This window comes from Syzygium oleosum, unplaced genomic scaffold (genome assembly GCF_021117445.2).
Source record: "Syzygium oleosum isolate NSW1041296 unplaced genomic scaffold, Sole_v2.1 Sole_v2.12, whole genome shotgun sequence".
NCBI lineage: Eukaryota > Viridiplantae > Streptophyta > Magnoliopsida > Myrtales > Myrtaceae > Syzygium > Syzygium oleosum.
In genome coordinates, this window is record NW_026607496.1 from 3,579,298 (window position 1) to 3,651,386 (window position 72,089).

General features: G+C 40.1%; 4 protein-coding genes across 7 annotated transcripts; all 4 read left to right on the forward strand.

Moving 5' to 3' along the window:
* Positions 1–342: 342 nt before the first annotated feature.
* On the forward strand, positions 343–5,681 carry LOC115685173 (phosphoribosylglycinamide formyltransferase, chloroplastic-like). Of its 4 annotated transcripts, XM_056316656.1 has the most exons (7): positions 351–671; positions 793–1,176; positions 1,933–2,044; positions 4,445–4,621; positions 4,732–4,858; positions 5,059–5,194; positions 5,309–5,681. In XM_056316656.1, the coding sequence occupies exons 2-6, from the start codon at positions 804–806 to the stop codon at positions 5,170–5,172; spliced, it is 903 nt and encodes a 300-aa protein (XP_056172631.1). In that variant the 5' UTR covers positions 351–671; positions 793–803; the 3' UTR covers positions 5,173–5,194; positions 5,309–5,681. The 4 variants fall into 4 exon arrangements, with proteins under 4 accessions (XP_056172633.1, XP_056172631.1, XP_056172632.1 ...); XM_056316658.1 differs by lacking the exon at positions 5,059–5,194 and having other exon boundaries at positions 343–671; XM_056316657.1 differs by having other exon boundaries at positions 351–560; positions 672–1,176; positions 5,059–5,681.
* Positions 5,682–18,400: 12,719 nt separating this feature from the next.
* On the forward strand, positions 18,401–19,296 carry LOC115685161 (senescence associated gene 20-like). The gene has a single exon (XM_030610177.2). It carries the CDS (start codon positions 18,540–18,542, stop codon positions 19,011–19,013), a length of 474 nt encoding a protein of 157 aa, XP_030466037.1. The 5' UTR covers positions 18,401–18,539; the 3' UTR covers positions 19,014–19,296.
* A 21,033-nt stretch (positions 19,297–40,329) lies between these two features.
* Positions 40,330–41,043, forward strand: LOC115685162 (senescence associated gene 20-like). The gene has a single exon (XM_030610178.2). The coding sequence runs from the start codon at positions 40,439–40,441 to the stop codon at positions 40,910–40,912; it is 474 nt and encodes a 157-aa protein (XP_030466038.1). The 5' UTR covers positions 40,330–40,438; the 3' UTR covers positions 40,913–41,043.
* A 15,484-nt stretch (positions 41,044–56,527) lies between these two features.
* Positions 56,528–57,374, forward strand: LOC115685175 (senescence associated gene 20-like). The gene has a single exon (XM_030610197.2). The coding sequence runs from the start codon at positions 56,662–56,664 to the stop codon at positions 57,133–57,135; it is 474 nt and encodes a 157-aa protein (XP_030466057.1). The 5' UTR covers positions 56,528–56,661; the 3' UTR covers positions 57,136–57,374.
* The last annotated feature ends 14,715 nt before the right edge of the window (positions 57,375–72,089 follow it).

Below are 72,089 nucleotides of genomic sequence, written 5' to 3' on the forward strand. Positions count from 1 at the left end.
GTACTCTCACTTGAAATTCAAAATTCTCCCTCTCAATTCTATACCATTACTTTGTATGTTCGGTTTTGTTTGATTATGACTTTTACATTCCCCTCAGTCCCTCCCACTCTTTTCATTATTTATCATCTTATTCGTAACTACCAATAACTTGAGAAATATAATCTTTTCATACAAAAAAAAATTATACAATATAGAAACACAAAAAGTGCATTATAAAGTTAACATATAGTAAAATATATTTATAAACTTCTACAAAGAATAATATTTACAGTGTCCTACATCATCCATATTTGATACTTATTAATAATTTTTTTTGGTGTTAATATAATAAATTAAAAGAAATAAGAGATTATTGGTGACAACTAGTCAAAACTCAAAAAGTCAAAACCCCTCTTGTCTCTTCTCCTCTCCTCTCCACTTTCCCCATTCCGCAGTCCACGCCTCCTGCCTCGTTCCCTCCCTCCGCCTCGTCTCGCCGACCGCCGTCGCCGCCCACGACGGCGCTGAACTGCGGCGGCGACCGAGGAGGTGGCCACCGCGAACGGAAGCCGAACTCGACGGTACGCGCCCGCATATTTCCCCGCCTGTCTTTTCGCTGCCACAAGAACCGCTCACAAGAACTGGGGATCAACTCTGGAGCGTGTAATCATCACTTCTCGCTCCTTTTGGAGGTCGAATTTGTGTTGGGCTGGATTAGTTGTTTGAACCACCTTTACCTTTGCATATTGCTGAAATGGAAAGTTGAGTGCTTGACTTAGACTCTAGTTTCTTGTAATTCAATCCCCGGACCAGAGTTGGTGAAGATGGAGTCGTTGGGTCCTGGGTTTCGCACAAGTTTGAAGCTTCCGGTAATCCGAAACACGCAAGACTCGTTGTTTTTGCGGCCGCCTTCGTTTTGGTCTCGCCCGCTTGCTCGAACTAGCCATGGGTTGTCACTGAGAACCCAGAACCGGTTGGCTTTTCGAGGTTCTTGTCCGAACAATGGGTTAGAATCTGGTGGTGGCGTGGGAATAATGGCGAGTTTGAGTTCTGAGGGTGAGGATGCGAAACATGGAGCGAAGAAGAAGTTGGCAGTTTTTGTGTCGGGAGCGGGATCGAACTTTCGGTCCATCCACGAGGCTTGTGTTGCAGGATCGGTTCATGGTGAAGTCGTCATTTTAGTGACTAACAAAGGAGGTATGGCTTCACCATATCTCATCAGCCTTTACAGTTTAGCATTTTTCATCCTCAATCAGATGTATGTTTTGTACTTGGATACCTATTGTTAATTATAAAAGCAAGGATTTTTTGGAGGAATATTATGTTCTGTGTTTTCGAAAGTACTAAGAGTGACTTTGGAATGTATAATCATCTGTTTTATAACCCATCTGTCACTTCGTCTGCTGCTTATGAGTCAACTTCTTTTGTTTGATTATGGCATTCTTCTTTCAAAATTTGTCTTCTGCTCTCTGTATGTTTCGGTGCTGTTTGATACAAAAGCACAATTTTGTGGAATTGTCTTGAAAGCTCTACCTTTGCATACTGAGTAACAAGTACAGGGTTCATCATGCTTATCTATTTGTACATGTTTCCAGTATGATATTCTTTTATAAGCTGATTATTTACAAGGTCTTGTATTTGAAAACAATTCTATGAGTTGCTAAATGAAATTTGATGGCATTCACCATTTGGTGTAGCTTATATTTATCACTCACTCTACAGCATTGGTATCTGGAGCATTTTGAATTAATATTCGAATCTTCCCGCTTAACTGATTTTTAATGCCATTCCTTGATTAGAGTGCCATGGATTTTCTCATATTTGTTTGCTGCATGCAGTCCTGTTTACCATATGTGTTGCAAGGACATATTCAACTACTTAAGAAGGTCCTTAGTCACTATTGATTTCGGTAATTACGTAATGACTAATGTTCCTGAATGTCGTGCATGACAGGCTGTGGAGGTGCAGTTTATGCTAGAGACAATGACATCCGAGTTGTTTTATTCCCTAGAACTAAAGAAGAACCCAATGGACTATTCGCAAGTGATCTGGTAGCTGCTCTTAGGTGAGCCGTTATAGCATTAACGTATTGATTGAGTTTTCTAATCTTTGCATGCTGTGCTTGTTTCATGTGAAAGGATGATCCACTCAATTGTTTAATCATGTCTAGAATTTTTAATGAAGAATCTACCATTGATATTGGAGTTTGTTTTTTTGCTTTTACTAAGAACACTAGCCTGTTTGTTTCAGCTCAAGTAAAAGTAAAAAGTAATTTTTTGCCTTTCTGCCAAATGTTAAAATATATTATTCAAATTTGAAATGATTATGAAAAAATTGAATGTGAATCTACTTTGATGAAATTTTACTTCCTGCCCACACGACATGTAAGCACAAATCATCTCCCTGCATTGATGTTGCAGTAGAGCTGGTCAACATTCAACTACTCACAACATCAATGGGACAATTTGTCCTTTTCCAGAAGCGCCGGACGCATCCATTAAATACATATGGACATCCTGCTGTACTGATGTCTAAAACATGGTGGACTGGCAAGCGTCTAGCTCCACAGATGGTTTGGAAATGCTGGTGTCTTGTCAATCAAACGTAGGTCTCATGTTGATTGACAATTTGTCGTGGCATACTCACCTCTTTGCCTTTATGTGCCATATACAAGCATGAGAGAAAAGTGGACACACATCAAAGTGAAGAAAATCATAAATCAAAATTTTTAATGCAAAACAATATGGAACTTGAAAAATAGAATGGAACTTACAATTTTTGTGTAACAGTATACCAAAATTGATAATTCTTGCCAATTTCTTCGTTCCGAATGTCCATGAAACTATTAGTTTCGTATAAATCATTAATTGTGCATCATTTACGAACTTAGAAGGTGGCTAATGTGCTCACAAACCAATGCAATTAAGCTATATATCGATGAGAGAGCAGTGAAGAATCCGAGAATCAGAATTGGAGAAACTCAACAACAGTACTGTCATCGCACAACACCCAAATCCTTCTGAAAGGAACATTTCCACACTTATTCTATACCAAGACCTTAATTTTTGGTTTTTGTTTAACCTTAATCTCTGATTAAACAAGATTTGCTATGTAGGGAGGAGGTTCTCACAAAGGTACTAGATTTGAAAGAGTTATTGTCAAGACAAGTAAACTTTTCAAGCAAATATATTACATGCATAATGCATTTCATCTCTCGTGAGGTCTTGGGATACAATAAGTATGGGAAATGAGCCTTTGGCGAGGATTTGGGTGTTGTGCAATGATAGTGTCGATGTCAAGCTTCTCTAATCTGATTCTTGGTTTTTTCATTGATTTCCCTATTTATAGCTCTGTCACAATTGTTTGTAAAAATTTTAGCCCACCTTCTCAGTTCGTTAGTGATACACGTTATATGGTTTATAGGAATGTGATAGTTTCATGGACATTTTGTGTGAAGAAATTGGTGAAGAAATTGGCAAAACTGTCAATTTTGGTTCGTTGATTACACGAAAGTTGTAAGTTCGATTATGTCCATATTATTTTTCATGAAATATATTGATTTATAATTTTCTTTACTTTGATGTGTGTCCAATTTCTCTCATGCTTAACTATGGCACAAAAACTAGAAGGCAATGAGGTGAGCATGCCACGACAAATTGTCAATTGACATGAGACCTATGTGTGATTGACAAGACCCCTACATTTCCAAATTGTGTATTGAGCTACACGCTTGCCAGTCCATCGTGCTTCAAACATCACCGCAGGAGGATGTCCATTTGTGTTTAATGGGTGAGTTTGGTGCTTGTGAGAAAGGGTGATCTGGATTGACCTGTTGATTTTGTGAGTAGGTGGATGTTGACCAGCACCTACCACAACAATGGTGTGGGGAGATCATTGTTGTGAACATGTAGCAGGGTCTGTTGGGTATAATTTCGTCACTGAGTGCTCCTTTTATGCAACACATGGCATAGCCACAATGCTCCATACAGAAAACAAGAGTTTAGGGCAAGAATATCCATTAATGTAAACATGTAGACATGCCTGAGCATGTCATTCTCGTAGTAGCTTTGTGTTGACCACTTGATCTGCTGTGTGGGCTGTGTGTTATTTTATATGGGGTTTGCACATTGTTGGTTACAATTGTCTAATTGTTCAAATTAGAGAGGAGGAAAAAGCAATAAAAGTGCAGAGTTTTCTATTTGGGGGTCAAAGTAGAAAGGGGAAAAAACAATGGAAGTGCAGGGAGTCGGACTTCGAATTTCCTTCAATAACATTCGCTTCTGGACAAGGAGTCTCATAGATGGTGTCATGTATTCAGTTTCTTAGATTTAGCCTCACTATCCTGGAAGAAATCCTGTCTCTCGCTCCACAAGATAGCTGTCATGTTGATCTTTTAAGTGCTTAGCAAAGTAGATTAAACTTTAACAGCAATAATAACATTCACTTATTATCTGATGTTGATCAGGAGATATGAGGTTGATTTCATTCTCCTTGCTGGGTACCTGAAACTTATACCTATGGAATTGATTCGGGCGTATCCCAAGTCCATTCTTAATATTCATCCATCACTTCTTCCTGCTTTTGGAGGAAAGGGTTACTTTGGAATGAAGGTGCACAAAGCAGTCATTGCTTCTGGGGCTAGGTAGATTCCCAACTTTGACGCTACATGTCCTTGTTTGTCTTGTCCTTCTTCAGACTTTTTTGGTTCCTTATCATTCCTTTGCAATTTATTCTCTTGCATACTCTTGGTAGATATTCAGGGCCTACGATTCACTTTGTTGATGAGCATTATGACACGGGACGCATTCTTGCTCAAAGAGTCGTCCCAGTGTTGGCTACTGACACTGCGGAGGAACTGGCTGCAAGGGTTCTCAAAGAGGTAATGATACCTTTATAACGATTTTGCTGAAGTTCTACCCAAGAATTTCATTATTGTGCTATTTATGCTTCTGTTCTGTTCAATTTTATCAAACTAGCAGGTGCTAGATAAATATTGTTAATGCACTTTTATTTTGAGGTAAAAAAGAAAACATAGAACGCATTCAGCTAGTGATTAGGTGACATCTTGTTTGTCTATAGGAGCATCGTTTATATGTGGAGGCAGTCGCCGCAATATGTCAAGAGCGAATAGTTTGGAGGAAAGACGGCGTTCCCCTCATACAGAGCAAAGACAATCCCAATTTATGCAGCTAGTGGAACTATTTGTCAGCAATTGGTATGGCCTAATCTTTTCAATTATGATATATACATCTGCCTCATCAGAATATTCCTTCTCACAGCAAAATGGAAGTTTGAGTTACTGAAGCGAGAATTTTCTTGTTTTTGGAAGGCTGCCTGATCTGCACTCTCTGTTCATCTTGGAGGCTAGTTAGATGCATGAATGGTGAAGAGCTCAACTGTGCGCTGCCATTTGGAATATTGAGGTTTTCGATTTTCTTCAAAATTCTTTCAATCTAAAGATAATTTAATTTTCTCGGTGCGCCTCTGAGTTCATATCTCCCTGGAATGCTAAGTGGATTGGTTCGGCATTCATTGCTCTTTGCAGGAGGGGCAACCACTGTTTTTGGCCCTCATAGAGTAGTTTTTCAGTTCTTTTTCTGGGGTTGGGAATGTAATTTGATACATAGATGTTGTAACTCTAAGTTATAGGTTGTGCATTAGGTATTGAGTAAGAGGCATTCGATCTTGATTACACATCTAAATCGCTGAACTCAGGTTCTTTGGAGGCACTTATACAGGTGAGCATGCTTTCTAACTGCAGAGCAAAGCTCGGTTTCTCTACTTTTAAGTGGAGGAAATCAATGGCTTCCCCTTTTCCTCTCCTTCACATGCATGCATTCAGACTAGGAAAGTCTCTTGTTATATCATGCAGCTCGACAATGTCGAGGCCATGACAAAGTTTTAATACCATCGTGGCCTGTAATCTGCATTCTATATGTTAGTGTAATGGTGAGTTGATGATCCTTTAGCTAATTAGAAGTTGCAGAACCAAGGTCTTAGCTCCACATTGTATACTACATTGGACAGAAAACCTTGAGGCCTTTGTGGCAGGCTCTTCGTTTCTTTTGCCTTTTCTTTTTTGTGGCAATAGTTGTGCACAATTCTTCCTATGGCTTATGTAGAAAAGCTGGAGATTTCAGGAAGTGTGGTCTCACTCCATCATCTGATAATTTTAAGTCCTTTAATGTGTTGTTGCATCTTTGGCGATTTGACTGATGGAACCTAGGATAGAGGACACTGAGTCGAGATTGGAGTGAAATGAACAGGTTAATTATCGTGAATAAGTAAGAGATCATACTAAAGTTGAAACCAAAAAGTTTCCCATACTCATCAACAATGACAAATGGAGCTTTGAAGTGTATCATTTCATAAGTCAATTCATTTAAGGCGCAATTGTTGTGATCCAAACTTGGAGCGGGATGAAAGTACTGGATTATCGAATTGAAGTATGAAAGATCATACTAATAAAACTAGAACCCATCTGGGGCCTTTCTTTGGGGTTATTTGCCTGTCATTAAACATAGAAAGTGTAATATAATCCAAGTGTTATGCACACTACTGTAGCCAAGATGGGTAAAACTTCACGCTTACGTCTATGATGGCGTTAGACTTTTCTCAGCATCTCTTATGATCCATCTCTTTTGTATTCTTGAGCATACCTGGCTTGTCTCGCTCTGCATTTTTTTCAAGCTATACCCATCCAATAGTGGACCCAAACCAGTTAAACAAACTCTTAATTAACAAAAGCCTCTTTCTATCTGTTAATAGTCAGGACTTCAACTGCAAACAGCGATGAAAATTTTTGTTAAAATTTCGGTTTCTCGCAAAGAGAATTAAAAGAAAATTCAAATTTAGGGACAAAAGAATTTGAAGGGAAGAAACGTATGTAACTGTAATATGTAACTGTAATAGATTCTAGGTCGGATATATAATTTCTAATACCTCCTGATCAATGAAATTAATCGTAGAAGTTCATGTACTCATGGGGCGTTGATTGGCAAAAACATCATGTCTAGGGGGCCTAATTGAACAAATTTAAACGGGGAAGAGTAAACACTCGAGCCAAGGAAATCTCGTCGGTTGAGTCTTGTCGAGGAGTAAGCACCACCCAACGAAGCAGATCACAGTGAACCATCTTCTGATTCGGAAGGGAACACGTCGACACTAGCATGAATTGATCTGCAAGCTGCTGTGGCTTCACCACCAGACGATCGCCATTCATCACCTAACATGCAATTCATTCATGTCTCTCTCTCTCACTCTCCGACCCATGTTTCGAGTCCAAGAGTTTCTGCACGGAAAGAGATTGAACCAGCCTCAGCTTTTGTGGTCTCTGCGTGTTCCATGGCTTGTCATGTTTTTGGGTACTATACATTAAATTATTATCAGTCAACAGATCGAACCTCGATTTTGTCGGGTTCTCAACCACCGGATGGCAATGCGGCTTTTGCTATCGAACACCCTTTTGGAACCGACGTGCTTGGCTTTGTTGCGTCTTTCTTTCACACTGTCCATTGACAGCTAAAGAGCTACTGTCTTCGTGTGAGCACCGAGTAAGTTTGGACCTTGTATTGTGGCAATGAAAGATTGAGCAGCAGCTCTCACTCATATATTCTAATTGGACACCTTTCATAGGGTGGTGGATCGAATGCACCCGATTTATATAGAAGGATGGTTTTCAACCGTGGCTAAAATATTGGCCCTGTGAATAGCATTGAGAATTGTGCATCGCTTGTTCTCCTTATAATTTTAGGGGCTTGGACCAGAGCTCCCTCTTGGCGATCTCCTCAAGTGAAGGTATCAGGCTTTTGCTGCGCATTCCCAACAAATGTTAACAGAGTCGATAATTGATTGGTGAATCTCCAATCTATTTAAGTGTTTAGTGAATATTTTAACAAAGAAATCTCATGATCAACGCTTGTTTCGGATGGAAATTACCATCACAGTTGGTCTGGCGAGAAGTGACGTGAGATAGAAATCATGGATGATGCAATTCTAAATTAGCAGTTTATAATGGTTGCTGTGTATAGTTGCGAGTGCATTACAATGACTTGAAGATTCAAGTTAAGATAAATTGATGCAGAAAAATACCTAAATTAAGGGGAGTAAATCTAACACGAAGCTCACACGTGAGGGGAAAATTGTTAAGATACACATGTGAGTTATGTTAGAAAAGTTTCATATCAGATAATTAATGTGGTGCTAAGCAATTAATATACCCTAGTTGGTCCATAACTAATTGGCTTAAGCTTTTGAGTGAAGATGGATCCAATTGGATATGTTGACGAGCTCGGATTTGAGCTCCCTCTTTGGCAATCTCCCCAAGTGAAGGTAGCAGGTTTTTGCTGCGCATTCCCAACAGCTGTGTGCTACATCTAATTGCAACTAACTCTATATGGTACTCAAGTTTCTTTTAACATAAGTCACATTTATCACTAGTCATCTAAATAATTTGTAAATTTCTAAAAATATGACGAACCATATCAACTTTGATGAAGACTTTATACAGATTTATTATAATAAATAGAGAAAACTTTTACCTGACAAGACGAAGAGATCAAGTTATGAAATATCACAGTTCCCCATTAGATTTTCAAGGGTTTATTTTGATTTTATATATACATGAGTTCATATCCATTGAATAACTTGAGATTTTTTGTTTGGAAAATTCCAAATAAGGGCCTGAAATGCTCTTATTTTCTCAAATAAGGACTTAAAGTGGACTTTGTGTTAGACTCTTATTTTAAATAAGCGTCTGAAGTGGATATATTAGTTTCGAAGAAGGACTTTACTTTCTAGATTGCCAAAGGCATTTCCGTCCTTTACCCTATTTTTTTTTTTTAAATTTCACTTTTTTCCTTTTTCTTTCTTTTTTTTCCTTTTTCTAGTTTTTTTCTTTCTTCTTAGCCGATGGCCAGTCGCTGGGCACCGACAGTGCTTGGAGAGGGCTAGGCAAGGGTGGCCCTCGTCTGCCATAGGCAAGATCGGCCCTTGCCAGATCTGGGCGAGGATTACCTTGCCAGTAGCCGGCGAGGGACGACCTTGCTTGGGCAAGTTCGGCCCTTGCCAAATCTGGGCAAGGCAACCCTCGCCTAAATTGGCTCTCGCCCCAGTAGCTAGTGAGGGTCGCCGATCCCTTGTCGAAAAGAAGAAAAAAAGAAAAGAAAAAATAATTTAAATTTAAAATTATCTTTGGGCGAAAATGCTATTGATTGGTCGAAATATTTTACTGGCCGGCAACTGACAAGGTCAGACCCTTATTTGAAACTGCCATGACCACTTCAAATCCTTATTTGACATAAAATCTACTTCATAATCTTATTTGAGAAAATGAAAGTATTTCAAATTGTTATTTGGAATTTTCCCTTTTCGTTGATCATTCCCCGATTGAAGAAAAACAGAAAAGAAGAAAACTCCAAGTACATGGTCTATAAGAACATCTAACCCTAATGCATTTATATCATGAAGATAAGCATGACAGTGATATTCCTCCTACCGAGAAAAGAGATCTCTCTCATTGAAAATGTTAGGCATCGTTTATTCTCTCATGGTCGATGTGCAATGGATCGATGTTTTTCATGTTCGAATCGGAAAGTGGGGACGCAAGAGTCGATTGGAGCACAATAATGAGGGGCCCCATGCCCTCGGCTTCGCCGATGATCGTACAGAGTCGATAATCCTCTCTCGTTCGTGGGAATTCATATCTTTTGAGAATGAATGTCCCAAGCACACGAACAACTCCTGACTGGATCCAACTAGTCATGACCACGGTTCGAAACCAGCGGTTTCGATTCGTGGCCATGTGTGAATCGGAACCGGCCGGTTCCGGTTCCGATTTTGAACCGGCCGGTTCCGATTCCGGTTCCGGTTTGTAATTTAAAAATTTAAAAATAAATTATGAAATAAAAAATAATGAATTATTCAATATAAATTGTAATCAAAATGTAAATTGTAGGGGTGATTAGTTCTCGGCTCGGTCCGGTTCCGCTCGGAACCGGGAACCGGACCATTGGCCCGGTCCAGTTCTAGGCGGTCCAATAAAACTCTTTGCTCTTAACTAGCAAAGGATCGTAGCCACAAAAGGCATACAACTTCACATGCTCATGGCTTGGCTTGGGTTTTATACACAACCCCTTTGATGGTTTCTTCATTCCCATTCGATGTGGGACTCTTGGCATTTGCATGAAGACAAGTCAAGAGTCTCACATTGAAGGTGTTCAGGGCAAGCCGAGAGTCCCACATCGAATGGGAACGAAGAGGCATTAGAATCATTGTGTATAAAACCCAAGCCAAGCCTTGTAATTAGAGTTCAATACACCCAAGCCAAGCATTATAATTAGAGATCAATGCACTTACAATGCATGGTAATTAGAGTTCAAATTGTTTTATAAAAAAAATTAAATAATGAATTTTTTTTTAAAATTTCATTATTATTTTTTTTAAAAATAATTTGGAACTAGAACCAGAACCGACGGTTCTGGGCCGGTTCCAAAATTGTTGGAACCGGAACCGGGCCAGTAGGCCACGGGCCGGTTCCGGTTCCGAACCGCGGGCCCGGTCAACGGGCCGGGCCCGAATTTGACCGGGCCGGTTCCGGGCCAAAACCGGCCCGTGGCCATGACTAGATCCAACTGTTGGTATTCTTAAATGCTTGCTTTATTGGGTTGTCCCCGGATGTGACTAATCATACATGGGCAGAAATTAGGCATGTTCCTTATTTTTGAATTTTTGGTAAGTTAAGATACACTTGCCGGAATGTACTAAGGATAAAATCCCACACATTGAGGGAGAAGAATGAATTATTTAGAATTTTTAGGATCGTGTTATTTCGCGAATAATAAATAATTTAAAAAATATTTTTTCTAAAGATAATCGCTTATAAAGAATGAATGAACGAAAAATATTCCTATCGTTTATGAAAATATTTAAACATAGATTACTATCAATAATATTTTCATTAATTACTTATTTCAAGGGATGTAAGCGATTATTTTTACAAAAAATATTTTTTAAATCATTCATTTTTACAAAACAAACAGATATCGATTCAAATCATGATGTCTCTAGTTCATATCCACCTGGAAGGTCATTCTTCAATATTTTGTGTAGAGTCTTATGCAATGTTCGTAAATGGGGTCGTTAATGTCCATTTTTTTGGAGAACTTGAAGCAAAAGGTTGACTCATGTTTTCAAGAAGAGAGAGAGAGAGAGAGAGAGACATTTTGATGACGAAGTTGAGTTGGCAATTTTCAAGACCAACCCATTCACATCTGGCAATTTTAGTTCAATGTGCAATGCGATCCTTCAATTTTTAATTTATTATTGTGATCTCTAAACTTTTGATACATGTTCAGTGTAGTCCCTGAACTATATCAAAATGTTAAGTATTGTCTTTTTATTAATTTAAGATCATGGACAACATTGAACACTATCATATATTCCAAAGACCTAATTCAGTATGTACCAAAAGTCTGGGGATCACATCGAACAAATTAAAAATTCAGGAATCATATTGCACATTGAGCTTAAGTTCATAGATCACATTAAATAAATTAAAAGTTCACAGACGACATTACGCATTGGACTAAAGTTTAGAGACCATTTATGTCATTTTTCTCTAAAACAATGATAATTAGGCGACGACTCTTTAAGGAAAGGCAATAAGATCCATCCTTGAAAGTGCCTTTCGGCGACGGCTTAAACGGCCATCCCAAGTGATTATCCATTTTCCAAGCCCAGTCCAAATACATGAATTTGTTTTCTTAGTTGGCCCATCCCTACTGATTATTGTTATTACTTATACATATTTCCAATCCCCAAAAACACTTTAGAAACATTTCTAGTTGTGCTTATCTATCAATATCCTGTCACCTTGTATTGAAATAATTGTTTTCTTCATATGTTTCTTCCCCTCACCAGTAGAGAGTTGGGGGAAACCTAGAATATAAAACCTTCTTTTGGCAAAAGATATATATTTTATATGGCAACAAGAGGAACTAGCGCCGCTCTTATTCATGTCAATTGCGCAAGTGAACTCCTCATGAGATATCAGGAGGGCTCACACCCCTAGCGTCGGATAACCACGATCTAAAAACGCAAGGGAGGATTCGAACTCGGTTTGCGAAAGTGGGATCGAAGCAGCACCTCCGTACACATCTCAATTCGTGGTGTAAGGAGGGAAGGTGAGGGATTGAAGGGCAAAAGACTGTTTTGAAACGCTGGAAGAGTCAAAGATCTCCAAGCTATTGGAGGGTTCAACTTATATACAACTCATGAGATACATATTCAATTTCCGGGGAGCATTGCATATATAAGTTTGAGAGTTTGAACAGGAATAGTGCCTTATTATAAACGTCGATCTCAATCATAGTACAATGCATCCATCATAAAAAGAAAAAAAATTCAATACACCGTCGGTACCAATTAATGAGGATTACTTCGTGGTTATCACCAAACTTTATTTTGAGGCCTTTTTTTTATTGTTCTTCAACCAAAACATTGTGGACCACCAAATAGTTGCAAAAAAACCATACTACGCATTAGTACAGCTTGAAGACTCTGAGTGAGCCCCTTCATGATCTTTGCATAGCTAGAGAAAGTTGTCTTCATAAAAGCATCTTCATGTGGGCTTTTTGCGGTCCTCCACAACTTCCAAATGTGTGCATCCAACTTGCGCCAAAGATGGTTTATAATAAATGAAAAATTTCTTGGACTTTCTTCCAAATTGAAGATAGCTAGGGAACTATGATTAACGGGTCTATCTGTTGTTGGAGGATTTAATTTGATATCTATTGGGTAATGTGAGAAAAGGATTAGCGAAAAATGTCCATGCTTGATTGTGAAGATAATTAAAAATTACAATTGGCATACGAATGATTATCACGTGGCACTTAGGCCCCTAACTTGTTCACCTCTTATTTAGTCGCCTAAGCTCAGTTTTCCCCCAATCACTCGATCACTCACTCACTTGGTCTATCCGGATTGCAGAGAGAATCTCTCTCTCTCTCTCTCTCTCTCTCAAAATTACAACCGTAGAACTCTACTTGATGTGACGGTGGATATCTAATCTCCTCATCTACCGACTGCCCTAATTTAATATAAAATGCTCTAAAATGTAAGTGAACAATTACCATAATTCCCCTAAGAACATTCTAGGGTACTTAAGAAAACCGAAACCACTAAATGTTTGAAGATATGCCCAGTTATCTCGCTTGCCATCGGACCTATATGCCTTGAGAAACTGCGGTCTGTCACACGTGATTACTCTAGTTCCTCACCAATCTCACCTATGATTAGGAAATTAAATGTTTATAGAACACCTTTACGACATGATATGATGGACGATTTGTTATGGATGGTGAGCGTCATCATTCGACCAATTAACGGTTGCCAAAGGTTATATAGCTATAGGAGGATCGATGCCTACAGAAGGAGCTATACTCCAAGTTAGACGTGAATCCACCGTGACACAACTATCCCTAACTTTTTTTGTATCTCGAAAAAACCTAAATTTATACATATGTGACATATATATCTTTTATTTTAATTCCATCCAAAACATATTTGTCACGTTGGTATAAGTTCGGGATTTTTTACAATACAAGAAAAAATTTGGAATATTTGTGTCACGACGGATAAATTTAAGATTTTTAGTGATACAAACAAAAGTTCTGAATATTTGTGCCGTAGTGAATATAATTTGAATTTTTTGTGGCATTAATTAAGCCTGTTTCTTTAACATTTCTTATACCTTGGAAGAGTGCCTCAAAAAAACTAATTTTGACATTGCATGGGACGTAGACAGGGATGTTGGGATTATTTAATTAATAATTGATATTTTACCTAATGGGAGGGATCACAAATCACGCGCCACCCTTTTCGAAGTTCAATTGTCATGTCAGTGGCAGCTGTGAGCCTGTGACACCTGCCAATGCTAATCTGTCTGGAACTTGGGGGTACTTTAGGAAATTCATGTGTTACGCGCACGCTGAAAGCGACCTTAGACAGCCTCCACACGTTGTTATCCAGAAAAAAAATAAACTAATGAAAACACGAGTCAAAGCAGTCAAAGATACTGCCAGGCTGGCATCATACGGCTCGCCATTAACCCGAATGCTCCACAAATTACAAAATTCTCCTTCCTATTTTTTTTTTCTTTTTTGGGCTCTAGAGTTCAGGAATAACTGTTAGGTGAACTCGGAGCATGTAAGTAGACATGGCCACGGTTCAGGAACCGGCGGTTCCGGTTCGTGGCCATGTATGAACCGAAACCGGCGGTTTCGGACCGATTCCGGTTCGTAATTTAAAAATTAATAAAATAAGTTATAAAATAAAAATTGCAGGCCTGGTCCTCCGTTGGTCGTCGCTCGGGCTTCGCGGCCTTGGCCACGGTGGCGGGGTTCAAGGCGGCGAGGAGATGAAGCGGGAGACGGGGGCGGCGGCGAAGGGGGAGAAGGAGGGGGCCAGGAGGGAGAGGGGGACGGGGACGAGGAGGAGGAGCGGGGGGTCCTCCTCCTCCGGGGGCTGGGCGGGGTCGGGAGGAGGGGAGGAGGAGGGGGCGTCGGCGTTGGCAGCTGCGGCCATGGGCGGCGGCGGCGGCGGGGGTCAGATCTGGGGAGACGGGGGGCTGGCGGAGGAGAAAAGGGGAGGAGGCGCAGGGTAGCGAGAGGGGAGGAGGAGGGGGCGTCGGCATCGGCGGCTGCGGCCATGGGCGGGGGCGACAGCGGCGGGAGTCAGATCTGGGAAGATGGGGGGCGGGCGGAGGAGAAAAGGGGAGGACCGGAGGAGGCGCAAGGGAGAGGGGGGAAGGAGGAATTTGGAGGAGGAGGACTGGAGTCTGGAGGAGGTGGGCGTTGGTGGGGGCCCCAACGTGGGGCTGCAGCTGTGCAGCAGCAGTTTTTTTTTTTTTTGAACCGGGCCCGTAGGCCACGGGTCGGTTCCGGTTCCGAACAGCGAGCCCGGTCAACGGGCCGGTTCCGGGTTTGACCCGGGCCGGTTCCGGGCCAAAACCGACCCCGTGGCCATGTCTACATGTAAGTCCAGTAGATCACATGTGTTGGATCGTTTAGGTCCCACATAAAGTCCATATGATCTGATGGATTATGAATACCGAGTCGGCTATTCCAAGCGCAAATGGACAACCACGTCTAGGAGTTTTAAATGCATAACCGTCTCCTTCACATTTTTCTCAATGGGTTCCTAACCGTCGTCATATTATGAAAATAGAGCAGCGATTTTCAGTTGAACGGAATTGCACATGAAATGTCTATAGATGCCTAAAAAGTAATAAGATCACTTTCCTCAATATTGGTAATGCGTTCACACAATTCAATTTGATCACCCATTCTTGCTCTTGACCTCGTTCGAATAGGTGAGTGGGATTGCTCCGTAATCACCTAATTCGCAAACAATTGGGCATACATAAGCATCGAAGAAAAATCACATGCCAGTCCATGACACAGGTCTAACTGCATCGATTTATTCATTAATGAAATAATCCTTTTATTCTGATGAAATTCTTGAACAATAACTATGAAAGCAACAACTTGACATCCCCTAAACAAATATGCTAGAAAATAAATGACTCAACTTCCTAAACAACGAATCTAAAAAATGAAACCAAAAGATAGATTCAAGCCTTTTTATTCGGCATGATCTAATATACATCATAGGCGACTTCCTTTTGCAACTACATATATGCTTGAGCTAGCTTGGAGGCATGTTCTTGGGCTTCTTTGGCCTTCCTCTTAAGAAGGTTGTTCCTTGCATGATTAGTAGACTTGACAGGCAGTTTGGATATCTTCGGGAGTAACCTCTTTGGAGTCTTGTGCAATCAGATGTATTCAATTGATGCATGATAGATCTTCTGTTTCCCCTTCAACTCTTTTTTGGGCCGTACAAGTTTCAGCGATCGGCACATGCCCCACATTAGCTTGATCAAGCTAATGGTCCATTCATGGTAGTCATCCTCATCATTGAAATCGGCCCAGATTAGCTCTGGCTGTAATGCTTGTAGGAGTTCTTGCACAACTTGATATTGACGAGTTACTCAGGAGGGGTAGTACTCGATTGCGCCAGTAAAGCTTAGCAGGGAGACCGGTCTGATACCATCACATGCGAATTGTGTCTCCTAGACTTGGAACCAGTTAGCATGCCACTAGAAACCTTTGGGACTCGGATTTTCCATAAAAGGTAGCCATTCAGAATAGTGATAGTCCGGAGCATATTTTTGCTTATCTTTAAATCTCAAAATGGGGTGATTGGAATTATTGACCTCAGGTATTGTCAATAGGTTTCCACACCCTTTTATGTGAGAAAGAAACTAAATTTGCAAAAGCTTGGGAGAAGCATGAAATGTTTTCTTATCATTTTGCTTGTATTTAGTAAGGGAAATAAAAATTTCAACTAAAATGGTATTGCTAAAACACAAACTTGTTGAACCAACCACACAATCGACGGGCTACAAGCATTCTTGCAATGAGGAAAAACTACAAATCCAAAGAAAGCTAGCAAGAAGATCTTACTCTTTTGAAATGGTGTAGCATTATTAAAGCATTGACCCAAAAATGAGGAAGTACATGTCCCACAATTCCCTTCAAAATTCTTCTTACTTCATCTTCCTTGATACTAAAAAATTCAAATAAAATCAATATGGGAATTAATTCTGAGTCCAAATTTTTTCCAATGACGATGCTATATTCTTCCAAAGTAGGAGTAAGTTCATGCTCACCGAATATGAAGGTAGGCGTTTCCGGACACCAGAAATGCACCAATGCTCGAATGAGGCCACAACGGACCTTTATTTCCAACAAAGGGAGTAATTGTCCTATCTTGGACTTAGCAAAAATATGGCTAGTCGGCTTGAGTCTACTCCATCATTTTGTGGGCTCGTCTTTAAGAGCAGTAATAATTCGGATGTTGACTCATCCCATAGTATATAGACCAAGACTTATGATTAACCTAATGTCATAGACCAACAAAAAAGATACGGAAAAATAAGTAAAATGCAAAGCAAAGGTTTATAAGACTTACTTCACCTAGTAGAACCATGTCAATCACATAGATATGTGCATGAGACTGTGATGTGTAATTTCAACTCTAGACGGGAGCCACAAGGATTATTGGATTGAGGAGCAGCAAGTCGCGGCAGGCGCAGATTGAACAGCACAAGACAATAGGGATCAACATCTTTGGCTCAACATCAGGTCAGGAGGCAGCAGCAGACGTCACGGAGGAGCAGCAAGTCGCAGCAGGTGTTGTCATCGAGAGGGAAGCAGCAGCGGGCTCGACGTCATCTTGGTTGGGGTGTCAATAGGTTGGCGAGCAGCATGGCGGCAGCAGCTAGTGATCTTCAGTGTCGAGCGGGGAAAAAGTAGCGTCAGGCCAACTCGTCGCAGTGAGGCTTGTCGCGGTGGAAGCAGTTGGTCGTTTGGACTAAGGTGTTGCCAGCAAGGGGAAACAGCAGCGTCGAGTCGGCTGGTGGGGTCTCGGCCTAGGGTGGCACCGATGGAGGAGTCTTGGCCAGAAGGTGTTTGACCGAGAGACCCATTCCTCTCTCTTTCTGACCTCACATGTTTCACTTTCCGTATTCTGAAATTAGCATTACCGACCTCTCAATTAAGAGGCATACCTATCTATATATAGCATCAACTTAGGTTTATGTCACTGTCGTGGGTTAATTTAAGCCCTTCTAATGTGATGGGCTCTAATAACCTAAGGCTAAATTGTGTTTAAACTTCAATGGGTTGATATATAATCAAATTAAGCTCAATTATGCCCATCTTGCCTTGAAATTTTTGGCCACAATGCCCCTAGCCTGACTGAGTTTTGCTTGATGTTTGGGCCAAATCTGCGCAACTTATTAGAGTTTATTTGCCACCGCCGGTCCGATGCACAATGCAATTAAACTATGTGCTCCTAAACTATATGCTATGTAATTTAACTTTAGTATTTTTGTTTAGTGGTTAAAGATTAATCCCTAATTTTTATGCAATAAATTCTTAAATGGTTAGCTAAAATTTAGATTTCAACATATACGAATTAGGGATTACCTATCTAAAGTGAATTTTCTGCCATGAGGAAGAGAAATAAAGGTGTGACTGGATAGAGAAACCCTACAAGGGGTAGAATGGTCATTACGCCCAGAAAGTTTTATTATGGTTTTCGGATCCACTTGCCATTGTTTGTCCCCAGAAGAGCATTGAATTTAGAGTTGTATTATTGTGGCCTGCATGAGTTCTTGCTTGGCATCAAGCGTGGCACAAAGGACATCCCCATCTTAGGAGCATGAAATGTCCGTCTGATCTCCTACGTTATCACCAACACGAATCACCACCGTTGATCTCTGACTAATTAGCAGAGTGGGTCCCAATCTCCTCTTCCTCTCCCGAGTCCCAGTTTCATGCTATAAATAGGTTCACCGCTAGGCCTATAGTGCAATACCAAGGCCAACGCTCCCAAGCAAGAAAGCAAGCCACGTTCCATACAAAATCCATCCCACTTTTCTTTTAGCTTTTAGACCCATTCTCTATCGCATTACATTCCTTCATTTATAAACCAAAATGGCAACCATTGACATTGAACCTACCACGCCAGAATCCGGCAAAAACAAAGCCACCGTCGAGGCCCTTTACGCCGCATTGGCTCTCGGCGACTCCGACAAGGTGGCCAAGCTCCTGGCCAGCGATCTCGAATGGTGGTTCCACGGGCCGCCCGGTTGCCAGCACTTGATGCGGGTGCTCACCGGGGAATCGGACTGCTCCGCGTTTACATTCCATCCACGTCGCATAACGGCTATAGGCGACGACTGTGTGATCGCCGAGGGGTGGGAAGGGGCGCAGGCATATTGGGTCCATGCGTGGACGCTGAAGAACGGGCTGATCACGCAGCTCAGGGAGTATTTCAACACGTGGCTCACCGTGAGAGAAGTGTCGTTGCCGCGGTGGGAGGTGGCGCGGGCAAACCATACACTTTGGCAGAGCCAGGTGAGGGACCGCTTCGACGGGTCGTTGCCGGGGCTCTTGCTTGCCATATGAGGAGGGTGGTGCGTGCATTCAGGTGGTTGGGAATGAAAATTCGGGGGCCGGTGTGTGGGTGCGCATGCGTAAATATGTTTGATGAGAAAAATCAGGACTACTCTTGTCTGTCATATCAAGTTGGAGGAAAGTGGAAAGAATTGTAGTCAATGTAGTGTCACTCATGTTAATATTAAAATCATGCATCTGTCGGACTATGAATCTTTGTCTGATGGAAGCTTCCTACGGGGCTCACAAGTGAACAAAATGACGGAAATTAATTGAAGGACCACCATTTCAATCATATGGATAAGCTTTCAAATCGTACAAGGGAGAGTGAAACAAGGGTTTAGATTTAATTTCCATGATGAGGCTACAATTAGTGTAGGTCTTTACGCAGCGCGACTAGCAAGAATCTGCACGCGCAAAAACATAATTCAATTGCCATCCACTGATTGAAGACATGCCTGTCTCCATTCATTGGGGAAAAGAATTCATTTATCTGAGTGTCTTACTTGGGATATTAAAACATGCCTTTTGAAATCAAAACCCCATTAGTCCCAATGACGAAATAGTGGTGGCAATAGTGAATGGTGACGCAACAAGCAGCAAAGCAACAATGACGGCCACACACAGAGAAGGAAGAAGGGGAAAAAAACAAAATTAAATAATAAAAGAAAAGAAAACATTTTACACCCAGTTTGGATAGAGTGATTTGAAAGGAAAAGAACAAATTTAAATAATTATAAGCAATTGAAAATAGAGGGTTTGAAGGGATTGTGTTATGATGATGTCTAGATGTCAGAAAGGGAAAAGAGAGGAAAAGTATGCATTATGACATAAATGTCATTTTTTGTATTTATAAATAGATTTAATATGGTATATGAGAGAAAGAAGAATAAAATTCTTTAGTAATACCCAATTTCCTCCTATACTTAGAAAGTTTCGGAGGGATTCAAAATGTATGACCATATCAATCCGTCCTAATCCTTTCCCTTGGTCTCTTTTTCTTCATCCAAACACGATTATGTCTTTACAAGGGTTAATTTCAAAAAAAAAAGTATCAACTTTAGGTCAAGAAATAATTCTGGCCCGAATTTTTTTTGTTCCGTAAAAAAGCACCAACTTTAAGTCGAATGACAATTCTGGCCCCAACTTTTTTTGTCTCATAAAAAATCACCAACTTTTACCCTGATCCCAAATCTGACCCCTTGTTAACTTTCTGTCTGAAGTCACCCTTGTTTGAGAAAAAAGGTTATGATGGTGAGCCTGGCGAATCTCATCCATAGCATCTGTCGACGGGCGGCGGTCTACAGCTTTAGATCACGAAAAAATGACGAAGTCTGGCCAGAGAGATTCAATCTGGAGATATTTTTGACTTGCCGGTGAAGTGAATGAGACGAACAGTTTCACCGTTATTCTTCAAGTTGTGGCTCAGAGAATAAGATAATGAATAGTGTTTTAAATCCAATCAGCAAGCCACATGGATTTATTGCTAAGATGGAACAGTCAAGTTGAATAATTAATGGTTCTAACTTCTAAGTCAATAGGGGTCATATTTGGGATTTAAGTGAAAGTTGGCGCTTTTTTACGAGACAAAAGAAAAGTTGGGGCCAGAATTGTCACTCGACCAAAAGTTGGTGTTTTTTTACGGGACAAAAAAAAGTTGAGTCCAGAATTGTCCCTCAACTTAAAGTTAGTGTTTTTTTTTGGAATTAGGCCGTCTTTACAACCATTTTATCTTCCCTTCTAACTAACATAGTGTTAATCATTGAAATTAATTCAACGCATTAATGTATCCTTCTCTTAAAGAGTTAAATTTGGAATGTAAATCCATAATATAGAAGGTCCCAATCTGAAGCCATGCTTCTAAACTGCTTACATAAAAGCCAAATCTGGGCTTTTAGGGGTAGGTTAATCTCGATCTTATAGTATTAAACATGAACCAGATTTTGTACATTTATATAGGTTCAAGATATTGATATACAAACTCTTCGAGATTGCCTAGGTTGTTGGGATGTCATAAGATTTTCAACTCATTAACAGGAGGTCACCTTTCCGAATCTTATCAACTATGTGCATACTACTCAGATTCGAAGATATATGCATAGGTTGAAGGTTCGGACTTAGCAGGTTCATGGGACTTATAGGATGCTTTATGGACTTTCAAATAGTTAAGCTTTTGTGCTCATGCCCTGGTTTACAAAAAAAAGGAAAAAAAGAAAAAAAGAAGAAGATTGTGATATATATAGTAGCACGCACACACACATGTCTACTCTGTAATGCGTACATGTTGATATACAATTTTACCACACGTCATTTTAAGATATGCTTTTATGTAAAGGTTGACACAACCATGGTGAACCCCAAGGGAGTTATAATGGATTACTGAACGAGCACAAATGATCCTTTTTGTGAAGGGGCACTTATGTGTAGCACGAGTCCTCTCAAATCTTGCCGATCACAACTTGATTTTCTCATTCAATGATTCGTTTGATATTGAACTCAAGAGTCACCACTGAATTATTATAGGCCAGTAGGGGACTCGAGTAAGACAAAGAGCCCACCTTGCTCTTGTGAACTAGAGATTCATGAGTATGGAGATATGGTTACACTAAATAAATTTAGGGATAAGTGCATTTGAAGTCCTAAAACTTGTCACGAAAGTGCAATTGAGTTCTAAAACTTTCAAAAAGTGTAATCAAGTCCTAAAATTTGTTACAAAAGTGCAATTGAGTTCTAAATCTATAAAAAAAAAGTGCAATTAAGTCCTAAAACTTGTTAGCATTTTTCATTTATTAAGTTGGACGGACTTGATTGCACCAACTAGACAAGTTTTAGGACTCAATCGCACTTTTTGAAAATTTTAGAACTTAATTGCACTTTCGTGCTAAGCTTTTGGCCTTTAACGGGTTAAAATTAAACATTAGAGAAAGATTCGAAGATCAAGACTTTGTTGATTTGTTTCAATTGGCGACGAGAGTGTCTAAATATGAGCAGTTATTACAAGGAAGAGATAAGAAGCCACATAGAGAGTTCAAATAAACTACGGCCTTGGTCGACAACTATGAATCGCAAGATGACTCTGACTCCGGTGAAAACACGGAAGTGACCGTAGCAAAAATATCGCTCGACAAGTCTTACGTCTGTCCAATATTGAGGCCTGTTAGGGCAAAAGAAACAACAATGGCTAAGTTTATGTCATCATGGTGAGTTGATTGGCAAAAACATCAAATGTAGGGGGCTTAATTGAACACATTTAAATGGGAAAAGAAAAATACTCGAGCCTAGGAGAACTCGTCGGTTGAGTCTTGCACCACCCAACAAAGCAGATCTGGGTGACCCATCTACTGATTTTCGAAATGAACACGTTGACACAAAAGAATGAGCATAAATTGATTTGCAAGCTGTTGCCACTTCATCATCAGACGATTGCCACTCATCACCTAACGTGCAATTCATTCATCTCTCTCTCTCTCTCTCTCTCTCTCTCTCTCTCTCTCTCTCTCTCTCTCTCTCTCTCTCTCTATCCATGTTTTGAGTCCAAGAGTTTCTGTTCGGAAAGAGACTGAACCAGCCTTAGTTTTTGTGGTCTGTGTGTGTTCCATGGCTTGTCATGTTTTTGGCTACTAAACATTTGAATTATTTTCAGTCCACAGATCAAACCTCTATTCCGTCGGGTTCTCAACTACCGGATGGCAGTGCGGTTTTTGAAATCAAACTCCTTGAAGTTGCATAATGCCATTTATTGGCCGTTTGAATATTACTCTTATACAACCGAAGAGATAATCTGTGTGCCTTTTTTTTTTTTTTCCTTCAGATGATCTAAACGAGGGCAAATAGAGAAATGGAAAAGATATCTACAATTTTGGAGAAACATAAACTAAAAGTCTTGATGAGACAGAAATGTTATCGGCCCATTTCGATGGATCAATCAAACACAGACCAGAACATATTAATTGGGTTAATTAAATGCAGGACCGCCTTAACGTTGCTTAATAATTCGAGGTCAAACTACAGTTTCACTTGTCTTCCTACTTCTTGGTGGAAAGTGGCCTCGCCTACCTTTTAACTCAAGAGAGAAGTCCAAAAAGTCTTAAATCTATTGTATTGGTACCAATTCAGTCTTAAAACTTTCAATTGGACCAATTTAGTTCTAAACCTTTTGCAATCGGTACTAATTTAGTCCATCCGACCAATTTAGGTAAAAAATCGCTGACGTGGATGCCGGCTATCCTACGTAGCATGATTGGCTCTATCGTGAATATTTCTAATAAAATTATAATATATTTTTATTATATATTTTAAATTTTTATTTCCTTTTTATTTCTCCGGTCGCCAATCGCCGGCCACAGTCGAGGGTTGGCCTCGCCACGCCATGCCTGGGCGAGTACTCACCCTCGCCTAGGCTAGGGCGGCCTCCCCGTAGCACGCTTGGTCGAGGCGAGGCCGGGCCTTGCTATCACCTAGGCAAGGCTCGCCTAGCCTCGGCCCCTGGCTTCGCCCTCACCCAGGCGAGGCCTAGCAAGGCCAACCCGCACCTAGGCAAGCCATGGCGAAGCCGCCCTAGCCTAAACGGAGGTCGACCTCGCCAAATCTAGCAAGGGGGCCTTGCTGGTGCTCGCCCTCGCCTAGGCGAGGCCAGCACTTGTCAGCTATGGCCTGTGGCTGGTGATTGGCCACTGGCGAAAAGAAAAGGGCAAAAAAAGAAAAATAATTTAAAAAAATATTAAAATATTATTAAAAATATCCACGTCAACGTCAGCCGTCCTACGTAGCTTGGTTGGCATTCACGTTAGAGATTTCCGACCTAAATTGGTCGAGTGAACTGAATTTGTACCAATGTAAAAAAGTTTAGGACTAAATCGATCCAATTGAAAAGTTTAGGACTTTTCGACTAAAAAAAAAGTTTAAAATTGAATTGGTATCAATACAATAGGTTTAGGATTTTTTGGTACTTTTCCTTTTAACTCAATGAAGAAACGTTGGTTAAGAAAAGCCGCCTTTTTCTAAGAAAGATTGTAGTAATTACTTCTACATGGCGGCATTCTACCGTAGAATCCATTGACAACTATCAAACAAAGATCATCTTCAGCTCTCCATTGTATACTCTAATTGGACGCCTATCATAGGGCGGTGGATCAAATGCACTCGATTTATGCCAAAGGACGCTTTTCAACTGTAGGCGGAAAAGTTAGATAATCCCGAAATAGCATTAAGGATGGCGCAATGTCTCTTTCTTGTCCTCGCTGTGCGCTACTTTTAATTGCAGCTTGCGCTATATGATACGCAATTTTCTTTTAACAAGTCACATGCATCACTATTCACTTGGATAATTTATTAAATTTCTAAAAGTATGACTAACCACATCGACTTTGATGGAGATATTATCTTGATCTATTATTTTGTACAGTGTTGAATTTTAGTAAAGCAATCACAAAAAAGAACACAAGAATTACGTGGTTCGGCAATATGCTTATGTCCTCAGACAAAACTCTCAACTCTCTTATTTGTTTTTTTGTTTGTCGTGAGAGTTAAGCTGCCATTATTCTGCAATTTGTACACAAGGGTTGCCACAACAAAGGAAACAAGCAAACCCGAAAAACAAGAAACTACAAAACATAGGAAAGCTATCAATATACATATTTGCCTACAATCTCTCCTTTCCTTTAATAAGAACGCAAATGCCGCCAATACCGCCAATACTCCCCCTCAAGTTGGAGCGAAGACATCGTCAGAGGTCAACTTGTTCACCATATCCTGAAATATTCCCCTGGATAAAGTTTTGGTGAAGACATCAGCAAGTTGATTCTTACTACGAATATATGATGTCTCTATCGTCTTGTCTTGAACCTTTTCCCTTACAAAGTGACAATAGACCTCTATGTGTTTAGTCCTCTCATGAAAGACTAGATTTGAAGCAATGTGTGTTGCCGCCTGATTATCACAGAATAGCTTCGTAGGTTTAGACATGGCATCACAGCTCAATTCTTGAAGTAATAGACGAAGCCATATGATCTCACTAGTGGTGGTAGCCATGGCTCGATACTCAGCCTCTGCGCTAGATCTAGTCACAACTGTTTGCTTCTTACTCTTCCAAGTAACAATATTTCCACCAACAAAGGTACAAAAACTTGTGGTAGATTTTCTATCTATGGGGTTCCCAGCCCAATCAGCATCAGTAAACCCCACTATCTCTGTATTACCATTATTCTTCAACAGTATTCCTCTTCCCGGAGAAGCTTTCAGATATCGAAGGAGCTGGTTTAGCAACTCCATATGCCCTTGTGTAGGTTTCTGCATAAATTGGCTCACACAGCTGACAGAATAAGCAATATCAGGTCTAGTAATGGTTAAGTAAATCAATCTCCCTACTAAACGTTGAAATTGCCCAATATCCTGTAATGGTGTTTCCTTAGACACAGTCTTACTTTTGTAATCCATAGGTGTGCTAGCAGGTTTAACGCCCAACTTACCAGTCTCCTTCAGTAGATTTAGGACATATTTCCTTTGAGCCAAGAACAAACCTTTGTTAGAACTCGCTACCTCTATGCCTAAAATATACCTTAATTTTTGTGACATTCCGAATTTCGACCCATTTTTGGGATTTATAAAAACGTGTATTTCGTCAGTGTGCTTATAATAAAATCTCGCCCGGAACTGATCACTCTTGGGTTATTTTTTTTTTAAATTAGAGATTTCGCTAGAATCGCACTCGATCAAATTTGGCCGTTATTTAGAGCCCGAACTTTGGTGTCGAATTTCTCGAAGTTTCGTGACAAATTTAATTGGACGGTATCGATATTATTATGGCCAGCGTCGACATTGCCCGGGATAAGTGAAAAGTGAAATTTGGACCGAGTGCGGATTTGGACTAGTAAACCTCTCTCGTAGTGTGTTTTATTTAGTGTCTGTGGACCAAATTCTAATTTATTAATTAGGGTTTTTATGGACCATTGGATCAATTTCGGGTTTGAATGTGGGCCGTCGGATTGCACTCGATTTCTTTGACCTCTCTCTCTCTCTCTCTCTCTCTCTCTCTCTCTCTCTCTCTCTCTCTCTCTCTCTCCTCCTTTTTCTTCTTCTTTCTTCTTCTTCTTCTTCTTCGTCCCCGTGCTGCTGCCGCCCCTGCTCTCTTCTTGCTGCTCACCGACTAACCGCCGCTCGCTGGGACCAACCCAGCCACCGCCCGCCGTCCGCCTGGCGCCGCCGCTCGCCCAGCTGCCACGCCATCCGTCTAGGCATCTCCCCGCCCCGATTGCCGTCCCCCTTCGCATGGGGGCAACAAGCGCGCCGCCGCCGGGCAGCGGCCCGGCTCCGCCGAGCCGCCCGGCCAACCCGTCCGGCCTCGCCCGGCCGCTGCGGCGCCGCCGTGCCGCCCCGGATCGCCGCCGACTCGCCACCCCGCCCTAGCTCCCCCTCTCGCCCATCGCCGCCCCAGCTGCCCCCCCTCCCAAGCCGCCTTCGCCCCTGCTGCTCCGGTGACAATGCAGCTGCCTCTGCTTTGCCCCCTGTTCTGGCCGAGCTAGTCTCCGCCCAGCACCAGCTCGCCACCGTCGCCGTCCGATCGTCGCCCTAGCTCGCCGACCGAGCTCGCCTGGCCGCTACCCAGGCCATGGCCGAGCTCGCCTGGCCGCTGCCCAGGCCGTGGTCGAGCTCACCTGGTCGCCGTTCCGGCTGTGGCCGAGCTGCCCAACCACTCGCCCGTGGCCCAGCCTCTCGCCTAGCTGCCCGGCCGCTCGCCCAGCCGCTTGCCCTCTCACCCGGTCGTGGCCGAGGGATATGCCGAGCGCCCCGGCCGTGGCCGAGCGCTGTGCCGAGCCTTGCCGGCCAGCTTGCCCACTGTGCCCGTGCCCGGGCCGAGCCGCCGCTGCCCCGACCGGGCCATTTTGGCCCCTAGCCGATTTTTCCCGGGCCAAACCTAGGTAAGTGACTCCCTAAACCTTATCTAGTATAATGGGTATTATTAGACTTGTTTAAGGGTTGTTTAGTATCGGTTTGATGGCTAAGTTAGGGCATGATTGGAGGATCCAATGTGGCTAGTTTTTAGACTAAATTGTGGTGAATTTTGGGGTTAATTGGTGGCTGTTCATGGCTGGTTTGTTGTGGCATTTGTGCGTGAAATTCTATGCTTGAGAGTAGTCGATTCGTGTTGGTTTGTGGTTTGAATGTGGCCGACTTGAAGGTCGGATTGGTGGGGCTATTGCGGTGAGCTTGACTTGAATTTGATTAGTATGACGTGTTAGATTGATAGTTGTACAATGTGGCGAACCTGTGATGCCTTAAGGAACGAATTTGATACTCGTATGGATTGACTGGAATGAGTGGCGATTGAATATATTATGGCGTAGTTTGATTATGTGAATGACGTGGGAATTGATTGAATTAAGTGGCGTGTGTGTTTGCTTGAACAAGCCCGGATTGATCAGAGGGTTGCTAACCTGTAGGGTGTTGACCTGGGTTGTGGGAAAGGACCTATGGGGTGTTGACCCGGATTGTGAGAAAGGTCCTGAGGCGTGTTGACGCTGGACAAAACCCGGATGAATCGGAGGGCTGCCAGCCTGGAGCATGTTGATGCGGGTGGTGAGAAAGGACCTGTGGGGTGTTGACCTGGGTCGTGAGAAAGTTGAATGGATGTGCATGTGTAATGTATTTGGTTGAATTAGATGAATGTACGTATGTATGGCGCTCGGGTAATTGTGTTACGTTCTTAGGCTATTATTACATTGTAATGATGTGACTAATATGCAGAGTTTGCGTGTGATTTGAGGCGAGGTAAGTATGTCTTTGTGGATTCTAGTTCGTCGGTTATTATATTGCATGTGGAGACTCGTCTAGGTACGTATTGGCCTATGTGGGGTTTAGGTTGTTTACTTATTGAGATTTATCTCATTCCCCCGTTGTTAAACATTTTCAGGTTGGGAGTAACGGATAGTCGTCACGTGCGGTTCAGAGACCGGGAGTGACCTTGGGCATTTGATGCTTCGTTTCATCTTTGGATGCCCCCATTTTGTATAATGAAGTAGGCTACCCAACCACTGTTTCCTTTTGATGTTGTGTATTTGTGAATGCTGTAGGTAATTGCCAAGCTTACGTTATATGTTTATTGATTTGTACAAGTACTACCCTTCTGTCATTATTTATTGTCTGGGTTGTTTGATTTCTGCTTCCGCTTGCGTTTGTCTTCGAGTGTTTCATTTGGGTCGGCGACGCATCCTGGGACGTCGCGTTCAATACAACTATCGAAGGGGTGTCACGAGCCCGTGGGGTTCGGGGCGTGACAATTTTCCAAGATCTTTAATGTCGAACTCCTTGCTCAACAACTACTTAAGTTCTGCAATACCCGTTAAGTTACTGCCAGTAATAATAAGATCATCAACATAAATGAGAATAACAACAATATTTTCACCAACTACTTGAGTAAACATTGAAGAATCAGTTGCGCTCCTTTTGAAACCAAATCTAATGAGCGCGGAACTTAGTTTGCCATACCATGCTCTATGAGACTGTTTGAGACCATATATTGCCTTCTTTAATTTGCAAACCATTCCCTTATTATTCTCTAAGGGATGTCCTGGAGGAAGATCCATATAGACCTCTTCCTCCAAGTCTCCTTGGAGGAAGGCATTCTTCACATCCATTTGAAACAACGGCCAGCTATAGTTAACTGCCACGGATAAAAGGACACGAACGGTGTTCATTTTCACTACAGGAGCAAATGTTTCTTTGTAGTCTATCCCATAGGTTTGAGGATACCCTTTTGCAACAAGCCGAGCTTTGTACCTCTCAACTGAACCATTATTATTGTTTTTGATCTTGTAAATCCACCGACATCCAACTGTCTTCTTCCCATTTGGTAAATTTAACAAATTCCCAAGTATGGTTACGATCTAATGCCTGAAGCTCATCTTTCATGGCATTCACCCACACGCTGCTTTTACATGCTTCCAAGAAGGTATTGGGTCCCTGTTGATTTTCAATGGCAAATAAGAAACTTAAATAATTATGGGAAGTTCTATCATACCCAATAAAATCCTGAATAGGATGCTGAGCAGTATGATATGTTGAAAAATCATGGAGCCGCGTTGAAGGCCTTGGAATACGTGATGACCTGCGAATTGGGGTTGAGATAATCAGTGCCACATCTGCTGGAGCTACCTCTGTTGCATTTTCAGCCCCAACTTCCAAATCAGCTGCATCTGTTGTAATGGCAATTGTATTAGGAATGGCAATGACATTGGGGGTAGTATTGGCATTTTCCATATTGGCATTTTCTATATTCATAGGTTGACTCCCTTGAACAGCCGCTATTGGAATTTCCTCTTGATCCAACATTGAATTCCCGACAAGTAGGACGGGAAACAAAAATTCAGAATAGTCATCTTGCTCCCCCTGAATTTGATTCTTGGCAAAAAACATGTGAGCCTCATCAAAGACAACATCACGAGAAAGATAAACACGACCAGTACTTGGTTCATAGCATTTGTATCCCTTCTTGACATTCGAGTATCCCACAAACACACACTTTCGAGACCGTGGATCTAGTTTGTCACCAGATTGAGAATGCACATAACACACACATCCGAAAATTCTTAGGTGAGAGATACCCAATTTTCAGCCATACTGACTTTCAATTGGAACTTTATACCCCAAAACCTTACTAAGCAAACGGTTGATTAAGTAGCAGCTCGTAAGGACTGCATCTGCCCAATATGTCTTGGGTAAATTTCCCGAGAATAACAATGCTCAGGTAACCTCAAGCAGATGCCTGTTTTTTCTTTCTGCAACTCCATTCTGCTGTGAAGTTCCCACGCAGGAGGTCCGATGAATGACTCCTCGACCACATAGAAACGCTTGAAAAGCCTGATTGGTATATTCAGTTCCATTGTCTGTACGAAGAATTTTCACCGTAGTGTTAAATTGATTTTTCACCATATTGCAAAAATCTTGAAATACAGTCATAACTTCACTTTTGGATTTAAGCAAATAAAGCCATGTAGCTCGGGATTTATCATTAATAAATGTAACAAAATACTTGAACCCCTCCGTAGAGTCAATAGGAGAAGCCCCCAAAACATCGGAGTGAACTAAATCAAAAAACTGTTCTGATTTATGTGTGCTATGTGGAAATTGTAATCTATTCTGCTTAGCATAATGACAAGGATCACAGCAATTGGAATCATAACTTAAAGTCATGTCAAGAGCATGTAACACCCGATCAGAGGGATGACCCAGATGCCAATGCCACAACCGGGAAGTGTCAACAATCTTCCTTTGCGACATTAACACTTCGTTGTTGAGGTCCACCATATACAGCCCATTCTGCAATTACCCTTCACCAATCATCCTCCTGGTGGTTTGATCTTGAAAAAACACCTTTCGAGGAGTAAAAATAACATTACAATTCCACTTATTAGTACATTTGCTAACTGACATTAAATTTGAGGATAATTCAGGTACCAATAATGCTTTAGAATTATTTGAGAAAAATTTAATTTGTCCAACACCACTAGTTGGAACCTGCCCACCATTAGCTATAGTAATAGGTAGATATGACAAACCTGAAGTAATATTGGATAGCAAGTTTGGAGAACACCACATGTGATCTGTAGCCTCAGAGTCAACAATAAACTGAGTTTTGGATAAAACTGAGTAAGCATGAACATTACCAGATGTCATAGCCAAATTTTCAGTTTCAGTGCCAGAAGCGTTCGTTCCATTGCCACTTATCTTAAGTAATTGATGAACTTGTTGAGACAAAGCCTCCAACTTGGATTGAAAATCATTCGGATTGTCTTGGACTGCCACCTTAGCTTCCGAACCCCTGTCTTTGGAAAGACACAGATGCGGATGAAGGACCCAACACCTCTCTTTGGAATGGCCATCGCGATTGCAATGGTCACAATGGAACCGTGTTGGTTTCTTAAATTTTCCTTTGGCAAACTGAGCAATGGAGTCTCCTTGCTTCGTGTTGATAGCACTGTGGGTCGTGTGTTCACCAAGCTCTCCTGATGTAATTGGAGCTAAAAGCATGACACGTCTCCTTGTTTCCTATTTTGGATTATGGCACAAACTTCGTTGAAAGTAGGCAGTTGAGAACAAACCTTTGTCAAAACTCGATATATGCATTAATATTGTGATGATAAGCATGAAAGTGATCTTCCTCCTACCAAGAAGAGAGATCTCTCTCTCGTTGAAAAGGTTAGGTATCATTTATTATCTCATGCTCGATGTGCAGTGGATCGATGCTTTTTATGTTGGAATCGGGAACTGGGGATGCAAGAGTCGATCGAAACACAATAATGAAGAGCCCCATGCCCTCGGGTTCGCAAATGATTGTACACTACAAAGTCAATGATTCAATCTCATTCGTGTGGATGCATGTCTTTTGAGAATATATGTCCCAAGCACACGAGTGCCTCCTAGTTGGATCCAACTGTTGGTATCTTAAATGCTGGCTTTGTTGGCTTGTCGTAGGATGTGACTGGTCTTGCAATACTATGTATATGCAGCAATTATGCATGTACTTTGTTTTTGAGTTATTAGTACGTTAAGATAAATGTGAGCATGAATTAGGGACCAAACCCACGCATTGGGAAATTGAGGAGCGATGAAGAATTTAACTTACTTAGCCAATTCATAACTTGACAACTTCCGTGTTCAAATCACGATGTCTCCCAATAATAATCATCTTGGGGTCATTCCACGATATTTTGTGTAGAATCTTATGTGATGCACATGAATGGGGTGATTAATGTGCATTCTTTAGAGTAATTGAAGCAAAAGGTTCAGCAAACCCGTGTTATCAAGAAGAGAGAGAGAGAGTTGACAAGGAAGTAGTGTTGGCAATTTTCAATACCAATCAATTCACAAGGCCATATATGTTAAAGTTTACCTTACTCATATTTGTGTCATAAACTAGGATAGACATTTTATACAGGAGTAATAAACGTGTCAGTACAGATTGACCCCTCTCTCTATCTCTCTCTCCTATTTAATCAATGGCAACGGGATTTTGGACTTGGAACGATTTTGCCCGTTCGCCTGTTGTCATTCTCTTTGGCAGCGTCTGTAAATGGACTTGACCGTGGTGCATATAAACATTTGACCATGGTGCATATAAACATTCTTGTTGTGAACATCTCAATATTCTAAGACCTTGTATTGAGATAATTGTTTTATGCATATGATAGCGGGGGTTGAGGATGCCTAGAATACAAGATCTTTTTTTGGCATATGATATTTTTTTTATGACCGTGGGAGGGACTCGTGCCATCCCTATTTGATTGGTGAGTAAACCCTTCACAAAATATAAGGTGGGTAAATACGAACTGAAAACATGAGAGAAATTCGAACTCGACATTCGAAGATGGGTCCAAAGCAGCATCTCCATACACATCTCAATTCGTGGTGTAAAGAGAGGAGGTGAAGGATTTAATGGCAAAAGATTGTTTGGTTACGCTTGAAGAATCAAAAGATCTCCAATATAACGGAGGGCTCCGCATAGGCAAAAGGACACTATAAGTGCCATAACTTGTGTACGGAGATCACTTTGGTGCCATAACTTTTTTTCGGATCACTTTGGTGCCAAGTCGGAGGAAAAACGATCACTTAAGTGTCATAAGTTTTTTTTGGATCACTTCAGTGCTAAAATTTTTGAAAAACGATCACTTAAGTGCTAAAATTTTTTAAAAACGATCATTTAAGTGCTAACATTTTTGAAAAACGATCACTTAAGTGCCAATCTCCGGCGAGCCACGTCAGCTTCAGAAATTAATAAAAAAAATGCCACGTCGGATTTCCGGCGAAAAATTGTGTACGGCACCGGAGTTGGCACTTAAGTGATCGTTTTTCAAAAATTTTAGCACTTAAGTGATCTTTTTTCAAAAATTTTAGCACTAAAGTGATCCAAAAAAAACTTATGGCACCAAAGTGAGCGTCGTACACAAGTTATGGCACTTGTAGTGTTCTTTTGCCGCTCCGCATATGTTCAACTCATGAGCTATATATTCAATTTCGGAGGGAACATTTCATGTTCGAGCTGAGACTTTGAATAGAAATAGTGCATTATTATTAAAGTCGATTCCAATCATAGTACAATGCATCCATCAGAAATATATATATATCGTCTGTACCCACTAATGGGTATTAGTTCGTGGTCATTACCAAACTTTATCTAAAAACGTTGTTATGTTTTATTTTGTTCTTACAGCAAAACATTGTGGACCACCAAATAGTGGCGAAAAACCAGACTATGCATTAATAGATTGAAGACTTTGAGTAAGCCCCTCCATGGTTTTTATATGGCAAGAGAGAGTTGTCTTCATAAAAGCATCTTAATGTGGGGGTTTTTTGCGGTCCCCCGCAACTTCCAGATATGTGCGCCCAACTTGTGCAAAATTATTGGACTGTTTCCCAAATTGGAGATAGCTTGGGAACTATGATTAGCAGGTCTATCTGTTGTTGGAGGATCTAATTTGATTTCTACTTGGTAAACGTGAAAAAGTATAGTGAAAATGGTCCATGCTTGATCCTGTATATGATTAAACATTACACTGTGCAGATGAATGACTACCATGAACTGATTCGATACTTGAGATCATGATCGTGCAGCACTTAGGCCCCTTTACTCGTTCACCTCTTATTTGAGTCTCCTAAGCTCAATCTTCCCCTAATCACTCACTCACTTGGCCATCTGAATAGAGAGAGAGAGAGAGAGAGAGAGAGAGGCGTTTGGAAGAGAATGTTTCATTGCTCTTCATGTGTTGGACGTTAGATATTACAAACAAGGGGAAGATACCTCAATATATATAAACTCCTGAAATTTCAATGGTATATCTCTACTCAATGTAACGCTGGAAATATAATCTTCTTATCTACCAACCACCCTCATTTAATACAAGAATGCTCTAGTATATAAGTACACAGTTACGAGAAAATTATCCAAAAAGTCCTAAACCTATTGTACGGCGGCTAATTCAGTCATAAACCTTTCAATTTTGCCAAATTCAGTCCTAAATCTTTTGAAAAGTTGCCAATTTAGTCATAAACCTTTCAATTGTGTCAATTTCATCTAAGCTTTTTCACGATTTGCTAATTTAGTCCTAAACTTTTTAACAAATTGCCAATTTAGTCCTTCCGGCTAATTTTGGCTGGAAATCATTGACGTGGCGGTTCAATTAGCACCAGTTGTCCTAGGTGGCGCTGACGTAAATAATTTTTTTTTTAAATTATGAATTTTTCATTTTATTCTTTTCTTTTCTTTTTTTCTTCTTTCTTCTCTGTTAAGCCGGCGACCCCCGCCGGCCCCTAGTTGAGGGCCGTGAAGCCCTTGTTGCGGCCGGCAAGGGCATCGCGAGCCCTTGCCTAGGCCCTCGCCGGCCACGGCGAGGGTCGCGACGCCATCGCTGTGGACGGCGAGGGTCACGACGCCATCGCTGTGGCCGGCGAGGGCTTGCGAACCTTCGCCAAATCCGGTGAGGGTCACGACGTCCTTGCCAGATCTGGCGAGGCGAGGACATTGTGACCCTCACCCAGGCCTTCGCCAGCAACAATGAGGGCAGGCAAGGGCCGCGACGGCCTTGCTGTGGCCGGCGAGGGCTTTACAGCCCTCGGCCAGCCGCTAGCTCAATGAAGAAGATAGGAAAAAAATGAAAAGAATAAAAAATAAAAGAAATCAATAAAAAATTGGAATTTTTTTAAATAAAAAATTTATCTACGTTATCGCCACGAGGACGGCCGATATTGACTGGACCATAACATCAGCGATTTCCGACCAAAATTGGTTGGAAGGACTAAATTGGTAATTTGTTAAAAGGTTTAGGATTATATTGACAAATAATGTTTATGACTAAATTGGCACATTTTAAAAGTTCATGATTGAATTGGCAAGTTGTCAAAAGGTTTAGGACTGAATTGACAAAATTGAAAGGTTTAAAACTGAATTGGCCACCGTACAATAGGTTTAAGACTTTTTGGACAATTTTTTCACACAGTTACCATAGTTCCCCTAAGAACATTCTTGGTTACACAAGAAAATCCAAACCACTAAAAGTTTGAAGACATGCCCGGTTATCTCAACCATTGTCAGTTCTTTTGTGCCTTGAGAACCTCCGGTCCGGTCCGGTCCATGACACGTGATTACTCTTTTTCCTCACCAACCTCACTAACGACTGCAAAATTACATGTTAATAGGACACATTTACGACCAATCAAACCCTTTGAATGCAGTCCAAAAAAAAAAACCCTTTGAATTAACGATTAGACCATTGACGGCTGCCGAAGGTTTTATAGCTAGAGGAGGATCGGTGCCTACAGAAGGAGCTATGCTCCAAGGAGTTTGTCGTAATTGAGTAAATAATAATTTCGCTTAACAAAATTGATGCTGCGTTTGGCGATAAACGAGGCAAATTAATTGTCAAGACTTCAATCACTCATGATGACTTTCACATTGGTAAAAACCCTTCAGCCCTTTTTTTGTTGTTCTTTTGTTCCTTTTCTATTTATGCCAGTTCAATCTTCATAATAATATAAAATAGTTGCACTGTTTCGATTTTTACATTCGTGTAAATTGACATATATATTTTATTATAAATGATTCGTTGATTTGTATCCTAGTTTACATGAATCTTTCTCTTTTGAATAAGACGAAGGTGAATTCTTAATTTATATTGTGTATTAACATAAAATAAATGAATTTGATAATAGTTTGAGAAATCTAATTATCGTTGGTGTATGACATCAGAAATGTTTTATAGCTGAGCAACAATATTATTATAATCTGCCTTACAGAAAGAGGTACAAAAAATGATAGAATTTTCTGTAATTGTTCATTTGCAATAGTAAAAGTCATTAAAAATGGGGTTAATATCATGAAAAACCCTAAACTAGTACACTTATGATAAATTTACAACAAACTAATTTTTTGATCACAAAAAGTCCCAAACTGGTACACTTGTGACAACTTTATAACAAACTAATATTTTGACCACCAAAAACCTCAAACTAGTACACTTATGATAGATTTACCATAAACCGGTACATTATTTTAAGTTGAACAGAATTAATGGTACTGAATGACACAAGCATAAAATCCTGGTCAGAAGCAAAATGAGTAGAGAGTTTACAAAAATTGCTCCTTGCAAAGAGAAAGATCAATCCCTTGCTAACTGAAGTTCTATGGTATCACTTCTAGAGATAATGCTTACGGAAAAGATTTGTTGTTTTGTAAATCCGCGTGCATGTGCGTGTCGAATGTGTTTACCAAATTTTTAAACACAAGATTAGCACGAGGCGGCAAATATATACATACTTGCGTGGCGATGGGTCATAAAGAAATTAACACTCGTCCCAAAATTATGTAAGCCAGTAATTGTATGAGTATTTTCATCTCGGTGGGTTCAACCTGTATTTTGGATAAAATTGCTCGACAATGCTATTGAAAGAATGTCTTTAAATTGGGAAAAAATGTTATGGATTCACATACTACACACACAAAAATTGTCAAAATCTTTTCCCTTTTTCCAAAATTTTTCGGTATATAATAAAATGACACAAATGGTCTTTGAACCTTGGCCCAATGTGTAATGTGGTCCTTGAAGTTTTAATGTGTTCAATATAGTCTCTGGAGTTTTGGTATATATTCAATTTAGTCCCTGAACTATATAAAATATTTAATGTTGTTCTTGAACGTGAATTAATGGAAGGATAATATTAAACATTTTCATATAATTCATGCACTAAATTGAACATATATCAAAAGTTCAAAGACTAAATTGAACAAATTAAAAGTTCAGGAACCACATTGAAAGGTAGGGTAAAGTTCAGGAGCAACATTGAACAAATTAAAAATTCAAGAATCATATTATATATTGAGCCAAAGTTCAAAGACCATCTGTCTCATTATCGATTTTACTTTTACGGTTCTTATACCTTGGAAGAGTGTCTTAAGGAAATTAATGGGATGTCGGGACTATGTAATCATTAGTTGACATTTCTAAGTAATGGAAGGGGATCACAAATCACGTGCCAACCCCTTGAAAAGTTCAATTGTCATGTCAATTGCAGCTGTGACACTTGCTAATGCTTATTATCTGTCTGGAACTGTGGGGGGGTCACTTTAGGAAATTCATGTGCTACGCGCATTGCGCACGCTGAAATCGACCTTGGACAGCCTCCATACGTTGCTAGCCAGAAACAAATAAACTAATAAAAAAAAAAGAGTCAGGGCAGTCAAAGATACTGCCAGGCTGGCATCATACAAATGACTATAATCTCCTTCACCAATTTTTATTTTAGCTCTAGAGTTCTGGTATAATTATTGGGTGAACCCGAAGAATATAAGTTCTAGGTCCCGCACGGAATCCTTGTGATCATGGATAACATGCAATGAGTCTGACCGTTCCGGGCGTAGGCAATCATGTGTAGCAGTCCTGAATGTATAACCGCCTTTTTCACGTTGTAGGTTCCTTGACGTCATCTTATTATGAAAATAGAGCGGCAACCTACAGTTAATCGAGATTGCTCGTGATATTTATGTTGACATCTAAAGATTAATATAAGATCGCTTTCTCCGCTAACCCATCTCCATATGAACTGAGCAAAATGTCCCCATAAAGTGGCCCAAGCATGAGATGATTAGCACGTGATTGTGTGGAACGTTAAATACTAGATTTGCCCCTAATTCAAATACTAGATCGTTGCTTTAGCACTAAGCTAAATGGTACATTCACAACCAATTTCTAATTTTGAAGTTGCTCATTTTAGTAGAATCATTCGAAAACCCAAGATGATGCTGAAACAAACGATCGGCTTATCAGCAATCGATAATAGATCTAGGGTGAGGAAGCATTTGTCAATGTACCTTTGTTCATATTAGCAGAGAAGAGTAGCAAGTGTTGACCAGCTTGAAGACCTTCTTAGCCGTTACCATAGGAGTTCTACACTCGCCGTCATTGTTGCCATTCTTATTATACTCGATCAAGGAGATTCCATGATGAGTTGATATGAGGAGGACTTGGTGCCGGCACTATACCAAAGTTTAGAGCATGTACTACCTTGGATTCTTGCCCATCTTATGTTAGAAGCGAGTGAAAATGGGTGATTAGCATCGGCCACTCCTTGACCTTTGCTACCACAATTGCTCATCTGAGCGGGCCCAACTTCAACCGTCATCAAGTCAAGTACCTCAATATCAAGATCTTTAATATTAAAAAGAATCTTCCAGTTCAGTTTATTCCATTTAGGAAACTGATTATTTGAGTTGACCTATCTACACGGCCGAGTTATTCGATTGAGTCGAGGTTGGCAATTGCCCTTGTCTAGTTTCGTTGTCCAGCTCTCTTCTTGGCATGCCTAGCTTCGTACTTAGTAGTTCCCTGCTTATCTCTCTGGAAGCAGGTGGAAAGGCCGAGCATGATGAAACCTAGAACTCAATCACTGATCCAATTTAAGTCCCTCTACATAGGATAAACCTCAACAGAAAACTAAAGAGTGACAACAACAAGTGATTGAGTAGCATATCATCGGATCTTGTACAATACTATATTGCTACAACCGCTCATTTAAGACATAAGATGAAAATCCTTTCGATTTCTTTTGTTTCTTCAATCATCGACTAAGAAGAAATTCGAACTATCCCTTTAAACTAGTCAAGCGGTCTGAAGCTCAAAAGAAAACAAAAAGACAATGTAATTAAGACTTGTAGGATAGCTGATTCATATTCATCATCTAATACTGTAATATATATTCCAAGTGGCATCCCTAATTTAAGATAAGTTTCTAATGATGGTTATCATGACTAATGACCAAAAAGGACAGGTCAAGCAATTTTTTTTAATGCCGCTGAGAAACAATTCTTCTAATAAAGCCAAGACTTACCAGAAAATATTTGGTTAGTCCTTCCAGGCGATTCGTCTAGCCAGTACTCTTGTGGTGGAGGTAAACGAACACTTAAAACCTGGTCATGAATGTCATCATCATAAAGGTCAATTGTTGTCAATTTCTTGGATGAAAATCCCAAGAACAACAAATCTAAAGAAATCCACTACCAACTTTTTGTCGATGTAAACTTTCCATGAATACCCACATGATAATCGCCTTCATTGTATCGGTTCTACATTCAGTAAAACTTTTGAAGAAATGGACAGACTTAATTGTCAATATGATGTGGAGTGGAATGTTCTCTTTTCACGCTCATCGAGTTTGGGAGCATGCAAAATCATCAAGTTCACTTCGGACAAAAATAGGAACACCCCATTTCGATTTCTCTCTTGCGAAGCGGCCTTACATGGTGTGAGTAGATACCTGAGGAATAAAGGTATATAGAAACTATAATATTACCCGTGTCTATGCATGGCCACTTCGGAAAGAAAAGAACAAGAAAATTGACAAGTGACCAAACCTTTTTGACTAATTCCTCCATGCTGAGAATGCATGCGAGTCTAACGCATGATAAGCCTTTGATTTTGGTGGATTCCATGTGATCCAAGAGCTAAGATATGTTAGAATACCGAGCAAGAGATCTTGAATTCAAATATTTCAAAACCCCTTATTTGACTTCCTTGTTATATATTTCCACACTCAGTTTCAGTCCAAAATCCAACTTACGCGTGAGGGTGAATATTAAAATATCAAATCGCAACTTCATTTAACAGCTTATATTTTTAAAATAGTTAGCAGTGATATCATAAAAATTTACAAGATGTACCGGAATTATATGCACCCTTGTGCACTCAATAATAATATTCCCTTGAATTGCCCGGGATTAAGCACGAAACCTTGTGTGGGTGGATTATGCGCATCGCAAGAGCCATGACATTTCGACTTCTCACACTACACCAACCATAAACAATTCTATCTTAGAGTTACCCACTTGATTTTTGGCTCACTCCTGGTTTATTTAATGAATTACTTTATGAATTCGGAGTAACCAATCGAAACTGAATTTTCTGTCCACAAGGGAGAGAACTGAGGTGTGACCGGAACCATCAACCCTTCAAGGGGTAGAATGGTCATTTTCTGGGAGAAATGTTTGGTTATGGTTTTTAGATCCATCTGGTTCCGGTACTTATCCCCATCGATTGTCCCCAGAAGAGCATTGAATTTAAAGTTGTATTATTGTGGGCGCCATGAGTTCTTCCTTGGCATTTAGTGTGGCACAAATGACTTCCCCATCTTAGGAGCAAGAAGTGACCGTCTGATCTTCCACGTCATCACCACCACGAATCACCACCGTTGATCTCTGACTAATCAGCAGAGTGGGTCCTGATCTCCTCTTCCTCTCCCAAATTTATGCTATAAATAGGTTCGCCCCTAGGCCTATAGTGCAATACCAAGACCAACACCCACAAGAAAGAAAGCAAGCCACATTCCATACAAAATCCCGCTGATCTTTTAGCTTATAGACCATTCCCTATTGCATTACATTCCTCCATTTATACCCAGAAATGGCAACCAATGACTTTGAATCTACCGTGCCGGAATCCCACAAAAACAAAGCAACCGTCGAGGCCCTTTACGCCGCATTGGCTCTCGGTGACTCCACCGTGGTAGCCAAGCTCCTGGCCAGCGATCTCGAATGGTGGTTCCATGGGCCGCCCCGTTGCCAGCACATGATGCGGGTGCTCACGGGGGAATCGGACTACTCCGAGTTTACATTCCGTCCACGTAGCATAACGGCTATAGGGGACGAATGTTTGATCGCGGAGGGGTGGGAAGGGGCGCAGGCATATTGGGTCCATGTTTGGACGCTGAAGAACGGGCTGATCACGCAGTTCAAGGAGTATTTCAACACGTGGCTCACCGTGAGAGAAGTGTCGTCGCCGCGGTGGGAGGTGGCTCGGGCAAGCCATATGCTGTGGCAGAGCCACCCGAGGGACCTCTTGGACCGGTCGTTGCCGGGGCTTTTGCTCGCCATATGAGGAAGGCTGTGCATATTCAGGTGGTTGGGAATGACAATTTGGGGGGGCTGCTGGGCTGGTGTGTGCGCGTGTGTCCGTGTGTTCAATATGTTTAATAAGAAAATCAGGACCACTGTCAAGTTGTTGGAAAATGGAAAGAATCGTCGTCAATGAGGTGTCAACTACGTGATTGTTTAAGACCATGCATACGTCGGACTATGCATCTTTGTCTGATGGAAACTTCCTACAGGGCTCACAAGTAAACAAAACGATGGGAAATTACGTCAAGGGCCGCGATTATCTTCAGTCTTATGGATAATCTTTCAAATCTTGCAAAGGAGAGTTCGACTAGGGTTTCGATTTAATATCCATGGTCGGGCTCCAATTAGTGCAGGTCTTTACGCAGCACGACCAGCAAGAATCTGCACATGCAAAACACCATCCGCTGTTGCAAGACATGTCTGTCTCCCTTTTACAGGGAACAAGAATCATTTTATACTCTTGTTGTCTATTGTATCTCATGATTCACTCCATGTACCAATGTCTCTTGAAATCCAAACCACTTGAAGTCCCTATGACGAAATCCCATATACGTAGCAGAGAAAACGATATACGAAATTCAGAGACCGGGGTCTGAAAACTGAAAAGGGCAAAGCTAGCGTATTCACGGGATGCATGATTATATTGGAAGTCCACGCCTCCAGGAGGTCACCAACCTCTGACCTGGGTAGCTTCAGGCTAGTGGACCTTCGATCTGATGTCACGACCCTCAACTTTACAGAGAGAGAGAGAGAGAGAGAGAGAGAGAGAGAGAGAGAGAGAGAGAGAGAGAGAAACAGGCGGTAAGTGAGGGCGGTGCAGATAGCGGTGGCAATAGTGAAAGGTGACAGCAACCACAGGCGGCAACGGAGGGCAAGCAACGTTGACGGCCGCACACAGAGAAGGAAGGAGGGGAAAAGGGGAAAGAAAAACGAAAAGAAAAGGAAACAATAAAGAAAGGAAACTATCTTACACCCAGTTTGGATGGAGTGATTAGAAAGGAAAAGAAAGAATTTAAAAAAGAGAAATGATTAAGGTTTGTATGATTCGCGAAAAATGAATAGTTTGAAAAATATTTTTCTTAAAATTGACGCTTATATCGCTTAAATTGGTTAGTAAAAGGAAAAACAATTTCATTATTGACCACAATTTATGTTTAACCATTTTCGTTGACGCCGAAAATATTTTTCGTTGATTCATTTTTGTAAGCGATAAATGCGATCATTTTTAGAAAAATAATTTCCAAATAATTTATTTTCCGCGAACAATGTACCCTAAGTGACCGTCCTTAATACACTATAAGATTAATGGCCTCTTCGGGGCCAAAAAAAAAAATAGTAACAAATAATCATAAATTGTTGTGGTTCCATTCCTTCAAGAATTTTTTACTCACAATATGATGTTACTTTCACAGTGGCCAGAAAACTATTATGCTAGCAAAACCCTTTAAAATAATTATGAGGAATTGGATTTGAAGGAATTGAGTTATAATGTTGTTTGGATGTTAGGAAAGGAAAAGAATGCATTGTGACATAGATATATTTTTATGTGCTTATAAATAAATGTGAGATGGTATAAGAGAAAAAGAAGAATAAATTATTTATTAATACACAAATTCCTCCAAATTCCTCCGTATTAGAAAGTTTCTGAGCGATTCAAAATAAATTGGCGATATCAATCCCTCCTAATCTTTTTCCTCAATTAGTTTTTTTTCATCCAAACACGCTTGTATCTTTAGAACCATTTCTCTTCCCTTCCAATCTCTCCTAACAAACATAGAATTAATCATTGAAATTCTATTTTTATACTCATGTATCCTTCTCTTAGATAGTTAAATTTTGAACGTATATTCATGATATAGAACGTCCCGATCCAGAGCCATGCGTCCAAACCACTAAATAGGAAAGCCACATCCGGGCTTTTAGGGGTAGATTGATCTCCATCATATAGGATGGAACTCGAACCAGATGTTGTACATTTCATATAGGTTCAGGATCTTAATATACAAACTATCCAGGATTAGCCTTGGTGGTTGGGACGTCAAGGGATTTTCAATTCATTGATAGGGGGTCACTTTTTCCAATCTTATTAACTACGTGCAAAGCTCTATTTCAGGGCTACCTGCATGGGCCAAAAGTCTAGACTTAGCAGATTTGTAAGGCTTACAGAGTATTTTATGAACTTTCAGGTAGTTAAGCTTTTGCACTCATGCCGTTGGATTATTAAAAAAACATCATGATATATAGGTGCACACACATGTGTGATCTATAATGTGTGCCTATTGGTATCCATTTTCACCACATGTCATTCTAAGACATGTTTTATGTAAATATTGTCGTAACCTCCCAAGATGAACCTAGGGGACTTTAACATATTACTGAGGAAGCATGAATGATCTTCTTACGAACTGGCATTTATACTTAACACGAGCCCTCCTAAGCCATGTCAGTCCCAATTTGGTTTTCTAACTCAATTATTCGTTTGATAGTAAACTTAAGGGTTGTCACTAAACTGTTATAGGCCAGTTAGACACCTGAGAGAAATTAGGAACTCATTTTACTTCTGGAACTAGAGATTTGTGAGTTTGGGGACCTAATCACGCTAGAAAGTCAAATGCCTGTTATTGGTAAATTTTCTCTTTTATAAATAAGCTTTGCATGTGATCTTTTCAATTTTACACCCTCACTGCATCTAAGTATCCAGGCTTAAGTGCTCAAGTAACAAAAATTAAATCCATCAATAAATAAATAAAATAAAGTACAAGGACTGGCAGACATATAGCTTCATAAATGGCTTGTAAATGTTGAGGGGAGAACGGTAAAGAAACGTAGAAATAGAGAAATAGAGAAGCTCAAGCGGTACTGTCATCGCACAACACCCAAATCCTCACTAAAGAAACTTTTCCACACTTTTTCTATATCAATACCCTAATTGTTTTGATTTTTTTAAACCTTAATCTTTGAGTTAAAAATATTTCCTATCCAGGGAGGAGGTTTGTCTTACAAAAATACTTGATCCGAAAGCACTATTGTTAACACAAGTAAAGTAATTAAGCAAATACATCACACGCATATTGCATTTCGTCCTCTCATGAGGTCTTGTTATAAATAAGTAGGGAAATGTTTCTTTAGGGAGGATTTGGGTGTTGTTCGATGATAATGCTAGTGTTGAGCTTCTCTAATCCAATCTTGGTTCTTTAATTTTTCTCCATACTTATAACATTGCTATATTGGCTCGTAAGAAGATTAGCGATCATCTCAGTTTGTTAGTGTTACACGTTAATTGCTTAAATATGAAGCTGATAGATTTATGGACATTTTGTATGAAGATATCAGCAGAACTGTCAATTTTGGTTTGTGGATTGCACGAACATTGTAAGTTGGGTTATGTTTTTAAGTTCCATATTAATTTGCATGAAATGCAGTGATATGTGACTTTTTTATTTTGATGTGTGTCCAGCATGGCGAAAAAACTAATTGGCGAAGCAGGGAGCATGATGCCACGACAAAATTATCAGTCGAAATGAGACTGTATGTGTGATTGACAAGACTTCCAACCATGTATGGAGATACACACTTGCCAGTCCTTTGTGCCTCAGACATCACTGGAGGAGGATGTCCATTTGTAATTAATGGATGCGTCTGGCGCAGTATCATTGCAGGGAGATCATTGGCATTGTTGGGTACAATTTTGTCATCGACTTCTGCACCTTTCATGCGTCACGTGGCAGAGGCACAACGCTCCATGCTGAAGACAAGAGTTTTAGGGCGAGAGTACCCATTTCTGTGAACATGTAGAGAATACCTGAGCATGCCATTCTCATAGTTGCTTTTGTGTTGACCACTTGTCCTGCTGTGGGCTGTGTATGTTATTTTATGTGGAATTTGCACTTTGGTGGTTAGAATCGTATAAAGTGTTGGTAACACTTAAATTTCATCTATCATATTTAATCATTTATTGCATAACAAAATTATGAGTTCACCCCTACTTCTAAATAAAAATATCATTATCGTGATTGGCATTTGCATTATAGGCACTAGGAGTATTTTAATATAATTATAATATACCCATATAAATTGCATTTATGTTGGTCCGGTCATAAATTGCCTTGGAATTAGCTTAAAGTCTTGCATGTTTTTAAGGAGGAGGGCCCTAATTTTATTGAACAAATTTAAATGGTGAAAAAAAAAAAACACGCAAGACGGGGAAATCTCGTTGGTTGAGTCTTGTCAAGGAGTCCGCACAACCTAACAAAGCAGATCTCAGTGAACCACCTACTGAATTTCCAAGCGAACACGTTGCCACAAAAGAATGAGCATGAATTGATCTGCAAGCTCTTGTGACTTCACCATCAGACGAATGCCATTCATCACCTAACATGCAATTCACTCAGATCTCTCTCTCTCCGACCCACGTTTTGAGTCCAGGAGCTTCTATACGGAAAGAGACTGAACCAGCCTTGGTTTTTGTGGTCTCTGTGAGTTCCATGGCTTATCGTGCTTTTGGGTACTACACAATAAATTATTTCCGGTCAACAGATGGAACCTCGATTCCGTCGAGTTCTGAACCACCGGATGACAATGCGGTTTTTAAAATCGAACACCCTCGTGGAAGAGACGTGCTTGGCTTTGCTGCATCTTTTTTTCACGTTGTCCAACTAATGAGGCGTAATGTGTTAGCTGTCCGTATGAATTTCCTTTCGCCTTCCTTCTGTGTCCATTCGAAATGTTTTCCGAAGGCTAAGCCGATTTTCTTGAAGTTGCATTGCCATTTGTTGGCTTTTCTTCTGGATGATTTAAATGAGGGAAAATAGGGAATGGAAAAGATATCGATAGGTTGGAGAAACATATAGTAAAATTCTTGAACAGACAAGATGTTATCAGGCTATTTCGACACATTAATCAAGCATGGACAAAAAATTAAGGGGAAAAGTGTCAGAGAAGTCTTAAATCTATTGCATTGATGCCAATTTAGTTATAAACTTTTTTTTGTACAGATTAATCCTAAAGCTTTTGATATAGTGTCAATTCAGTCCTTCCAGCACGTGGATATCGGTTGGCCTATGTGGCACCACCGGTGCAAATGTGGACAATTTTTATAATATTTTTTCGATTTTTATTCTTTTTTCTGATTTTTTTCATTTTTTCTTTCTCTTCTTTTTTTTCTTTCTTCTTCTTTTCGCCGGTGACTGGACACTGGCTATGGTTGGGCAAAAGCAACGCCTGGTGAGGCTGCTGTGGCCTCGACGAGGGTTAGCCTTGCCAGATCTGGCGAGGGGAGCCCTCACTTAGGTTGGCTTCGCTTGGCCGATGGCAACCCTCTCGCAGGCAAGGCCAGCCTGTCCAGCCATGGCCGATGGCCAGTCACCGGCAAAAGGAAGAACAAAGAAAAAAAGAAACGAAAGAAAGGAGAAAAAAATCAGAAAAAATAATAATAAAGCAAAAAAATATTAAAAAATATCAAAAATTGTCCACATTAGCACCGGCGGTGCCACGTAGGCTAGCTGACATCCACGTTAGTAAAATCCGGCCAAAATTAGCTAGAAGGATTGAATTGTCACAATGTCAAAAGGTTTAAGATTAAATTGGTACGAAAAAAAAGGTCTAAAACTAAATCGGCATCAACAAAATATGTTCAGAACTTTTCTGACACTTTTCCCAAAAATTATGAATAGGGCTAATTAAAAGATTTGAATTTTTTATAATTTTTTGTTTTTTTCTCTTCTTTTCTTATTATTTTTTCCTTCATACCCTCGCGGTGGCCGGCGAGGGCGTGAAGGACCTCACTAGATCTGGGTAAGGACCATCTCGCACGCGGCCATTGAGGGCTTGTTGGCCCTTGCCAGCCAAAATGAAGGAGAAAAAAAGAAAGAAAAAAGAAAAAATAATAAAAGAAAAGAAAAGAAAAACGAAAAAAATTATAAAAATTCAAAATATTATTAAAAATGTCAATGTCAGTGCCAATCGTGCTACATATGATGGTTGTTGCCCACTTTAGCTATTTTCGGCCTTAATTGGCCAGATGGACTGAATTGTATAAATGTGAAAATATTTATGACTAAATTAGTCCAATTAAAATGTTTATAACTGAATTAGTACAAATGTAATAGATTTAGGACATGTTTGGTACTTTTCCCAATCAAATTTTGGGCGCCTTTCATAGGACGGTAGATCGAATGCACTCAATCTATGCCTAAGGAAGCTTTTCAACTGTAGCTGAAAAGTTGGGTAATCCTCGGAGTAGCATTGAGGATGGTGCATCGCCTATTTCTCGTTCTCACTGTGTGCTGCACTTAATTGCAGCTAGCGCTATATATATGGCACACAAGATGAATGTATTTGCTTTGATGGAGATATTATCCAGATTTACTATGATGAATAGGGAGACCTTTTACCTGATAAGATGTAGAGATTAAGATTTTCGGGGAATCATTCTGATTTTATACATACGTGTGTTCATATCCGTTGAACAACTCGAGAATTTAGTTGGATCATTCCCAAAGTGAAGAAAAAAAGAGAAGGAAACTCCAAGTACAGGGTCTGTAATGTTGGAGTTGGCGAATACTTCGGGGACCCTTGTTTCTCACACCGGGTACGCCCACGTGAGCTTAGGGAAACTGAAGTGTTGTCCGACGACATGTGACCCACATGCGTGCGGAATGCGGGGGTTCGGGGCGGCGCCCGACACGGATGCCCATTGCCGGTCGGGTGGCGTGGGTTCGGGGGCGCGCCCCGATGGCCGCCCGCTCGCCGGTGAGCGGGCGGGGCTCGGGGCGGCGCCTCCGAAACCTCAACGGGTTTGGGCTGGCCCGTATGGTGCAAGATTAAGAGATTTCATATAGGTTTAGGTTTTGGGCCCCGTTTGGGGCATATATATATTTTACTCGTTTTTTCTGATCATTGTAACGAGTTGAGTAGCTGTAAACCGAAAACATAGTGAAATTTCTTTGCAGGACGTAGCCCTAATTGAGGGTGAACCTGGGTAAATTCGTGCATCGTCTATTTTCTCTGTTTTTCTGCGTGATCGTTCTGTTTTGGTTCTCGATACGTCTCTTCATGTAAAACCCAAATGCATTTATATCATGATGATAACCAAGAAAGTGATCTTCCACCTACCAAGAAGAGAGGTCTCTCTCTCATTGAAAATAGTATTATACATACAAAAAATAAGTGTACAGTAGAGGGGAAAAAGTTAGGCATCATCATTGATCTCATGCTCCATGTGCAATGTATTAATGATTTAGGTTCGAATCCGAAATTGGGGACGCAAGAGTCAATCGAAAGACAATAATTAGGAGCCCCATCCGCTCTGGGTTCGTAGATGATTGTTCAGATTCAATAATTCTCTCTCGTTCGCGGGCATTTATGTCTTTTGAGAATGACTGTCCAAGGCACACGAGCGCTTCCTTCCTGGCTGGATCCAACTATCTTGGACTCTTAAATGCAGCCTTTATTGGCTTGTTGCAGGATGTGACTGGCCTTGCTATAGTATGTCGATCTAGCAATTCTGCATGTATTTCGTTTTTGAATTTTAGCACTTGTGCTTATGTATTAAGGATTGAATCGAACGCATCGGGTAATTTGATGAGGGATGAAGTATACGACATACTTAGCCGATTCATAACTTTGCAGATTTCATGTTCAAACGATGATGTCTCCAACTCTTATTAATATTGAGAGTGATTCCCTAATATCTTGTGTAGAGTCTCACGCAATGCGTATGAATGGGGTGATTAATGTGCAATATTTTATAGTAATTAAAGCAAAGGTTTGGCAGACCCGTGTTATCTAGAAGAGAGAGAAAGAGAGAGGTTTGACAAGGAAGTAGTGTTGGCAAATTCCGATATCAATTGTGTGAACTTTTGATGGTACTATTGTGAACTGTTCTAAAAGTTTAAGTTATTATATGAATGTGTAGTTTAATACGTTTAGTCTAGTCTTTCTACCAAGTACTAATGTGGAATATTTCATATTGGGAGGCAAATAGGAGTCTAAAAGATTTGAATTTAGAACCTTCTGTTCTAATATCATGTGAGATTTTGATGAAACAACTATCAACTGTTCTAAAAGTTTAAGCTATTAGATGAAAACATGATTTAATATTTAATTCGCATAAAACATATATGTTAAAGTTGATGTCTTACTCGTATTTGTGTCATAAACAAGAATGACCCTTTAATACATGATTAATAAACGTATCACTACTAAAGAGATGACAACAAGCGACCATCTTTGAGGTCGGGCAATGAAATCCGCCATTGGAAGTGCCTTTTGGCGATAGCTTAAATGAGCGTCCCTAGTGATTTTGGACTTGGGACTGTGTTTGCCCGATTGCCTGTTGTCATGTTTTTTAAGTAATGGACTTGACCGTAGTGCATAAAAACATTCTAGTCGGGCATGTGCCCCTCTAACTCCTTGTATTGAGATCACTGTTTTATCATATGTTCTCTTCCCCTACGCCGATGGCCGGGGTTAAGGAAGCCTAGAATAAACCTTTTTTTGGCAAATTATATTCGTTTTATGACTGTGAGAGGAACTCGCGTCGTCCTTATCTAAGCTAGTTTCGGTGAATAAACCCCTCACGAGATATCAAAAGGGTCCCCACCTCTGGCACTGGGTAAATACGAATCGAAAACTTGAGAGAGGATTCAAACTCACTACCTGAAGGGGAGATTAAATTAGCATCTCCATACACACCTCAATTCTTGGTGTATAGAAAGGAGGTGAAGGATTTAATAGCAAAAGATTGTAGTTACGCTTGAAGAATCAAAGATCTCCAAGTTAATGGAGGGCTCCACTAATATGCACTCATGAGCTATATATTCAATTTCGGAGGAAGTATTGCATATTTTAAGCTGAGTTTGAACAGAAATAGTGCATTGGTGTAACATATTGCTCTCGAGTGTTTCATGTAGGATATTAGAAACCAGGGGAAAGGGTAGGGGTGTGGTTCCAGGATAGAATCTGAAATCGGAGAACTAGAATGGTGGAAACTAGGTTCCGGTGCAGGATAGATCTCAGGCTCAAAAAATTGAGAAACTTATTTCGACGGGTAAGTTCCACGTTCTAAATAGATGGAATTTGAAACCAAGAATCTAGAAGAAGTTTTTGTGTTTTTCTGGGTATATGTCTTCGTGTGATCGTGCGGTATTTCATGGCGTCCAATGATCAGTGTATAATATGAAATCATTAGTCTAAGCTTCCTTTTTATGATTGAAACTTTTACTTTGTTAATATTTCATATTTTTCGTGTGTCTAATAAAAGTTGTGGTTAGTGAATTGTAACAGCAAGTGGTAGTTATGAAATGCGATGATTCATTGCAATTAATCAATTAATAATACCAGGTAAAATCTAGATAGATTTTAAAACCGACTCTGAAACTTGTGACATGATATGTTCTAGGTTTTAGGGTATGCAAAATAGGTTTCAAGTTTCAAATAATGAAGAACCTTTTCTAACGAGTAGGTTTCGAGTAGAATCCGTACAGAACCTGATACTGCTTACCCTTAGAAAAGGGACCCTACATATACCGAAGCCCTTCAAATTACAATTTTAGCTCGGTTGAACATATTATATAAAAAAAAATTGCCAAATTCTTTGTGTCTTTTTTTTAACCAATTTCTGCCGTATACTTTTCCTTTGACATGTCCTATACCTTGGGGAAAGTGCCTTAGAAAAATCAATTTTGATATCTGATGGGATACAGACAGGGATGTCGGAATTATTTAATTAGCAATTGATATTTTACCTAATGGATCGGAAATCACGTGCCATCCTTTCCAAAGTTTCCAATGTCATGTCGATGGCAGCTGTGATTAGTCATGGCCACGGGCCGATTTCGGCCCGTAACAGGTCCGGTCAAACTCGGGCTCGGCCCGTTGACTGGGCCCACGGTTCGGAACCAGCCCTTGGCCTACGGGCCCGGTTCCGATTCCGGTTCCGGTTCCAAATTATTTAAAAAAAATAATAATAATAATGAAATTTTTTTTTAAAAAAAATTCATTATTTAATTTTTTTTTATAAAACAAATTGAACTCTAATTACCATGCATTGTAAGTACATTGATCTCCAATTACAATGCTTGGCTTGGGTGTATTGAACTCTAATTACAAGGCTTGGCTTGGGTTTTATAAACAACCCCTTTAATGGTCTCTTCATTCCCATTCGATGTGGGACTCTCGGCTTGCCTTGAACACCTTCAATGTGAGACTCTTGGCTTGTCTTCATGCAAATGCCAAGAGTCCCACATCGAATGGGAATGAAGAGACCATCAAATGGGTTGTTTATAAAACCCAAGCCAAGCCATGAGTATGTGAAGTTGTATGTCTTTTGTGGTTACGATCTTTTGCTAGTTAAGAGCAAAGGGTTCCATTGGACAACCTAGAACCGGACTGGACCAATGGTCCGGTTCCCGGTTCTATGGTTTGTCGGTCCGGTTCCTAGTTCTAAAATTAAAGGACCGGTCTTACCGGTTCGGTTCCCAGTTCCGACCGGGAACCGATCATCCCTACAATTTTCATTTTGATTATAATTTATATTGAATAATTCATTATTTCATATTTTTATAATTCATTATTTTTTTATTTCATAATTTATTTTTTTATTTTTAAATTTCGAACCGGAACCAGAACCGCTAGGGGCGATTCCGGTTCCGGTTCACACATGGCCACGAACCGGAACCGGCCGGTTCCAAACCGTGGCGATGTCTAGCTGTGATACTCACTAATCTTAATCTGTCTGGAACTGGGGGGGTACTTTAGGAAATTCCGTGTTGCGTATATAATGTAAATTTAGTGATTTATACTCAACTCGATCCATATTACTAAAATACTTTAATATTTAATTCAATATAGGAAAACTTATACACAACTTGATATGAGAGTGCGGAGTGAGTACACACGAGATCGAGTGAGGACGAGAGAGAATAAAGAAAAAGTCATAGAGATCGGTTGTGCTAAGTAAGTTTTTAACTCATTTATGATTTATTTACGATTCATTTATGACTCATTTAATCAAAATTATGTTTAAATCCATTTATAATCCATTTATTAAGTATAACTAACCCTTTTAACGACTCAGCCCATCATATATGGGTTAAAAAATATGTTTATGACCAATTTTAATAGGTCTACCTTTAGGCTATAAACATACAAGTATAATTGTCAATTTACTAAATAGGAAAGTGACACAAATGACCTCTAAAATTTGGTCCACTGTACGATGTATTCCCTACATTTTAGCATAATATGCAATGTCATTGTTAAACTTTTAATCTGTTCAATGCAGTCATTGAACTATTGATTAATACTCAATTTATAGGCACTGTCGTTGCTACTCAATGCAACAATGGCAACAAGGTCGCGGCCTTGAAGGTGCTTGGCTGGGCAGTGCGGCCGTGAAACTTGGCTGCGACTCATCTCTCTCCCTCTCTCTTTGTCACGTGATTTCTCTCTAATGTTCTGAGAATAAAATTGCCGACCCTTAATTCTGAAGCATAACGTAATATTTATAACATTAAAATAGGTTTCAATATTAATTTACGGGCTTAAGCTTCGGCCTTTCTAACATAATAGGTTGAATTATCCTAAGATCATTATCTAATTGAACTTTAATGGGTTGAATCAAGTTAACTAAAGCTCAATTAGGGTCCGTTTTCCTTGTAAATTTCGGCTAGCTCCCTTGTCCTCAATGTAGCCGAATTTTGGCTTCTTGCAAGCTCAATGAATGACACCCTTTGACCAATATAGGGCTTGTTTTAATTAAACTCAAGCCGTATATCATTAGGGGCTAAACCAAGTCAATTAAAGCTCAAGACCTTGTCTAATGGGCTAGAAATTTCGGCTACTATGCTCATGCATTGACCGAATTCTCCACGTGGGCCAAGCCCGGTTCACGCGCTTAATTCAGGTCTGTTTACCACCGCTAGTCCAATTAAAATACAATGAATAAATTAAATTATATGATATGCAATTTAATGTATTATTTTGTTCATGGGATAAAGTTTAACCTCTAATTTTATATACAATTTACCACTAAATGAGTAGTTAAATTTATGTGTTAGCATATAAGTAAAGATGAAGTAGGACTGAGAATCGATTTTGCGGTACCAATAAAAGCGAGAATATCTACTTTCATAATCTCATTGTTTTCTTATTTGGAAATAACTCTGGATTTAATCCTACAAAGATGATAAATTCTTTGCCTATAAATTCAATGGGATGAATTGTACCTTGATGATACCGAATTGATTTATATCATGAAAAATAATATCAGAAAGGTAGAGTTATAATACATCTGGCATAAGATGAACCAACGCCTCATAAGAACTATGATTTTGCGAGATTTGGGGTGCAACCGAAAGATTTGAACTCATGATCAGGTCAGTCCAAACTATATACAAGTAAGTCTTAACCATCTAATTAAACACCTAGATTATAAGTGACTTTTCTTTTACTTTTTATTATCTTTTAAGATTGTCTACTCCTCAATTTGACCTTTACTTAATGTGAAACACCTGAAACCTTTCAAATTATACAAACATTGACAAGTGAATTTGTGTACGATATTTTTCACGGTTCTTATTTTGGAATTCCATAATATTGTAAGTTTTGGTGGAAAAGTCAATTAGTAACCTTTTACTTAAAATGGGGCCAAATAAACTAGTCCCAAATACGATTCCATTTATGAGCAAAATAAAGCTTGGTATACAATATGATTACAAAATCAATTTGCTTGAACAGAGATAAAGAAACTCATAAAATGAATCCCGGTCGATTTAGCGGTTAAGGTGCGGATTTCTATGTGCGGATCAAATGCCCGAGTTGGTTCGATTCTTTATGCTTCAAGTGCCGACAAGTCTATACTTGGTTGCTCGCTTGGACTTTAGCTCACATCCTAAAAGCTAGTTAATCGGTTAGGGGAAAATTTCATCCCCCCGAAGGTTCATTTGTCTAAATAGGCTTTCTGGTCATGAAGTAAAGAAAGAAATTCTGAATAGATTATCCTTTTGACTGGTGAAACGGTCTGAAGCAAAATGATGACAATGTGGTTAGGATAGCTAATTTCCTATTAATCATCTATAACTACGATGGTTTTCCAAGTGGCATCCATGATTTAATTATGTTCGGGAAAATTATCCAAAAAGTCCTAAACTTATTGTACTTTGGCCAATTCAGTCTTAAACCTTTCAATTTTGTCAATTGAGCCATAAACATTTTCACGTTTTGCCAATTGAGTCTATCCGTCCAATTTTAGCTGAAAATAGCTGACTTGGACATTGACCGTCCTATATGGCACGACCGGCGCTGACGTGTATAATTTTTTATAATTTTTTTAAAATTATGAAATTTTTATTATTAGTTTCTTCTTTTTTATTGTTTTTTTATCTTTCTTTCTTTCTTTCTTTTTTTCCAAGCCTAGGGCCAACCCTCGTCGGTCACAAGCCAGTGGCCAACAATGGTTGACGAGAGTCCCCGTCCTTGCCTGTGATTGCCGAGGATTTGGTACAAAACAAGGAAAAGAAGAATGGAAAAGAAAAAAGAAAAAATAAAAATTATAAAGATTTTTTTTAAATTATCCATGTTAGCGTTTGCCATCTTATGTGACATTACCGGCGTCTACATTAGGGGTGATCGGCTCCTGGTTCCCAAAATTGAGAACCGAGGACCGCACCATTGGTCTAATCCGGTCTAATGGAACCGATTACTTTTTTTTTTTCCGAATGGCAGTGTTTTAGTTCTTATAAAAACTAGATACTTTTGTTTTAGAAAAGAAGCTGGCCTGACATTTCCATGGTTTCCATGAGGTGGTGTCCCATCCGGATGTTTAGAGTGTTCACATTATTTATTAGGAGGTGGTTCACATTACTAGTTTAATTTTGAAGGGGGAAAAACTTCAGCAGGAGCTGGGACACTTCCAAGAAGATTTTGAGTAGGAGTTTAGTTCACAATTTACTAATTTTTTTTAAAAAATAAAAAAATTATATACATGTAATCGGTTTAGTTCGGTTAGGTTCTCCCTTGGAATCGGGAATCGGACCGTCCGAACATCGGTTCCACTTTTAGGAATCAGGAACTGGATCGACACTCTCGAGAACTGAACCTAATCGGCCGGTTCAGTCCGAGCAGTTCTCGATACGAATGGTCCAATTTGCACACCCCTAATCCACAAAAGCGATTTTTAGTTAAAATTGACCGGATAGACTCAATTGGCAAAACATAAAAATGTTTATAACTCAATTGGTAAAATAGAAAAGTTTATGATTGAATTAGCCCAAGTGCAATAAGTTTAGGATTTTTTAGATAATTTTTTTCTAGTCACAGTGATAATCTCTAATGAACAAAAGGAGAGGTCAAGCGACCTTTGTCATTGCCGCTCAGAAACAATTCTCCTAATAAAGCCAACACTCACAGGACCACACTTGTAAACCTTCCAGGCCATTCTTCTAGCCAGCACGCATATTCTTGTGGTGGGGGAAAGCCAACGCTTGATACTTGTCATGAATGTTATCATCATAAAGGTCAATTTGTTGTCTATTTCGTGGATGAAAATCTCAAGAAAAACAGATCTTAGAAATCCACCCGCTAACTTTTTGTTGATGCCACTGAAGACACACACGATCATCATCGTCATTGTCTTAGTTCTACATTTAGTAATTTACAGAAAGAGTGAACAAACTTTAATAGGCTACAAGATATGGAGTGGAATGTTCTCTTTGTAAACTCATCAAATTTGGGAGCATTCAAAATCATCAAGTTCATTGCGGACAAAAATAGGGACACTCCATTTCGCTTTCTCTCTTGCTAAGCAGCCCTACATGGTGAGCAGATACGTGAGGAATAAAGGGACATAGAAGCTATTACATTACCTCTGTCTATGCATGGCCACTTCGGAAAGCAAAGAGCAAGAGAATTGACTAGTGACCAATCATTTTGGAGTGGAAGAAATCTTACATGCTCACAATAATCCTAACTTTTAATTTTGATGGATCTCATGTGAACTAAGGATTAAGAAGCACTTGCCTTGTACGTAATCGTGTGCTCGATATTACGTTAAGTTGATAAGAGATTAAGTACCAAACATATTAGATGGATTACGCGCATCTCAAGAAGCATAACAATTTGACTTCTCATATTGGAGTCATCCTCTTGAGTTTCGGCTCACTTCTTATCTAGTTTGCGAAATTAATGAGTTGCGTTATGAATTCGGGATTGCCTATCTAAAAGTGAACTTTTTGTCCACAAGGTGGAGAACTAACATATGACCGAATGGATCAACCCTACAAGAAGTAGAATGGTCATTTTTCCGAGAAATGTTTGATTATGGTTTTTGGATCCATCTGGTTCCGGTACGATCCCCATCGATTGTCCCCAGAAGAGCATTGAATTTAGAGTTGTATTATTGTGGGCGCCATGTGTCCTTGCTTGGCATCAAGTGTGGCACAAAGGACATCCCCATCTTAGGAGAAAGAAGTGACCGTCCGATCTTCCACGTCATCACCACCACGAATCACCACCGTTGATATCTGATTAATCAGCATAATAGGTCCCAATCTCCTCTTCCTCTCCCAATTTCATGCTATAAATAGGTTCACCGCTAGGCCTATAGTGCAATACCAAGACCGACGCTCACCAGCAAAGAAAACAAGCCACAATCCATACAAAATCCACCCACTGTTCTTTTAGCTCATAGACCATTCTCTATCGCATTACATTCCTGCGTTTATACCTAAAATGACAGCCGAAGACAATGAACCTGCCGTGCCGGAATCCATCAAAAACAAAGTGACCGTCAAGGCCCTTTACGCCGCATTGGCTCTTGGCAACTCCGATGTGGTGCCCAAGCTCCTGGCCAGCGACCTGGAATGGTGGTTCCATGGGCCGCCCCGTTGCCAGCACATGATGCGGGTGCTCACAGGGGAATCGGACTTCTCTGAGTTTACATTCCATCCACGTAGCATAACGGCTATAGGCAACGACTATGTGATTGCCGACGGGTGGGAAGGGGCACAGGCATATTGGGTCCATGTTTGGACACTGAAGAATGGGCTGATCACGCAGTTCAGGGAGTATTTCAACACGTGGCTCACCGTGAGGGAAGTGTCGTTGCCGCGGCGGGACGTGGCTCGGGCGAGCCATACGCTATGGCAGAGCCAGACAAGAGAGCTCTTCGGCCAGTCGTTGCCGGGGCTGTTGCTCGCCATATGAGGAGGGTTAAGCACGCATTCAAGTGGTTGGGAATGAGAATCTGGGGGGTGGTGCGTGTGTCCGTGTGTTCACTATGTTTGATAAGAAAATCAGGACCACTAATGTCAAGTTGGAGCAACATGGAAAGAATTGTAAGTCGATGAAGTGTCAATTACGTGAATGTTAAAATCATACATGTGTCGGACTATGAATCTCTGTCTGATGGAAACTTCCTACAGGGCTCACAAGTGAGCAAAATGGTGGAAATCATTGGTCGATCGATTAATTTCAATCTTGTAGATAAGCTTTCACATCTTACAAAGGAGAGTTTAAATGATCAGGCTACGATTAGCAAGAACCTGCACATGCAAAAAACATAATTTAATTGCCATCCACTGTTAGAAGACATGTCTGTCTCCTTTCACAGGGATAAAAATCATTTATCCTCTTGTTGTATCCCAAGACTCAATCCATGTCTCCAAGTCTCTTACATGGGATGACAACATATACCTTTTGAAATCAAAACCACATTGGTCAATGTTGAAATCCCATATACGTAACAGAGAATATGGTATGAGAAATTCATAAGCCAAGGTGCGAAAATGGCATAGCTAGGGAATTCACGGGATGGTGACCATAGGAGAATTCCACGCATCCAGGAGGTCACCAACCTCTGATCCGGGGGAAAATAATAAAAAGGAAAGGAAACATCTTACACCAAGTTCGGATGGAGTGATTAGAAAGGAAAAGAAAGAATTTAAGTAATTATGAGGAATTGAGGAAAAAAAATATTTGAATGGATTGAGTAATGATGTTGTTTAGATGCTAGGAAGGGAAAAAGAAAGGAAAAGAATGCATTATGACGTCAATATCGTTTTATGTATTTATAAATAAATTTCAAATGGTATAAGAGAAAGAAGAATAAAATTCTTTATTAATGCACAAATTCCTCCAAATTCCTCCTAATGTTTTCCTTGTATCTGTTTTTCTTCATCCAAACATGATTGTGTCTTTAGAACCATTTCTCTCCCTTCTAATCACTCAAAACAGATATAGTGTTAGTTATTGATATCAATTCAATGTATTGATGTATCTTTCTCTTAAAGAGTTAAATTTGGTAGATGAATACATAATATAGAAGGTCCCAATCCGGAACCATGCTTCTAAAACACTTATATAAAAGCCAAATCCAGGCTTTTATATATGATGGTACTCAAGCCAGATTTGTACTTCTATAAAGGTTCAGGATCTTGATATACAAACCCTCCAGGACTGGCCTATTTGGTTGGGGCGTCATGGGATTTCAACTTAATAATAGGAGGTCACTTTTTCAACTTCTATCCACTGATCAGGGACATCTGCATTAACCAAAGGTCTTGACTTGGCAAGTTCATGGGGCTTACAGGACGTTTTATGGATTTTTAAGAAGTTTAGCCTTCGCACTCATGCCCCTAGGCTATGAAAAAAGACTGATAAATATAGGTGCACGCACATGTGTACTCTATAATGCATACCCGTTGGTATCCATTTTTACCGCATGTCATTTTAAGATGTGTCTAATGTAAACATGTTGTGACCTTCTTGAGGTGAACTCGAGGGAATTTAACGGATTACTAAGCAAGCACAAATAATTCTTCTTATGAAGTGGCACTTATACTTAGCATGGGCTCTCCCAAGCCCTACGATCACGACTTGATTTTCTCATTCAATTATTCGTTCGATATTAAATTTAAGAGTCGCCAACAAACTATTGTGGGCCGTTTAAGGGCTCAAGTAAGACGTAGGGGCCCGTCTGGCTCTTGAAATGTGAACAAGAGATTCGTGAGCCTGGAAATTTGGTTATGCTAGATAAGTCTATTGCATGTTATTAGTGCCTCTCTTTTATAAAATCATTTTGCATGCAATGTTTTCAATTTTACTCCTAACATGCTTCCAAGTCCCCATGCATAAGTAATCAAGCAATACAAATTAAATCCATCAATAAAAAAGACAAATAAAGTACGATGACTGGTGGACGTCTAGCTCAATAGAAGGTTTGGAAATGCTAGAGTCTAATCAATAAAACAGTTCTCATGTTGATAGACAATTTTTTGTGGCATGCCCACCTCTTTGCCCTTTTGTGCCATATATGAGCATGAGAGAAAAATGGACACAACTTAAAGTGAAGAAAATCCTAACTTGAAATACTCGATGCAAAACAATAGGGAACTTAAAAAATGTTGACATACACTTGTGAGTTTTGATAGAAAAAGTCTCACATCGAAAAATTGATGTGGTTTAGAATAGTTAATATATCCTTGTTGACCTATAATTCATTAGCTTAAGCTTTTTAATGAAGGTGGATCTAACTGGATATGTTGACGAGTTGGGCTCCCTCTTGGCGATCTCCCTAGTTGAAGGTATCAATATGCTCCTGCGTGCTCCCAACAAGTGGTATTAGCACCTATGGTAAATTGTTATGCCCTAATCTATTACGGTGTTTGGTTATAATCTTAAGGAAGAAATCTCGTTATTCGGGCTATGGGCGTTGTCGTTAGCAACGTGGTCTCGATGGCAGCCTCCATGGTTGATGTAGGTGCGGGTTGGGCGAAAGTGTTTTGAGTGATAATGGGATGATCTATAATAGATGAAGGATAGATTACAACCATCACCACGGCCTAAAGAATGCGCCACCAACCAAGGATAAAGATTGGAATTGACAAAGTTCACCACAAAAGCTTAAAGGACGAACCGCCAACTAATGATGAAAGATTTCGAGATAAGAGAAGCTCACCAGGCCTAAAGAATGAACCACCAGCCAAGGATAAAGTGCCTCTTGGATCACCATCAAGGAAGAATCCTCTTTTCAAGGATAAAGAATCAGGATAGGAGAAGCTCACACAGAAGAAAATCTCACATATTCTCAATATACAAGTTTTGTCTATCAAAAACAACTTTGAAGCGTATCATCTCATAAGTAGTTGCATCTTTGGCAATATAACTGACACAACAAAAAAACAAGGGATTAGCGACGAATTTTGCGATGAAAAATTTGGCAAAATCCGTTGCTAATCGAACTCGCTAATTCGGCGTCGCAAATATTTGCGACGGAAAAAAATTCATCGCAAATAATTCGTCGCAAATTAGTCACGAATTTTATTCGTCGCAAAATTCGTCGGAAATTTCGTCGCAAAATTTGTCGCAAATTTCGTCGCAAATTTCGTCGCAAATTAGCCACGAACTTTATCCGTCGCAAAATTCGTCGCAAATTAGCCACGAACTTTATCCGTCGCAAATTAGCCACAAACTTTATTCGTCGCAAAATTCGTCGCAAATTAGCCACGAACTTTATCCGTCGCAAAATTCGTCGCGAAGAATTCGTCACAAAATTCGTCGCAAATTAGCCACGAACTTTATTCGTCGCAAAATTTATTCGTCGCAAATTAGCCACAAACTTTATTCGTTGGAAAATTCGTCGCAAAATTCATCGCTACTTATTCATCGCAAATTAGCCACAAACTGTATTGGTCGCAAAATTCGTCGCTAAATATTCATCGCAAAATTCGTCACAAATTATACACCATTTGGGCCATCAAATCTTGTCCATAGCAATAGCTACGCATTAATAAACATCATGTAATACATTCAAAACAATCAAAGGACACGAGACAACCATAGATTCCGCTTCAGAAACAGAAAACGAACAAACCAGACACAATGCCATATAATTGAAAATATAACTAAAGGAAAGATGCTAGTCCGCAAAAAATAATGATATATGCAAAGTTGCAAAGTCTGATATGATGCTATTTGATATCCAATCTTATAATACATTCAAAACATTCAAAGGAGGCGGGACAACCATAGATTCTGCTTCAAAAACGAAAAATCGACAAACTAGACACAAGATTGGGCAGCTTTGGTACTCGGCAGGATACCAGAAGCAGTCACTTTTGTCGACACCTGATGAAATGTGAATACATAAAAAAAGATATTTAATCAGTCCAGAATATAAAAGAAGCGTTTATGCATGGATGTGGAACTAGGTATAAAAAAACAAGTAAGAGGGTTAACAAAAAAACGTTTCAGGACGAACATCAATATTCTTACATATGAATATGAGTCAACTTTGACATCCACTGTAGTTTTTTCACCCTTGTAAACCGTATTTTTGTCACCTACGAAAAGTTAGATCCTTCTCCAAACAGCATTCAACAGTTTAATGACTTAGAGAGGTGAATTACCAACACCAATTCCCAGGAAGAGAGGACTCAAAGTCAATTAAGGCATGTATTTCTACAATGTTCAAATATCATGATTTTTTGTAACAAGCATGTCATCTTGGGATCTCTAAATTTTCAGTTTTTCGCAAGCAAAGATCCTAGTTGTAAGAAAGTTGTGCACATAAAGTAATTGTAGGGCAGGAACATATTAGGCAAACTGCACTTATGGCACAAAAGATTGTGATGCAAGCTTACCCCCGATTTTGGGAATTTTAACTAGAAAGGACCGAGAAAATCATCATCATCATCAGCAATCTCAGCATCATTGTGTCGCTCATCATTGTGCCCATCACCTATTGGATTGACGGGAGGTATAGGAGGAACTTCATCGTGATCGAGGTTGAGGTGTCACATAACGATTTGCATTTGTTGTTTCAAGTCATTTATTTCTTCGTCCTTCTCTACAAGTATATTTTTCAGTTGGTTCAATTCTTGGGTCATTTGCTCCTCATGTCGTATCCTCCTTCAAACAGCCGCATTGGATGATGAAGTTGTAGCATGATTCGTCATGTATACCTTTGACAAGGATCCCATCCCAAATATTTTTCCTTTTTTCATCCCACCCGTTGCCTCCACCCATAATGCCATACTGTCAATTGATGGCTCAGACGCAGCAACACCATCACCACCACTAGCATTGCTCATTAAAAGTTCATCATATTTTTCCTACATTAACAATATAGATGAAAATAAAATAACTTCATATATATAACTACCATAAATATTAAAAGCATTCACGATTTTCATTCTAGTTTCCATAAAATCCAAAGTATAACCTTACATACCTTAATAGCTTTTGCTCGATCGTCAGTCCATGTCTTATCTTTTTTTTGAAATGTGCGTTCAAATGTAGCTGCAAATGTTGGTTTCGTCCCCAATTCATGTGCCTACAAAATGTAAACATGAGTAATTGAATTAAATTAACTTATAACTTATTTAACAGACTTACCATTCATTTTCGATGCTCCCCAATGTTGATAAAGCCCCCAGCATATGTGTCAGACCCTTCACTAGAACTAGAAGATCGATTCTTTTTATTCTGCTCACTGATTTACTGATTCTTTTCAGTTTCCCAAATTCTGTTAATTTCCTTCCAATTGTCAGCTGTAATGAAAGCCGGCTTCACTTGCTTGATCTTCGCTCTATTCATCACATTTCGTATGTGATCACTGATTTTCTTTTTAAAAATTCTTCGCACTTCATTCTCTTCCTCTTCATCTCACCTGAACTTCCGCTGCAATCAATACAAAAACAACTGAAAGTTATTATGATGGTCACATATCCATTACCATGCACTAGACAATTCGGCGATAGATTTTGTAAAGTTCATCTCGGGGAAAATATCCGGTCCCTTTAGTACCGAAAACTAAAGAGTTGTTCTGGTCCCTTTACATCATTCTTGACCATCAATATACTACACCGAACTTAGTTAGTGAGAAAATAGAATATTTAAAACTTACCTTGAACTCATTCCACCACAAATTTTTCACTTCTTGTGGAGCACTGCTGTAATTAATATACTGCCCCATCCAATAGATTTTTACTATTTTATTCAGTTCCCTCACAACAAACGTAGCATCCGTGAATCTGCAAACATACGGATATTGTGCAACATCGACAATTCAATTGACATTCATATCTAAAACCATAAATATTACATATACTTAAAAAAAAATGAAGTACTTACGAATCTCCAAATGGGCATATCATGAATCGGTTATCTTCTTCACCTGTGTTTCCCTCATTATTTGATTGTTGCGCTGAATAATAAGGTGGAACGGAAGGAGATGGAACTGAAGGAGATTCAGTTCGCATGTGTCCAAGTCCCCTAACATGTTCTTGAGTGTTGGAGGAAGGGCCAACGTGTCCATATTGTCCATCAGCATATAGTGGTTGAGGGTTAGATGAAAGGGCAGGGGAAGAGGAAAGGGATGGGAACGAGGACGAGGAAGGGGCTGGTCTTCTATGCATGTGACCTCCACGTTTATACTGACAAGTAGGAAGGTTAGACAAATATGTAAAAAAATATGAACACGTATTACAGACACATAATGACGTACATGACGAAGCTTACCATTTTATTTCAGAAGCAGAAAATGTATCATCTTAATTAGCCAATGCCGAGTGTTTATGACGTGCAATTTCCTACGAACAAATATACTATGAATCACACTCATTTTGATATCAAACATCAATATATGATCACGATATGCCATGCTAAGCCAACAATAGCCATAATTAACCACATGATCCACTTTCAAACCACACGATCATTCATCAAGTACAAGATCAACCATGAAACATCAATTTCAGCCACATGATCTTCGTTCTCGGCCACACTATCATCAATCAACCACACGATCGGGCCATAGTTAACCAATCAGCCACAATTAAGCAAATCAACCACACAATTAAACTAATTAACCATACGATTGGCATTAAACAACTAAGGGTGCGAATAGTAACCATTCTGCTCCAGAAATCAAATTCTTGCCAGAAATTGATTTCTGGAATTCTTGCCAGAAATTGATTTCTGAAGGAGAAATCTGTTTGGTAAAACATGACTAATTCTGCTCCAGAAATTGATTTATGGAACAGAAATCTGTTTTGATTTGTTGATTTTTTTTTCACCTAAAAAAATTAAAATTTTACTCAAAGTGGGTGGCCACAGGTATTATAAGCCATTCTGTGAAGTTTTGAAATTTTGGATTTTTTTAATTTTTTTTTGGGCACCTAAAAAAATTTAAATTTTACTCAAAGTGAGTGGCCACAGGTATTCTAAGCCATTCTGTGAAGTTTTGAAAATTTTGATTTTTTTAATTTTTTTATTGGCACCTAAAAAGATTTAAATTTCACTCAAAGTGGGTGGCCACAGGTATTCTAAGCCATTTTGTGAAGTTTTGAAACTTTTTATTTTTTTTATTTTTTTATTTTTTTGGACACCTCAAAAAATTTAAATTTTACTCAAAGTGGGTGGCCACAGGTATTATAAGCCATTCTGTGAAGTTTTGAAATTTTTGATTTTTTTAATTTTTTTTGGGCACCTAAAAAAATTTAAATTTCACTCAAAGTGGGTGGCCACAGGTATTCTAAGCCATTCTATGAAGTTATGAAATTTTTGATTTTTTTAATTTTTTTTGGGCACTTAAAAAAATTTAAATTTCACTCAAAGTGGGTGGCCACAGGTATTCTAAGCCATTTTGTGAAGTTTTGAATTTTTTTATTTTTTTATTTTTTTATTTTTTTGGGCACCTCAAAAAATTTAAATTTTACTCAAAAGTGGGTGGCTACAGGTATTCTAAGCCATCATGTGAAGTTTTGAAATTTATTTTTATTTTTATTTTTATTTTTTTGGGCACCTCAAAAAAATTAAATTTCACTCAAAGTGGGTGGCCACAGGTATTTTAAGCCATTTTGTAAAGTTTTGAAATTTTGATTTTTGACTTTATTTTTCTTTTTTTTGGGCACCTCAAAAATTTAAATTTCACTCAAAGTGGGTGGCCACAGGTATTTTAAGCCATTTTGTGAAGTTTTGAAATTTTTTATTTTTTTTATTTTTAAAAAAAATTCATGAAATTTCATATTTTTCCGAAATCTGACTTTTTTTATTTTCTGGAAATTTTTATGAATTTTTCTAGAATTTTTCAATTTTTATGCATTTGTTGAAAAAACGCTTCATCAACCTTACGATCGTCGTTCTGTTCCGGAATGTATTCCATGCGCACCCTAATTAACCACACGATCGTCATTGAACGCTTAATCGGCTACATAATCGACAAATTAACCAGGTGATCATCGATCAAAGCCACATGCAATCCTGAAATCGGCCCCTAACTTAGCCAACCAATCCGACACTAAACAATCCCTAAACAAGTCCGATTAATACCCATTATACTAGGTAGGGTTTAGGTAGTCGCTTACTTGATTCAAGGCAAAAAAAAACCAAACAATAGGGCAAAATGGCCGGTCGACCATTGGCGGGCTCGGCGCGGGCGCAAGTGGCGGCTAGTCGGCCAGGCGCTCGGCACGGCACTCGTCCACGGCCGGGCGAGTGGTCGGGCGACGGACGAGCGAGCGGCCGGGCGAGCAGCTGGGCAAGAGGCTAGGCCACGGGTAACGGTGGCGACGGGCGACGGCTCGGCGGGGACGGCGGCTCGGCGGTGACGCGCGACGGACGAGCGAGCGGCCGGGCGAGCAGCTGGGCAAGAGGCTAGGCCACGGGTAACGGTGGCGACGGGCGACGGCTCGGCGGGGACGGCTGCTCGGCGGTGACGCGCGACGGCTCGGCGGCGACGGGCAACGGCTCGTCGGCGACGAGCGAGCAGCCGACGGATTTATGGCCAGAACAGGGGAACTCAGTGGCGATGGCGAACGAGCGGCTGCTGGGCAGCGACGGCGTAGGGCGGCTGCTGGGCGGCGACGGCGACAGCTACGAACTCGAGCGAGGGTGGGCGGCGATGGCGTCGGGCGGCTGCTGGGCCGCAACGGCGTAGGGTGGTTGTTGGGCGGCGACGGAGACGGCTACGAGCTCGGGCGAGGGTGGGCGGTGACGGCGTCGTGCAGCTGCTGGGAGGCGACGACGTTGGGCGGCAGCTGGGCGGCAACTGCGACGGCTACGAGCTCGGGCGAGGCTGGGCGGCGATGGCGTCGTGCGGGGCTGGGCTGCGACTGACGGCGTCGGGCGGTTGCTTGGCGGTGACGGCGTCGGCCGTGGCTGGCGGCACGGCAGCGTCGGCCATTTTGGGCGGCGACGGCGATGGCTATGAGCTCAAGCGGGCCGCTGAGGCTGCGGCAACGACGGCTATGAGCTCGGGCGAGGCGGGCGGGCGAGCTAGGCGGCGGCGAGCTCGGCCGAGCGAGCGGCGAGCACACGAGCGGAGCGGCGACACTCGCGGCCGCGAGCTGCCGGGCGCTCAGGCGACGACGGCGACGGCTACGAGCTCGGGCGGCGACGGCGACGGGCGGTCGCGCGGCTCGGTTGGGGTGGAGCCGAGATGGTGGCGGCTCGTCAGCGAGAAGGCGGCGTGCGGCAGCGGGTCGAATGGCCTGCGGTGGCTGGGCAGTGAGAGGGAGCCGCGGCCGACGACGAGAAAGGGATGAAGAAGAAGAAGAAGAAGAGGAGAAAAAGGAAGAGAGAGAGAGAGGGGGGGGAAAGGTCTGCCATGCAGGGGGTGAGTGGACGTGATCGGGCAGGAGGGAGAGAGAGAGAGAGACAGGCGCAAAAATTCAAACGTGCGTGAATATGGAATCCGTCGCAAATTTGCGACGAAAATATAAATCCGTCGCAAATTGGCGACGGATTCCAAAAATAAAGGGCAGTTTCGAATCCGTCGCAAATTTGCGACGGATTCCAAAAATAAAGGGCATTTTCCAATCCGTCGCAAATTTGCGACGGATTTATTTTTCCGTCGTAGATTTGCGACGAATTTATTTTCCTTGTCGCATTTATTTTCCGTCGCAAATTTGCGATGGATTTATTTTTCCGTCGCAGATTTTGTGACGGATTCCAAAAATAAAGGGCATTTTCCAATCCGTCGCAAATTTGCGACGGAATTATTTTTCCATCGCAAATTAAATAAATCCGTCGCAAAATTTTGCGACAGATTCCAAAAATAAAGGGCATTTTCCAATCCGTCGCAAATTTGCGACAGATTTATTTTCCGTCGCAAAATTCGTCGTATATTCACGACGGATTTTGCGACGGATTACAAAAATAAAGGGCATTTTCGAATCCGTCGATAATTCTTCGATGAACAGTAGCCACGAATAAGTTTTTGTCGCAAAATGAGCGACGAAATTAGCGACGATCCAAATCCAATGGAAAATAGAATATCGCAAATGTTATCGCACGAATAATATTTGACTTGTCGTCATTTAGCGACAAATTTTCCGACGATCAATAACATTAATAAGAATAATCAACAACAACAATAATAACAATAAAAATAATGATAATAACAAGAACAATAATAATAATAATTATGACAACCAAAATAACACATGTCGCAATAATAATTACACATCATCAGTGTTTTGTCGCAAAAATTTTAATCTTCATGTTCGTCTTCGTTTTCGTCTTGATCTGCATCTTCGTCTTCGTCTTGATCTTGATCTTGATCTTCATCTTCTTCATGAGCATCATCTTCATCATCTGTCTCAAAATCAGATTCTGTACCATCTTCTACATTTAATTTGAAAATTTCAGTTTGATCCACATCTATCATTGCTCCACATGGATCTCGTAAAGTTGAAATGTTATATTCCTCAGTTTCAACTGTGTTACAAACTTTCTCTTGTTGATAGGCTCTATCTTTCCAGTATTCTTCGATTTTTCTCCGTGCTTTGATTTTACATACAGCCCACCAATCAGCTTTGTCACGTTTCAAACTAGGATATGATGCATAACATACTTGAATTGCTTGTTGTGCGAAGACAAATGATTCGTATTTCATATATCTTTTCTTGTGATTTATTTCAACCAAATTAAACTTCGTATGTACCTTCATTCCTTTGACGGGGTCGAACCACTTGCACTTAAATAACACAACCCGCATCATTAATGGTCCAGGGTACTCTATCTCTATGATTTCATCCAACAAGCCATAAAAATCATCTTTCGAACTGCCACCATTGGATGACCGAACAGACACACCACTATTCATTCTGGCTTTTCTCATTCCATATTCTTGAGTGTGAAAATTATATCCATTTATGAAATATGCTGGCCAACTTCGTGTTCTTAACTGTGGACCCCATGACAGATGATATAGCAATCCTTGCTCTCCAAGTTCATCATGATTACTATGAACCTAAGGTTACACACGCAAAGTCAATAATATATATTTTAATAAATGATGTATAAAATATTAATAACTTGATTTTGGTCCATAGGCAACTTACATATGTTTTGAACCATGCTGCAAATTATTCATTGCACAAACAGTCAAACTCATTTGGTGATAGTCCATACATTGAAGTTTGGAAAATCCTAATAATAAATATCATTTATATATTAGCAAATATTTGACACACAATACATATATTTGCAAATTTACACTTACTCGAAGTATGGCTCGACTTCTGGGCAGTTTAGTAAAATATATGTATGGGCTGCATGCCATTCTTCGCCTGTTAAGTAACGAAACTTACATGCGCCGCTTGGTCGACCCAGATAATTGAAAATAGTGAATGATTTGAAATTGGGATCAATGGGGCCCTCATCATTTTTGCCTGCTCTCCGCCTCTTGCACTACACGTGCGGCTCAAAATAGTATGATGCAAATGTTGTCACTTCTTCCACAATATATGCATTACAAATTGAAACTTCAACACATGCCTTATTCTTCATTTTTTTCTTTAAATGATATAAGAATCTAGTTGCAATAGAAAGAAGCTTATCGGAACATAATATATAACAAAGTAATTTGAACTTTATTTTAAAAAAATTTTTACCTCTCAAATGGATACATCCATCGAAATTGGACGGGACCTGCAACTTTGGCTTCATAAGGCAAGTGAACTAAGAGATGCTCCATCAAATCAAAAAACGATGGAGGAAATATCCTTTCTAAGTTGCAAAGAATAATTGGAATATCTCTCTCTAGTTTCTCCATGTGTAATGCTTTTAACACTGTCGAGCAAATATCATGCAGGAAATTACTTAAGTCTGTAATGGCGCCCCATACAAAGTTCGGTAGAAGTTCCTTGAAAGCTATTGGAATTAGTCTTTCCATAAATATGTGACAATCATGACTCTTCAAACCTGTCAACTTGCATTCATTCAAATCAACACATCTCCCGAGGTTCGAAGCATATCCATCAGGAAACCGCACAGATTTCAACCATTGACAAACAACTCGTCTCTGCTCCTTATCCAATGTATAAACTGCTTTTGGTTTTGGTCCCTTGCTTCTTACATCTACATCTAGTGTTGGCCGATCACAAATATCTCTCATATCTTTTTTTGCGTTCAAGTTGTCTTTTGTTTTTCTGGTGACATCCATCATAGTATTTATGACATTGTCGAAAACATTCTTTTCTATGTGCATGACATCAAGATTATGATGAATAAGATGGGCCTTCCAATATAGTAGATCCCAAAATATACTGCATTTAGTCCACTTATGTGTACTTCCATACGCAATAGTCGTGCCGTGAGGATTCTGAACAACAGTTGGAAAGTCCTGCACCCGCTCCCAAATTTGATCGCCGGTCAACCTCAATGGTGGAGGTGTTCTTTCAGTCATATTCTTGATGAACTCTTTTTTATTTCTTCTAAATGTATGATTTATCGATAAAAATTGTCTGTAACAGTCAAAATAGCTGGGCTTCTTTCCATGTTTTAATCTAAATGACTTTGATCTCTCCAAACATATCGGACATCCTAAGATCCCAGTTATACTCCATCCAGATAACATTCCGTAAGCTGGAAAGTCATTTATCGTCCAAAGAAGAGCAGCCTTCATTACAAATGTTTGATCGGTAGAAACATCATATGTAAGGACACCTTCATCTCATAGCCGTTGTAACTCTTCAATCAATGATTGCATATAAATATCTATTAACTTTTTCGGATTTTGCGGGCCAGTCACGATCAATGTCAAAAACATATAAGGTGTCTTCATGCACATACCAGGTGGAAGATTGTACGGCGTTAAGATAACTGGCCAACATGAATAACTTTTTCCTGATTTCCTAAATGGGGCAAATCCATCAGCACAGAGACCTAACCTGATGTTTCGAGGCTCTATCGCAAACTCAGGGTATGTTCTATCAAAATGTTTCCATATCTCTGCATCTGAAGGATGACACATTAGACCCTCTTCTGTTTCATGATTTGCATGCCAAGTCATGTGTTCAGCAGTGGCTTGAGACGCATAAAGCTTTTGCAATCTGAGGATTAAGGGCAGATAAAACATTTACTTGCATGGTCTACGCTTCTGATTACGACCCTGCCTCCTGTTAATCTTGTACCTAGGTTGGCTATAGAATTTGCAAGATTCTGCATTTTCCTCATCTCTCCAATATAACATACAACCCCTACTACATACATCAATCCTTACAACCGGAAGACCTAAGTTATCCACTAGCTTTTTCATATCGTAAAAATCACTTGGCATGATGTTATCACGAGGCATTGTTTCCCGTATTACTTCAACAAAAGAGTTGAAGCAATCCGTAGACACATTATGCTCTGCCTTGATATTTAACAGTCTTGCTGTCACTGATAACTTAGTGTGGTTGTCACAACTTGCCCATAAAGGTTCATCTGCTGCTTTCAACACTTCCTAGAACTGATTAGATGGAAAAGTTCCATTACACACATTCTCATCAAAACCTGTTACTCCTATCTCTTCCAATTGTGATGCATGACTAGTACCCACTTGTTCAAGTGTTGAAGTAAAATTAGTACTTGCATGGTTTGATTCTGAAGCAAAATTCTGACTAGCTGCATCAATCACCATCCTCTCGTATGGGTTCAATTGGTCATAATAGCTATATTCTTTCCTAACTAAAAATTGGTCACTTCTTCGATATCCTTTATCAGATATAAATGGTTCACCATGGCAAGTCCAATTATAATAGTTCGGAGTAAATCCAAATCTACAAAGATGTTCTTTACCTTTATCACACACATGAAATTTACCATTACTGCACTTTTTACACGGACACCTTAACTTATTTCCATCCATGAACTCATATTTACTACTAGCAAAGTCTAAAAATAGTTCCAACCCAGTATGAAACTCATCGGTCAATCCTCGACGTCTAGGTAAGTTCTTATTATACATCCAAGCCTTGTCTCTTTACATTGTGTCTGTATAAAAATAAAAAACATCTCTTAAAATATTAAAAATATCATATCTATTGTTCTTAATTAAAACCATAAAATTATGAAAATTAAAATTTTGTTTTTGACGCAACAATTGCTTTGAAATTGAAAAAATTACCATGTAAAGAAGACTTACCCAAATATTTGACTGAAATCTTTATAGTAGAAAGTGGTCAATTTAATGAGAATTGCAACGTTCACTTGGATTGCGAGACCTTCAAATGGACACATACCTAAAAAAAAGAAAAATCACTTAAGATTCATTTTTTAATAATTTTTTTATCTTTTTCGAATTTTTTTTAAAAAAAATTTTCTGTTTTTTTCCCCATTATTTTTCTCCGGTCGCCAATCCGGCGACCGGCTGAAGCCGGCGAGTTCGACCTCGCCCAGGTGTGGCGGTCGACCTCGCCATGGCCGCCGGTCGACCTCGCCGTCGCCCAGATCTGGGCGACGGCGAGTTCGACGGCCATGGGGGGAGGCCGAGCGGCCTCGCCGGCCATGGGACGAGGTCGACGGCCATGGGGGGAGGCCGAGTGGCCTCGCCGGTCGCCGGACCGGCGAAGAAGTTAGGAAAAAAAAACAAAAAAATAGTCAATAAAATAAAAAAATTCGAATCCAGCGATGAATAGTTTTGCGACGAACCGTATTCGTCGCTAATTAGTCATGAAGTTAGCTATGATACTTACCGGTAGAAAAGCTTTATCGAGATTGATTTGTGCCCGCACGGATAGGTTTATTGAGAGAAACGAAAGAGGGAGACGGAGGGATATGAGGAATCAGTACAGAGAGAGAGAAATTGACGAGTGGGGTGGATATCACGAAAGTTATTTTTCATCATAAATTACAAATTAGCGACGAATTCGTTTTCGTCGCAAAATCCG

What these genes read in the sequence shown, in the direction of transcription:
- LOC115685162 (XM_030610178.2), top strand. Translation starts at nt 40,439, where the DNA reads ATGGCAACCAATGACTTTGAATCTACCGTGCCGGAATCCCACAAAAAC.
- LOC115685173 (XM_056316656.1), top strand. Translation starts at nt 804, where the DNA reads ATGGAGTCGTTGGGTCCTGGGTTTCGCACAAGTTTGAAGCTTCCGGTA. An exon ending in TTTAGTGACTAACAAAGGAG is followed by an intron (nt 1,177 to 1,932) that starts GTATGGCTTCAC and finishes CGTGCATGACAG; the next exon opens with GCTGTGGAGGTGCAGTTTAT. An exon ending in CTGCAAGGGTTCTCAAAGAG is followed by an intron (nt 4,859 to 5,058) that starts GTAATGATACCT and finishes GTTTGTCTATAG; the next exon opens with GAGCATCGTTTATATGTGGA.
- LOC115685175 (XM_030610197.2), top strand. Translation starts at nt 56,662, where the DNA reads ATGACAGCCGAAGACAATGAACCTGCCGTGCCGGAATCCATCAAAAAC.
- LOC115685161 (XM_030610177.2), top strand. Translation starts at nt 18,540, where the DNA reads ATGGCAACCATTGACATTGAACCTACCACGCCAGAATCCGGCAAAAAC.